Genomic DNA, 71750 nt, shown 5'->3' on the forward strand with positions numbered 1-71750 from the left:
AGGAAGCCTTTTCCCAACATTCTGGGTCTTTGCCACAGCTTTGGATTTGCTAAACTAAATTTATGAAGAATCAGAACATACAGAAAAAATCATTAGTGAGGTATTTAGCACGAATGTGAGCCAAATAATCCAACTGTGGGGCTGTGGGATGACCCCACCCAAACCTGCATATGTTCCATGGGTCCCGGAAACAAACGTGAAAGCTCAAATGGCATCATTGTGCTACAGTGAGCTCTCTTCTTTGAAACATTTCATGATAAATGTTTAAACAGCTGCCCTTGTAGGATTCAGGGAAGGAGAGCAGCAAGGCATTGTCTTGTACTAAAGCCACAAATGGACTTCAGCCAGAACTGAGGAATTTGTAGGTGACATGAGTACATTTTTCATGCATTTTGCTGAATCCCCTGCATGGCGTAACTTTCTCCGTGGGAGATTTAGCCAAACAGTCTGAAGAAAAGAAAGAAATGTGGACAAACCAGCTTCTGTGATTTATTGCCTCAAAGCCATTCAGTGGAGATTGTCCCAGCTGGTCATAAACTACTTATTTCCTACTTCAGTGGAGGGGAAGAAGGGTACTGGATGCACATTTTGCCCAGATAGAGATCTCTATTCTTTAATTTATCTCACACACTTAGGAAAAATAAATAGTAGTGTTGATCTTATATCTTAATTTCTTGTTTATTTATTTATTTATTTTCTCAGTCCTCTTGCCCCTCCCTTTATTTCCCCACTCCCTTTAAGATGGGAAGTTTTTAACATTAGCTTTATGTCACTGGAGAGTTGATAAAACACATAAATTAATAACTTTAGTAACCACAATGCCTCATCTGGTGTGATCCCAGAGAATAGAAATACTTGAGGACTACTAACAGTGTTTTCCTCCCCAAACATCAATTGAGATTACTGATCCATTGACTTAGACTGCTGTGAAGACCTGAGTGTGTGTCTGCATTGGGTTTCAGTTCAGATCAGGAGCTCCCTGTAAAATTAGTTTGGTTTGCATTGTGGTGCCATCTTAAGGATGCTTGAATTACTGTCCCTTTGAAAGAAACTTATGAATCTGGAATATGTCGTTCCCTAATCCATTCCAGGCACCACTGGGAACCAGACTGTGGGTGGCAAGAATTAAAAAAGAGGCAAAAAACCAAACAGCAAAGCCTCAAGAAATAAAACCAAGAAATGCATTTACTGTGGATGTCAAGTCCTCAGCAAAAAATCTTCCTAGTCCTTGGCTCTGCTGCTCTAAGTTAATCCTATTTGCTAATGCAAATGTAGTCTTAGAAAATCCACAGGTGATCCGCAGTGAATTTGAAGGCTTCATGTCTAAGCACTTCCAGTATAACCATAAATAAATGTACAAAATTAAGTGAGTCCAGCTGTGTTGTGTTACCTGTCTGCCTGCAAGCTCAGTGAAATGCAACTTTTTCTGTCGTCACAGATGGGAATTGTTCAAAATATCAGCGTTCTTTATTTTATTTCCATATAGATAAAATTCTTATTTCTACAATATAGTAAAATGTTGGGGCTGGGAATTCCTCATTGGAAAGGGAGCAAATCTGTGATTCTTCTGATGGACATGTATGTGCTATGGGACTTCAAGAGCAGCTCTGAATTCCACAAAATTCCATGCCAAAACATTTTCCACCTGTTTAGAAACCTATTTATCATTAAATTTTTTTATCTTTCTCTCTCTCACAGACACTTGCACACAGGTGCTAACACCCCCACCTGCTGCTCCCCACATTCAAGTAATAAGAGACAATCACTTGACCTGCAATTTTCTTACCCATAAGCAATGCAGTTACCATAAGTATTTAGAAGGAGGTTCATGATGATGCTGTAAATCAAGACCAGATTTCATGTCTAGATCTGCAATGTGTTTTTTATTATAAATATTTTGTAATTGGGAAAAAAAAGATTATGTAAAACATCAACAGTCCTGCCCTTTTGCCAAACAATCTTTTGGTTGAAAGTTTGCTCTCTATTAAGATGTATTACTTCTTTTATAATCCAAGACTGTTAAGGAAATTAAGAACAATTAAAATGTAAAAGATTAACAACTCTGACAAAATTATAACTTATTGAATTTACTTTGCTCTATTTAATTTTTACCTCTGTGAGGCCTCATACACTGAAATGCTGTATCATCAGCACCAAAGACACTCATTTATGGTTTTTTTTAATGTGTTACACCCTCTCTGGTGTAATCCACAGAGGTCAATGGATGTAACTGCAGTAGCCCTCCAGTAGATGTCTGAATTTTGGGATCTATCCTTTTCCAGACCATCTCGGTAGAAACCTTGCCCTCTTCTTAGCCACTGTTTTACCAGGCCTTTGTAGACACAGATTTCATGGAAAGAAAATTGATACAGAGAGCATTAATCAGCCAGCTGTCCTTACAGACAGGAGATCTGCACGTGGAAAATTCTTACAAACACAGACTTTGGAACTCAGTGTAGGGCTTTGGGATTTAAGGGCATATTTGAACTTAGCAAAAAGAAGCGACTCAGTGAATATGAATAGTCACAGCCTCCGTGTTTGCAGCTTATGTATCACTTCTGCAAACACAGTGGTTTATAATTGACTGAAAGGAGAAATACATCTTGCAACACCCACCAGCTCCTGCAGCATGGGTGATTTCCCACCTGAGCACCTCGCTGGTCTATTTTTATCCTGTCAAGAGGTTACAGCACCTTGCTGGCCATGATTTCCTTTACCTAACAGGTGCTGGTCATACTTTATTTTGCAAATGAGGCATCTTGTGAACTATCATGAGAGTAAAGAATTACTAGAGCTGAGGGGGTGGGGGTGAAATGGAAAGAAAAGGAAGGAGGGTAAAGAATGACTTTGCAGACAAATCCCCCACACTATTGAATCTTTGTTGGCACAGAAAAAAACCCCAAACATCAGAAAAGTCATGCTTCAGTTCTCTGCTGTTGCATTATCTTTTTTCTTTTCTTTTGCTGCTTCAAAATACCTACAGGTATGCTGCCCTCCTTGAAGCCAGCTCCTTGAAAATGAAGTGTACATTTCAAAGACTATGTACAGTATAACTCTTTGTGTTTGGCTTGGAAAAATATTTGTTGGGTGGAAATGAAAAAAGGAATTTAAGTAGTTGGTAGTAAGCAAATGTTCCTCCAATACCTGCTCGAAAACACATTGAATTTAAGGACATGCCTTGGCCATGCTGGACAGAAGTTGCATCTTGTGATGTTAGAAGACAGTTGGAGCTCTTGACAGGGAGTTGCAAAATTAAATACCCCAAAAAGCTGTGAGGCACAAATCCAGAGAGGGGGACGTTCACGCTTGTCAGGGTGGCAATGCCCATGTGGAGATGACAGCGGGGACTGGGTGCCTCAGCATCTGTCCCCAGTCCAGGGCAGGGTCCCGAGCTCCTGTGGCACATCTGTGCTGCTGGCAGGGCTGCCAGGAGCTGGTTTGAAGAGTGCTTCATCCACAGTGGAGCAGCAGTGAAAATATCTCATCTTGTCTGGCAGAAAGCCCCTGGAGCAGCAATAATGGAGAAGTCTGGGACGCTGTTAACTTCCCAATTGTTTTGCTCTCAGATAAAAGCAAAATATTCTCCGTCATTTCCCTGAAGTGGGGCCATAAAGAACACATCTTTAACATCAGTGATGGCTAAAATTGGATGAGGTTGTTCCTGTGTTATGGTAATCAATTCAGCCGTGTTAGGCACTGCTGCTGTCATAGGTGCTGTATTGGCATTTAATTTCCTGTAATCCACAATTAACTGCCATTTCCCATTCAACTTTTTACTGGCCATACAGGAGAGTTATATGGGGAATGAGTGGGAACAACTATTCCATCTTCCCTTAAGTCCAATATCACAGGGGAAATCCCTTCTCTGGCCCCAAAGGGGGATTTTACATTAGTTACCTCTGAAGGAGATAGATTGAGGGTGGCAGTTTGCAGCAGGTGAAGTGATGAAAAATCCAAAGCAAAAGTTCACTGCCTGCCCTTATCATCAGTCCAAGACCTGCCCTTTAAGATGTGTAAGCCAAGCCTCTTTATTGTCTCCAAACCTCTTTGAGCCAGAAAAATGTTGGAAAAATCTGTACAGATGGGGACCTAGGACCCAGAGGGAAAACTGAAGACTGCTCAAATACTGCTGGCAGTTTGTGTTACAAGTTGCTCCATAACACCCACTGAAGTCACCACTGGTGAAAGAATGAGAGGATTTTCAATTCCAAACTTGATAATTTAATAGTAAATCTCCCTTTTTTTTTTCCTTCCCCTTGGATGCACACATAACCCCAAAGATTCTAAAGCAGGACTTTTGGTGAGCTGGCAGGAGAAACAAAGATGAATTCACCCCCCAAGTGACATGGTCTACCTGCTCTACGTTCCCCAGGCAAACCAGGGAGGACAACTGAATTGGATCACCTTTTGTTTGCTGAGCATGTACAGATGAGATGATTAGCTCAAATAAATGGGCAGGACTGAACTTTCTTAGCATATATTTGTTCTGTCCTCATTTCTTTTTCTTTGGACTCAGGTGCCAAAGCACGTTGCCACGACGAATTTACGAAGGCCTTGGAAAATTAGAATTAAATATGTGTATTTTTTGTAAGTTGAGACATCATGGAAAAGGGAACTCTAAATCTAGTGTAAATAGCTATCAACATACTTCTGTTTGTTTTTCAGTCCAATTGTCTAAGTGTGCTATACCTCGTGTTTTAAAATAATACTTGAGCTGAGCTGATGCTAGGCTGCATCTCTTTTCTCTCTGGATTCCTAAGCAGCACACGCTCAGCCAAGGAGAACAGGATGGGCGCTTGGGTCTGGTGTCCAAAGCTTCCATTTACCACCCACCCAGCACTTCATGACTGGGCCAGGGGTGAAATGCATGAGGATTTTGTGTCTTGCTTGGGCACTGAACAGAGCAACAGAAAAGCTTTGCCATGCTTTTGTGTTTTGTTTTGTTTTCCTTTTTTTGTTATTTTTGAATCTCCATTTTATTTTCCATATTTCTCTGTCAGTTAGCAATTCCCTGGGCATATTTTGGAGTTAGCTTAATAAATTTGGGGTTGCTTGAGCCAGGACTCGAATTCTTTCATCTATATTCAGAGAAGCTGGAAGACTTTTTCTAAGCTTTTTTGAAGCCTCAAGTTCATGTAACCACCTAAAAGAAGCTCAATTTTATGCATGCAGAAGAGGTGCCTCAATGCTTGAAATTATTTCCAGAGAATGATAATTTCTCACAGATTGTTTGACCTTCATCATCAAACAGTCAAAAAGTTACTCAGTTTTTGACTGATTTTGGCCTGAAGCTGTCCCATAGCAGAACTGAATATTCCAGGACAAGTCAGTATTTCAGCATATTTTGAATTCCAGACTGAAAACAAATGTGGCTCCCCTTGAAAGAAGTAAAAACCCAATTATTATTTAATTTTGAAAGACAACTTGGAAAAAAAAATTTAAATGTTGAATGCAAAAGTTCTTCCGTGGTTTAAAAAAACATCATTCTATTTTTGACTTTTATACACTGCTTTTCCATTTGGATGAAAATGATATTTTGGTTGACAAGTAGCTCAGTTAAAACCTCCCCTCTGGCTGTCTGACTGTCTTCGTGCTCTTCTCCTGTAGAAAACATGCCCAGTAGAAGGCACAGGAACAACATCAAAAGCATAATCTTGCTCTGTCCAGGCAGAGCCTGTATCCTGGGTCCCTGGTCTGAAAGATGCAGCTCCTGCAATCAAAATGCTCCTTTCTTTGACACCTGTTACAAAGGATTTCCAGTTAACACAAGAACAGCAGCTTTCCTGCCCAGGAACCTCTGAAGCGAAGTATTCCTTGCTTGCTCCTATGGGAAATAGAGGAAAATATGGCCAAAGAAATTAAAAATGCCAAGGTCAAATCTAATTAAAACTACATTTTCCATTGTAGGAACAGTTAGGCTGGGAAATCAGTGTTATTTGACATCATTGTGCTCAAGAATACCACAAGACACATGAAAAATGTTGCACTTGAGATGACAGTGCGTCTGTCTCTGCCTGGATGCACACACACACATCTCCAGAGGTACCCTAAATCATTCTAAGATACTTGCACATGATATTAAGCCTTCTGCCACCTTGTTTGTGCCACAAAGATATTTAACTCTAATGTGTAATAAAGTTCCTATTGAAGTCTAGCAGCCCAGACAGGTTGTAGGACTCTCCTGTTGTCCTCCTATGATGTGCACATTATTCCATCTCAGTTACTGTGGCTGCAGCTCTGAGCAGAGGTCTGCTGAGCCAGCCTTGATGCTCTTGGACATGAAAATGTGCGAGCAAAAAAGCTGCCCTCCCCCCCAGAGGCTCATTTTTGGGTGGAGGTGGGCCAGGCTGCCCACACATCCATCATGTCCATAAGGCAGCAGGTTCCAGTGGAGTTAGGATAGCTGGGACCTGCCAAAGATTGTAGGAACATGTCCAATTTGCAAGTTTCAAAGCCATTGGGAAGCAGTGAGTCAGTGGAGGGAGGGATCTGATAAGTTCTTTGTTATAGGCTTGTTCCAGTTCTAATTAATCACATTCAATAACAATTCAATTAGTGCCGTGAGTTAAAAATTACCAAGTTAGCTGCACATACTGAGATGGACACAGTCAGGGCTGAGACAAAAATAGTCTAGCAGAAATGAGAGGCATTGAATAAGGCAATGATCTCCTGGGACATTTCTGGAAATTGTTCATGACTATTTTCCATGTCCTCATTCTCCAAATGCTTCTGCTATTGCTTTCCCCCCTTACCTGGGCCCTCCATGGCAGATCTCACATTTTCTCTTGCTAATGGACAGGAGCAGAGACTTCTGGTGTGAGTGGGTGCTGTGGTTAGACAGCAGACTGGAACCTCTCTTAGAAACTCAGTCCACTCTGCTAAGAGCTCTCTGTACTTAAAACAAAATGAAGAAACCCTGGGAAAATTAATACAGATGAAACAACAAGCAAAAGGAATACAATTTATTAGGATCCATCTTCCTGAGAGCCAATGCTCCCAGCAGTTCAACTGCCAGCCCTCAGGCTGCTGGACACCACACACATCTACCAAGAGAAATGCACTGAACATCACCATCCCTTTGGCTTCTCCTATCAGCCATTTCTCCATCTATGAATTTCTTTTAGCTTCATGTATTTAATCTCTTATAGATTTTAGAGCTCTTGGATTGTGTTCACTGCTTATATTGCATCAAATACCACAGGGTGCTGACTTGGACATTTTGGCTGGTAAAAAAGGAGGTGAAGTGAAAATCATCATTCCACACTTTATAGCATTTAAAGGTTACTGACATTAGTATGCTGAAAATGCAAAGAAACTTCTATCAAGAGGAAACAAGAAATAACAGAATAAAAATACTCAGTGATTCTTTCAATAAAATAAAACCTGAACACTAGAAATCCTCTTTGGCAAGCTAGGTCCATAATTTGCCCTGCATCTTTGAGGTGAAATGCCTTTGGTTGCTTTGTTAGGCATTTCTTCCTCTATTTTCAATTTTTTAAAGTTCTTTGGGGGTGTTTCACCAGAGGAAAAGGGAGTACAATCAAAAATATCATGGAAATCTGAATTGTTATGTACACAAATATGCACTGACATCTGAGCTAGCACAGCAGCAAGGTGTCATTGCTGTCTCTATATGCATAAAGCTGGTACAGGTCCTACCACACCTGCAAGCAGGCCTGGGGAGCAGATCCCCAAAAGCTGAGAGCGTTGCTGGATATTTCTTCTTGTCATGTTGAGTCAGTTTTCCTTTATTCTGGCCTGGTAGTGCTGCCATGAAGATTCTTCCCTCTTTTAATTTCAAGAATCAAGAGCACTTTTTGTTTCAAACCAAACTTGTCTTGCCTTTACCTGAATATCTAACTGGTATGTAGACAGACAGGCCTTTGTACCCAGTGTATCTCCATTTGGCACTTCCTCAGCAAGTCAGAATATTTACCTCTAATCTCATTTTGCACAGAAGAGTACAAACAAATTCCAGTTTCAGTCAGTCAGAACAATATATACCATATTGGACAAATGATTTGGAAAAAGAATTACTGAGAGCTGTTTTCCCATATGTCATCAACTGAGATACAGCTGGGGCAGTGCTGGTGGTGGGGCTAATGCACAATCTGGGTGTAACTAATGAAATGGGAACTCTGAAGAGGGAGCAGTGGCAAAAATAAACCTCTAATTCAGCAGCCAGATGAGCAGTGGGAATGATTTTTTCAGCACACACTGCGTCTGTGGCTCCCAGCACAATAGGCACTGATGTGCTGTTGCATGATGATTCAAAGTCCACTCCAATAACTGGAAAAGAGCTTTCTATTAATTTCTTTGAGCTTTCCATTGTCTTACAGAGGCAACTGTTTATGGCTCAAGCCACAGCTGCAGAAGGCTCTTTCTAGGATAGATTAAAATGGATGGGCACTAAGCAAGCAGGAGGCTGCAGAACCCCCCAGGATCCCAGAGTAATTCCATCACTTGTTTTCTAGTGGCCAGTGGCACTGCTGACAAAAGTGCCATCACAGCCCATGGCTGCTGCTTCTACACAGGTGTGGGGGCCCTGATTGTACCAACAGCTCCTCATTGTCCTGATCAGCCTCACCTCCACCTACAGCCCTTGCTCATCAACCCAGGGATTCTATTTACGCTCAGACTGGGGCCCTGAGCTCTGGTTTGAGCTCTGCTGCAGGACTGGGGCGCTCTGCAGTTTGGCCATGTGCATTCCTGGCCATGAATCCCACTTATCCAGACTCCAGTGCACACAGTGACTTCTGGCCTGGCTCTGGACATGCCTTGCTGCTGTGGATCCACCTGAATGTGATGTGTGTTTTGACTTCAAACCTGCCTCATCACCATGGATTCTCCAGCAATCTGAATTCTCAGCTGAGCCTGCCTTGTTTGGGTATTGTGGATGGGGTCCTGGCTGGTGAGGCCCAGTGCTGCCAGTCAGTCCTTGCAAATGTGCTGGGCACCTTGAATGCAGAAGATTTCAATGCAGCAGCTGAATTTCCTAAATCAATTGATTTAGCCATGGAATCATCCAGGCAGTTTTCACTGTGGGTAAGTCCATCAGAGATATGACTTTACTTTGAGGGCTTTGTCTCTATTTTGACAAAGGGGGATTAAGGAATATTCTGCTCCTGCACCCCATGCAGACCTTGCTCTGGAGAAGGAGCAGTTGCAGCAGCCTGTTTTCAGCCACTGCCTCCTCTGCACACTCCTTAGCTGGGTGCAGTGCAGGACTCTGGCCCTTGGCAGGACCCTGCACTCACTGCAGCCAGCCTTGGCACAGAGAGTGTCAGGTCTGTGACCCTTGCAGATGTCAGTAGTAGATGAATAGGTGTGACCAAGACCCCATAGTATGCCAAGTTTGTAAACTCTTTTTGTCAAGGGTTATCTTTTCAGTGCATGTGGAGCACCTACCTTTGTGTGGTTTTGGTCATGATTCCAGGTGCTGCTGAAATGTAAATACTTACTAGAGTAATATCCAAGCTCTGGCTGCTTTTGTTTTGCTTTTCATAAGCTCGCATACCAGAGAGGGCTGGAATTCAGGATTTACCAATAATAGACCCTGCTCTAAAGGGGATGCTGTTGTCACTGGCAGTGTGTAAAGGTGGGTGAGGTATGTTAGCAGATAGACATGGTTACTCTTGGGAATAAATAACTAGGATTGCTTCTGTGAATGCCTTGGGAAATGTTTAACTGTCCTGCTTGTTGAAAATACTTGAATTTACATAATCCACTAGGTTGAAATGATTTCTGAGATCATCAAGTCCAATCTTTGATCAAACACCATTATATCAACTGGACCATGGCATGAGTGCCACATCCAGTCTTTCCTTAAACACCTCCAGGGATGGTGACTCCACCACCTGCCTGGGCAGCCCATCCCAATGTTTAATCACCATTTTTGTGAAGAAATTCCTCCTAATGTCCAACCTGAACTTCCCCTGGTGCAGCCTCAGACTACATTCTCTTGTCCTGTCATTGGCTGCCTGTTAGAAGAGCCCGACCTCCACCTGGCTTCACTCTCCTTTCAGGGAGCTGTAGAGAGGGATAAGGTCCCCTCTGAGCCTCCTTGCCTCCAGGCTAAACACTCCAGAGCTCCCTCAGCCATTCCTCACAGGATTTGTGCTCCAGACCCTTCCCCAGCTTCATTGTCCTTCTCTGGACTTGCTCCAACCCCTCAATGTCCTTCCTGAATTGAAGGGCCCAGAAATGGACACAGCACTCAAGGTGTGGCCTCACCTGTGCTGAGTACAGGGGACACATTGTCCAAGCTCCTAGTTCTTGAAAGAGCTGTGGGGTTTGAAAAACTAGTTTTTGTTTCAAAATCTATTTTGTCATGTGATTTAAGTGAATTATTTCAGGGGGGAAAATTCCTTCAAATCAACCTATTGTGTTTTGAAACAAAACCAGAGCCCTTGCTGTGCAAACAATAGGGGCTGCATTGCCAGCATCTCCCTTGCCTCAGCTGCAACAGACCATGCACTTTATGCTGCTCGACTGGAATCCAAACTGTCGTGGCTGAGTGTTCAGGACAAGCTGGTTAAAGTGGTCTGACATCAGAGAAAAAGGCTAAGGGCTGCTGTTCTCCAGGGAGAAGCATGAATCCTGGGTTTCAGGGTGTCCTGCTGGCTTTGGTAACTGGTAACGTGTGGGGGTCATCACACTCTTCAGTGTGCTCCTTCAGGTAGGGCTTGCACAGCCATCCCAGGTGATGCCAGTCTTTAATTCAGCATCAAACACACTAATACCTCAGTCTGTCATATTTGACAGAGTTGCTTTGTGAGTGAGCTCATTTTTCATAAGCTGCTGCTTTATCGCTCTCTTTCTTTCCCCATTTTCTTCTGCTTCATCTTCCTCTGACTTCTGTTTTATTTTTCCTTCTGGCCAGCCTGCCTAATCTTTATTTTTTGCTTGAAAGTCTTTTACTGTCTGAAAGCTGAAATTGTGGAGCATATGGGCACTTGATGCAGGCCACCTGTGTGCATCCAGGGACTCCACACAGTCCATGAATTGTCTGCTTGACAACCTCAGTGTAAAATGTTCTTCAACCACTAACAGCAGATATGAGTCAGGCTGCTGCCAAGACATGGTGGAAACCCTAAATTGTTGTGATTCCTTTCTGTCCTGTAAATGTTTATTTGCATAAATTCAGAGAAGCCTCCTGGATTGCCTCAAAGCTGCAGCTGTTTCACTGAATTAATCTCAACCACCTCAACTGTTTTTGCTGCAATTGTGCCAGCACCCACTGCAGGCACAGCTGTAGGGCACAGCAGTTTGTTTCCATATGTTCTTCACACAGCATGTGCAGTAGCACCCAGTGGTGCAAAATGCTACTAGTGGACCAGATCCAAAACTTTTAGATCTATTTATTAGGTGCTTGGAGTCTGGTCCTACAGCATTATTTTGTACACAATTTATGCAGTGGAGCTTAAACCTGCCAATACAATGCAAGCAGCAGATAGTCATAATTATGGTGTTAATAAGTGGTGTTTCATAAGTGGTCTCCTGGCAAGATGTCCTGTGTAGGCTGTTATGCAAGCCATTTCTCCTTTATTAATTGTTGCTAATTATGTTTTCACTGTGAATGATCCATTAACTAGCTTAGCATGGCAGAGTTGAACAAGAAAAAAGTATTACATTTGCTCAGAGAATAAGTAGAAAAAACCACAACTCTTGGCTGGGTCTCTCACTGCTACTTGCTCCCTCAGATGTGTTCCTTCTCAATGCTTATTGCCTTCCAGGCCTCATGGGCTGTACAGGCTGTAAAAGGAGCATTCACGTGATATCATCTGTTCCCCTTTTATAGTGCAAGTGATTCAAGGGCTAATTTTTTTATTCAAAGCAACCCAGCTTTTGCTATGTGTAAAAGGATATTATAATGATGGCCAAGATGTGATTTGAGTGCTTTAAAGAGTAACAGTGGCATCAATCATCCACTTGGAGGGTCGAGTTGCTTTCAAACAAATCTGGATACCTTTCCTGGAAGTACTCATGAAAGAACTGCTGCAGGCTTCTCTTATAACAAGAACTTATTTTATGGAGCTTGCATGCAATTACTTATCCAGAAAAGCAGTGGCACTTGTGGGTAAAAACTTCAATTGAAGACTGATGTCTGTATAAACATATACAAGAGACAGGCCTAATCTGATTGGGTTTCAACATCCTAATAGTATTCTAAAATAGTTTCTGAGCAGAACAGACTCCATAAACAAATACAACTATATGTTTAGATAATCCCCATCTTTGTCTACTGAACAGTATGAATAATTAAGAGGGAACCCAAAGGGAATATGGATTTATGAAGATGCTTTTTTGTGAAGCAAGAATATACAACATATTGTTCCCAAATCCAAGGTTCAGAGAACAAATGGGTCTTTGAAAATATGCCATGGTAAAAGACCATGAGGAAAAGATCAGGGTGTTAACCAAGCCATTACAAACAAACAGTGAAAAGAAACTGCAGTTCAGTTTAGCAACACAACTGGGAAAAGAGCAGCCAGGCTGAGACTATTGAAGACTGTCAGCACTGTCACAGTAGCACATGAAGGACAGCACAGGATTTGGAAAATCTGCATGAGCAGCCCTCTTGCTGCCAGCATGTGCTGATGCTCTGCAGGATGGACTTGAAACATCTACAGAGAGCACAGGGAAGAAGGGCAGTGTGAAGAATGTCTGGGAAAGCATGAGCAGAATTCCGCTGCTGTGCTGCTCTGGGGAAGAATTGCAGAGCCTCCCAGTGCACCTGGAGCAGCTCTGGCACTGCACCACTCCTTGACTCAGGTGTATTTCTGCAAAAGGAGTAGGGAACTTGCTTATTGCAAATACCCACTGCTATGATGCTTAAACATAAATGTGGTTTTATTCCTTTATCCTGCTATATTTTATTACCTTTCATTCAACTTATTTATTTACTTTGTTCTTTTCTTGTTATTCTATTTTAAATATCCAATTAAACCCTCCAACTTGTTTAACTAAAGGCTAAAGAGAGCAGAGGTTAGGGATTGGTCAAAAATTGTCAAAATTCTTACAGATTCAAGAGGTGTGCCATGTGTAAATATAGAACTGCTTCTCCATTGGGGTGTCACTGCTGGCCACAGGGCAGGCGCTCCCCTACAAGGGTTGAGTCAAGCAGAGGGAATCCAGATTTCTCCTTTGTCCTTCACTCTGCAGGGAGAGCTGGAAAAAACCTCTGTGCACTGATTCTTTATCTAGAAATCTGGAGGGATTGTTGCGTGTATCTTAAATTGCCTTTGGATGAAGCAGCTTGGGATGATGTATTCAAGATGGGAAAATACTGGGAAAGGTGATTATGAGCAATGCTCTTCCACAATGATGCAGAGAATTCTGTTCTCTGCCAAGACTAAGAATCTTTCACTTGTGCAGGTGATTACAAAGCAGGAAGAACTAAGGACAGGTAGAGTCACCTCCCATCCAGTTGTCAGAGCAGTTTGATAGTGATCAATCTCCTCCACATCACCTCCTGTCTGTGTTTGTTTGGTGTATAAACATAAACTTACAGGCTGACTGGGACTGTAACTCTGAATAGTGGGGCAATAGGTGCACAATCAGACTACTGCAAGATGTGTGGTGCATTTGTGCCAAGCCTAATTTGGCCTCTGGATCAGAAATAAATGGTCTGTCATTGCAAGTATTGTTCATTGAATATAGATGAACAGCCTAGCCCCAAAGATTACAGTTTGCTGGAGGACAGTGGTTTGTAAGAGATTAGATTAACTAAAGAGTGATTTTTAAAGGGTATTTTTCCTTTAAGCATGTTGAGAGTGTTGAAATGACTGATAACCATTTTAATATAACTAGAGTCTGAGAAAGAACTTGGTGGATAAATGCCATTTCAGATAAAGGTTTCAGGGAGATTTGCTTTCAAATACTTTCAAATGTATAATTTTTCACAGATTCACTTCTTGAGCAGCTGTTCCAGCTGGATGGTGAATCCCAGATAGCTGCTGTAGAGTAGCACATATTGCAGCCAAACCAGGGCTGCACTTGTGCAACTTGTGCATTGCATCTTGCGTGCCTGTGCTCTACACTGCAGCTTGTTTTAGTGAGAGAATACACTACACTGGTCTGGCCAGAAGATGGCAATGAGAAATGAGGTTTTACGCTTTATTTTTTTTTTTACTCAAATATTGTACTGTGATGCTTCAAGTGATCACAGTTTATATGTCAAATCCTTTCAGGAAGATTTTTTTTGAATAATTAAAAAACCCCAACTTCACCTCTACGCAGATGAAACCACCAGTGGGCTGTGTCTGAGCACATCCAGCAGGAGGGAATGGAGGTGCAAGTTTAAAATCAATTTTTCCTTAATTGATCTGCTTTATCTGATTTCCATGGACTACACAGTGGTTTTAAAGCCCAAAAAACATTTAGCAGCTGTGTTTTTAAGGACTTCGGGAAGACCAGATGGCTGAAGATTCACTTGAGCACTGGAGCCCAGGGTAGCTACTCCCCTGGAGCTTCAGCTGAGAGGTTTTTAACAGTGTAGGTGAGATTTGTTAGAATGTGCTGATTTCTAAAGCAGGAATGTAGTTTTAACACAAGGTTCATTGCCAGAGATTCCTCAGCACCAGTGAAATTGAAGCTGTGTAGTTGCCCTTCAGGAGCTAGAGGCGCAGAAGAATTATTGCTCACCTGTTCCAGGGACATGAGGGTGTTGTTCCTGGTGTGGCAGCTCTGGCTCCATCATGAGATCTATCCCCCAGAGCACTTTGTGCTGCATTTCTTCTGGTTTTACTCTCACCTCTAGAAAGACCTTGGTTCTTCATACAAGATAAGAAGTTCGTGGGACTCTTCAAAAGAGTCTCATTAAACTCTTGCTATTATTTTTATCATGCTGACTCCTAATACCCATCAGAAGTAGGAGAGTGGAATTGGCAGTGGCAGATGAGGAAATTACTCTCCTTCTTTACTATTTCCATGATTGACTGCAAAGCTGAATACCCAAAAGCAGAGGGGTTTTACTACTGGGGAATAACTTAGAACCACGCAGTTCTTCTGATCTGAGTGAATGATCAGTTATTTCAAACTTCCCCCTCAAACAGAAACAAAGATAGTAAAGCATTTACAAGCTTTGCAGAGTCTCCATTGCTGATCCCCAGAAAATGAGATGTGTTTCCAGGAGGGAGATGGACAGCAGGAGAATGCTGGAGAGATCAGACTAGAGGAGAAGTAAAGTCACCCAGGGGACAAGGTCAGAAGTTGGTGTAAAGAGCCAGGCTGACAGCTTGCCCTGTTGCCTGATCCATGCTGATTCCCTCAGGTGATCTCTTGAGACAGGAGCTCATACCCCACCATTTCACAATCCTGCTGAGGTGTTTTCAGCTACCCAAACTGCCTGTAGTTCCTGGACCTGCTATTCTGCATCTCCTTTTTGGGGCAGGACAGCATTCAAGGCTCTCCCTGCAGGGGAAGGGAGCTCATCTGTGGTGTGTGTTGTGCACCATGACGGCAATCTAAGAGCAAGTGAATAATTTTAGCTTCCTTGTTTGCTCTCAATTCAGCAGTTACAATGAAGACTCTCCAGTGTCCTCTGCTGTTCTTTAACAACTCAACCAGACCCAGAGTCAACAAGGAAGCAGCTAATCAAGGGCTGCTGGCACAAATGGTCAGACCCAGGAGAGCACAATTAATGCACACACCTCCACAGGTGCCCCATGCCCACTCTGTTTGCCCTTCCTTGGTTTTGGATTAACTTGGCACAGCCATCCTCCTCCTCCTGTGTGGGCTGATGATCACAACCCTCTAGTTTTATGGCACTGGAAGTATCTGAGTGTACCATTTTCTCTGCTTGTTATTGTTTGCCAGGCTGAGAATCAGATATCTTTAGGGACAGTCTGAAGAGGTTATGTCCCCAGTGGGAAAACTTTGGTTAAATACTCCAAATTGGTTGGTTTGTTTCCTGGGACACCTTCTGACACCCCAATTCATGCTTGGGGAGGGTTGACTGCAGTGGTATATGGCAGGATGCAACATGAATGTGTTCATTCTCCTGTGTCACTTCATGCTGAATTGTGATTTTTTGGAATGACTCTGTCCCTCAGTGGCTGCTCAGTGCTGGGATTACAGGAGCAGCTCTGTGGAGCCAAGGCAGTCACTGTTTGTGGTGGAGGCTCAGCCAGCAGGATGATGGATGTGAGGCAGAGGCTGAATACTTGCTGTGATAGCAGGGCTCTCTGTCAGGGGCAAGGATGACAATCCACCCTCTGCTGCCTGTTCCCAGGCACCACAGACAGGGTGTGGGGATAACAGCTGAGATGAAGGTACAGTCAGGAGCTGTGTGTTTCAGGGTGTGAGTTCAGTTTGCCCTTCTGTGCAGACAAGGCTTGTCCCTGATCTTTGACCCTGGCACATTTCACCTGTGGGCTGTGTGGTGCTGGGCTCTTACTCTCCTACCTTGTGTAAGGCTACAGTGAAGAGGCAAATCTGACCAGGAGATTTCTCTGCTAAGGAGAACTGAGCGAAACCAGGGACAAGTGCAAAATGCTGCAAATATAGGTTAATTGATAGAAAAATACCACAGAAAGGTAAAATACTATCATTTGTGTCTTTGCATTTTCCCATTTTTTCTGCACTGTTTTTCTCTAGTTTCTGTCTCTTTACTGCTTACATGCCTCGTTCCAGGCTTTCACATGCAAATGTACTTCAGTAGGACGTGCAGAGGCTCCACTGGAATGACATGAGTCCCAGTCCAGCGGGGTCCTTGCTGAGAAGTCTGCTGGAAGTTGAGTCTGCAAAAGTGAGTCTATACAGGACATGCATAGAGAACCACCATGGGTGGATGCTTTCTTCAAATTTTTTTTTTGACAGAAGAGAGGTGCCAAGCAATCAAAACCTGTTTACACTGTGGCAAGTAATAAATCAAGGCTCTGATATTTTAAGCAGTGGGTTGTGTAACATTCATGAAGGAAGAATAGGAGTTCTGCTATCCATGCTGGTTATTCATCATCTTCTCCATCAGTTTAGCCAGTCTCAGGTATTCAGGTTGTTTCTTCCTTCTTTTTATTTCTTAGTAAGCATTACTTTATTTTCTAGGGAGCACAGAAATAAGAATAGAGAATGAACATAATGATGACAAATGGTTGCTTTGGCCCTCTCTGGGAAGACTGTGATAACCTTGGTCTGGTCTTTGTGTGCTCCTTCTGCCTTGCCATATGAGTTCACTGAGGTGGCCCTAGACTGGCAGGCCTCCAAACTGGCGTGTGTCTGACATTGTTCAGTGGGAACACTCTGTGCAGACCCAGGCACGCTCCTCTCCTTGGCATCAGAGGCAAGAAAACAAAAGGCCTTGGTTCCAAGTTTGCTGGCTTTATCGGCACACATGGTTGCCTCCTCTATCTTCCAAAAGCTGCTTCAACCCCAAGACCAGATCATTGGTACTATCTGGGAGTCCCTCCTTACCTGCAAGCCCTAGATTGTTGGCTTCCTTGGAGCTGATGAGTAGTGCTTCCCTGCTGCAGGCTGGTCATGAGCGTGGAGAAACAGTTGAACATCCATAAATCACTAATTATTGTCTCTTTGTCCACCTTCTCGCTCAGCTTAAGGAGAGTTTTTGTGAAAAACTGATTCTTCCAGGGCCTTCGTCTGTGAGCAGTTTGGTCTTCCCGATGAGAGAGGATGTAATGGATACTACTGATTTTGTGTTCCAGTTCAGACATAATATGAACTGCAAATGTTCTATTTCAAAGCCTTTAGTGCAAAAATCCTTAATTTTCCTTGTCCAGTGATTTCTTTTTTTTTTTTCCAAAAAGAAAACAAAGGGTATAATGTCAATGCCCAACATGACAGAATCACCTGTTTTCATCTTTAGGAGAATCTGTCAATCTGAAATGGTAAGAATTGTTATCAGATTTCTCAGGTTGCTACAAGGGATGACTTACAGTGGAATTGCAGAATAATGCAGTCTGAGGAGGAGCTCACATCCAGGATTAGCTACTGAACCTATCTGAGAGGAGAGGCTTCCAATTGTGCAGTCTTTTCCCCATGTTGAACCTATTGGTTGGGTGACCAACTGAGAAGAATTGAGTTGAATGTGAGCATCTGGTGCCTCTGATCTGTGTTAATGGGGGATAGCAAGAGACAAACTTATTCTACTCACATTAAACATTAAACATGAAAGAGTTGCATTAAAATGCCCTAGGAGAAAGGAATTACTTGTGTCTTTTTGATCAGTGGGTGGTTCTTCTGGATTTGACACCGGCATGTGTGTGACTTGGTGCACCCAACTATATTTTTGAACAGCAGTAGGAGTTAAATTATCCTTTCAAAAGGGAAAGAACACCCAGCTGGGGTTAATGCAGAAACATCAACAAGACACTTTGTGCTTTGAGATGCCTGGGGAACAGCTGCAATTTCTGGATTCTGCTCCCAAATGCATTTGCACAAAGGTAGAAAGTGTAAAGATAAAAGCAAGAATCCATAGTCCTGTTTTATAGGGGAAAAAGGCAAATGGTGGATCATGCTCCAGCTGAGGTTGGGTAGTCTAAGGCAGGTGAGTGCTGACTGAGTTTCACTTGCATGTAGATAGTACATGAAGAGATGGCTGATCAGATGTGGATTTAGAATTGCTGAAATATTGAAAATATGAAAGTAGAAAGAGACACACAGAGGTTTTCTGCTCAAAGGGGTAACTTCAAAGCTGAGTTGGGTTGCTCAGGGCCTTGTCCGGCCATCTGCTGACTATGTCCAAGGATGCACATGAGCTACCTAAATCCTTGCTTTTATTGTGAGGAATTTTGTCTTTATGTGGAGATGTACGTATCCTTATTTGTCTCTGGGCAGCATAAAGAGAATGGGGAGACAAAGGCCAACATAAATGTCTCTGAGGGTTTCCTGAAAGGGACTTGAAACCCTTCAGGAATGAAAAGAACAATAAGCACATGTGGATGCTCAGGAGATGAGTTTCAGCTTCAGGGCAAATAAGAATCAAAGGGAAAGATGTCCTTCCCTTGTAGCTAAATAAAAAAAGAGCTTAAGAAACCAAGAAAATTAAACAAAAATAATCAGATGCCTCTCACCATTCTGTGCTGTTTTTTCTCCATGAGCATTGCTTAGCTCCTTGCTTGCCTGTCTCCTGGTTTCCTGTTGCCTTAGAGTCAGAGAAGAGAGGTCCTAGGGAAGCACTCGAATTCCATTCTCCACTTCAGGGCCTGCCAAGGAAGGCAATGGGCTCCCAGCTGCCCTGGACAAGACTGGTTTGCTGACCCCATGGGCTAGTGGCCAGTACATTTTCTTTGTTTGTTGTAGCCTCCGTTGGGATGCAAAGAGAGTGCCAGCCTTGGATTTCATTAATTCCACCATCAGTAGGTCTGAATTCATTGCCACTAATACAATGCCTTTTTTCTAAGGGCTGTGCCAGGGGTATTTTTTTTTTTGACACCATGTGTGACCTCCTGTTATTTCTCAACAAATGTTGGCAGGCACAGCACAGCTGGCAGAGCAAAGCAGCACAGTGTGTCACAAACTGCTGAGTGCATCCATGCTGAAATGAACAGCCAATTCCAGAGTGCGCTGAAAATTAAATCAGTAAGAAAGAAAAACATGCCACTATTGCTCCCCTTTGCTCCGGCCCTGACTGCTGCCTCCCATTGCATGTTAACTCCTCTGACTTGGACTCAGGCAAGAGCCAGAAAAAGGTTATCACAGAGTTTTAGGATTATATTTTTTATATCTCTTCTATCCTTCTAAAACTTCCCCAGACTTCTGTAAAACAAGTGTTTCTAAACTGTTCACATGTAACTCAGCAATTAATTCCTTTCTCTGAGCTGATGTTCAGACTCTGCTTTTTTGGTTCAGATAATATATTACAAATAATAATTGTAGTGAATGTTCATTGTTTCCAACAGTGGATAAACCGCATTTCCCATCTTCCTTTCTCTGGGGTTCTGTGCCTCTCCTCTGTTGCTGTGGAAGGGGAGAGCAGGGTGAAGTGCAGCAGTTGGTCACAGGCAGCCTGAGCTTTGCTGGTGACAGGAGTAGCTGCCATGGCTTAAACTGCTCAGGTGCAGGGCAGAGGACTGGGTAGTGTTGCAGAACATGACTTAGGGATACTGGTCTGCTTCTTTGTTAATAAATCACTTCCACGTGTTAAGAAGGAGCTGTGCCATCCTAGGAACTTGCCCTGTGCCAGTCCCAGCCTCTCTGTTTGCCTCTCTGCCCAGCTCCCCTCTCTGCTCAAGGCACACAAAAGGGCTCAGACCCTGCTGCCAGCCCAGGGCTCAGCCTGCTGGGGGTCACCCAACCCCAAAGCTCTTTGGCTCAGGGTGGTCCATGGATTCAGCCCTGTCCCTCAGGGTGGGTAACACACAAACATGTCTGGGCTCCTGTCTTATGACATTTATTATGGTATTTATTGGGTAGTTTTATTTTATTATGGTGCATTGAATTTGACTTGTTTTAGGATGACCATGGTAGGAGGCAAGTGTTAATGGGGCAGGTTTCTGCTGGGACACCCTCTGTCAGAGCCATGGGTATAATTTTGTGTGCTCAGTGTGGCACACTGGACTGGAGAGCAGGGGGATATGCTCCCTGCCAACAGGCCTCTCAAGATGGCAAGGCAAAAAGAAATAGCTTCAATACAACTATCCTGCAAGCCCGGTTCTTCAGTGGATTGTCATTTTTTTGGCATCAAGGGGAGCATTTTAAGCTGATGAGAAAATGCAATAGACTGATTTACTTGGATGCTTTCAATGTTTCTTTGACTTTAGCCAGGGGAGCCCAAAGGGGGGGTAGAGAAAACCAAAATATAATGCTGCACAAGGCTCGTTTGTATGCACTGGGGCTTGCAGGCACTTGTTGAACTTGTACCTGCCTGTGGGCCAAGTGGAAAAAGAGGACAGGCAGAGGGAATTCTTGCTCTTGCTCAGATTAAAAACCACTTCTATCAGCCCCAGGTGAGGCCATACAGCTTGGAAAAGTTGAGAAATACCTGCTGTCTCTGCAATCACACTATCTTGCAGAATTTCTGATTGTTGTTGGATCTCTGGCTCACCCTCCCCTTCCTCCCCTTGGGGATGGGTCTGTGGAGCTGGGCCCCCCAGGTGGCACGGATGGGATGAAGTGTCCTGCCAGCAGGAAGATAAACCTTAAGTCTAAACTGATAGAAATAAACTCATTCCTTATCTTCCCATGAGCAAGTCTTGCTTCTCTCTCTGATAAAGAGCCCATTCCAGAGCAAAGCAAAAAGTAAGCAGAGACCCTGTTAGGTGCCCTGGGGCAGTGATGTCAACAGGAGCATCCCATACTTTTCCAGTAGAAGCATCTCATTCCTACTCTATTTTCTCAAGCTGTCTGGTCTCTTATCTCCTTGATGTCCCTTTAAAGACTGCAGAAGGGGTCTGTGAGCCACTTGGGTGACACTAACTGTTCCTCTGGCTGAAGTGTTTTGATGGCAGAGGATGGGACAGGCAGAAATGAGAATGTGATGATAAGCAAGTCCTGACAAAGCAAGCAGTTGTATTGGTGGCTCTTAGAAATGAGGAAATGTGACCCCATCCTTGTGGATCCAGGGCTGGCACCAAGCCTTGTGCATCAGACAGCCAAAGAGAAGGAATTGCAGTGGCAGTTCACAGGAGAATGGTGACAGTGACTCAGTCCCTGGTGGCTGCTGCTGCAGCCGAGCATGAATCCATGCACTTGCCGTTGTTATTTTCATAGAAAAAGCCAAGTCCTGGGAAACTTTAACTTTCAATTTGCAGTGCATTGATGGAAGTTATGTCCCTGCTGTGATGGGGAGCCCAGTGTTGCATCTCTGGAGCAGTGACACACAGCATGGCTGTTGCTCATGTGGCAGCTCCAGGACCTTCATTACAGCACAGAAACCTGGATTAGCCCTTGCATAAGGACTCACTGGTCTCTTGTGCTCCATCATGCTGCTGCTTCTAATTAGACTCAGTCCTATCTGATTAAATGAGACCAGAATTTACTGGCTACTCCTTTTCTCTGGGGCCCCAACTCAAGAGCAACTGCTTTTGCAGCCCTTTCGTTTTTCTGGTCACATCTTCTGGAGAACTCGTCCAAAGGTTGGGTGTTGGCAACTTCTCCCTTCTTGGATGATACAGTAAAAACATCTGGAAGTGCTTCAGGTTTTTGGAGTTGTGGTACTGTTAATCTTCCATCTATGAATTCTGGATTAAATTAGGACTTGCTTTATAGGAAATTTTAGGTAATGTCTGCCTGTATTCACAACTCAGTCATTTACTTGGGTGTAGCCCAGTAGTCTGAATAGCCTGTGATTTACTGCCACCAGTGAAATGAAACAGAATCACTTTCTCTGATTTATAACCTCTATTGTAGTTAAATATTTACACAGTATCAAGATCTTTATAATTGAATGGCTTACAGATAGGCAGCAAATGTTTATATACCTCTGGAATGGCCACAGGGCCATTGAGGTAATGATATTTCATTTTGATAAAAGCTATTTTACTAAGAAGAAACTTAAAGCTCTCTCAGCTCAATTTTATTTTCGGGGTCAGACTTAGCCATGCTGATTTCAGTAGGTTACTGCAATTCTTACAGACTGTAAAAGTTCAGAAAAACACTTTTGTTGAAATGAAACCGCTGTAGTGGAGGAGCACGGCATCTTTCCCCTAGCAGCGTTATTGATTTGTTCAGGTAAAGAGGCAAGAAACCTTACCAGGCTAATATCATGTTCTGAAGGGAACTGAAGCTGGCAGGTTTGAACAATACCAGTATAAAGTCAGTGTTTCTCCATTCACTTGCAGAAAGGTATCACTAAATATTTCATGACCCATAGGTAAACAAAATTAGCCCTGTTTCCTGAAGCAAGAAGAGATCCTGTTGTTCCTACTTGTTCTGTTTGATTCTATCTCCGAGGGAGGGAGCTGGAACTCAAAGCAGGTGCAACAATTACAGCTGAGTTTGAATATTGCTGAGCTGATCTTTGCTTTACAGTAATATTCAGAATTTGGGAATGAGCTGACCTGGATTACACTGTTGGTGAAGACTTTGTCTAGACTTGGACATACAAGAATGTGTATTTCTTAGAAAGAGGAGTTGTTTGTGTCTTGGAACTGTGTTTTATAACCAAAAGAGATGTAAACTTTTCTTAAAACCAGAGTCTCCTTAGAGGCTTTCCATCAGCAGAGGTTTTCCTTTTTTTCATCACTTTTTGATGTTGTCAGATAATTTGGGGCTCCTGGATTTCAAATTGGACTGGATGAGCAAAAAGTAGGAGAGCAGCAGAAAGGTAGTTATTACTATATTCTGTATCTTGATTACTGAAAATCATTATAGCCACTGTCTTTTATGAAATTCCAGAGTGGATGTTGGAGAAAAAACAGAAACAATATATGTACATTTTAGGTCCTACTTATAAATGTAACTTGGAAAAACCTTTTAGAATGTGGGAGGCTGTTTGGAATCCTAGTCTGGGGGAAAGGAGAACAAAATTTACTACAGCGTGCTTAACGTTTGTGATATAATTTCCTATATAATAGAGATCATATTCCTACCTGGATAGTCTAAATAATCTTGTAACCTAGAGTGATGACTATTTTAAGTCTGTAGTAACAAATGTTTCTGTAGAATCAAGCTTATAATCAAACATGTGATGCTTTGGAGGTTACAAAGATACTCTTCTCAAAGGTCACCGGGATTTCTTGGTTTTTCTGTCCCAGCTGGGAGGCAGTTGATAACCTCTTTATTCTGTATCTGGGATGAACTGCAGGTCATAACACTGGTACAGGGGAGCTTTCCAGCTGACACAGCCTCTACATGCGGTGATACAGAGTAGGATACTCTGAAATTACCCCGCTGCCTCACAGCCTGGGCAGAGGAGCTCAGCACCGCTGGTACCTGTAAAGTGTCACTATATACCAATGATGTAACCCCGAGACTGTGGTATTTCTCCCTTCTTCCTCGCCCCCAGCTGTGTTGTCAGGTAAAGATTGCCTCGAGATCAAAGCAAGCTCATTTTTTTCACCTGTGACAGCGTCCTTGGAGACCTGGTAGCTGCTGGTGAGGGCACAGGGCTGTCCCAGCTGTCGCACAGGTTTAGGTGGGCTATCTCGGCTCTCTCTGCTGGGGACCCTTGCTCGCCCTGACGCTCTCGCAGCGCGGCCGTTTCAGCACCTTGGCCAGGGCCGGCGGCTGCGGGAGCGTGATGCCGGGAGCCGGCAGCCGCTCGGTGGGCACCGGGACCCCCCAGATGTGCACCGGGACCACCCAGATGTGCCAGCCTGGGGACACAGCCCCGCAGCGGCAATCGCTCCACACCTCTGGGTGTAACTGCGCTGCTGCGGCCTCGGCTGTGCGGCTGCTGCTTTCGGCACATCTGGGACACTGACAGCACATCTGGGACACTGACAGCACATCTGAGCTCTCTAATGGGCTGTTAGGCCCCCATTCTGCACAGGTGGAAGCTGGCTTTGGTTACGTTGTTTGTGCTCCTGAAAGCGTCACAAAGCTCCCAGTTCCTGACCCTGTGTTCTGTGATCACTAACGGAGAATAATGTCGAGGCGGAAGATGTTACACGTGCAAACATTGTTTAGGAAATGAATATTTAGAGTGGTCTTTGACTAGTAACAGCTTTGGAGGCAGCAGTTGTTGGGGGTTTCAGGTAACCGTACCAGTACTATAGCCACACTTCGAGTGGGATTTTAAAAAATAAATTCAGGAAAATGGGGACCTCAGACCTCCCAGCTCTTCATACTCACACTGATTTTTATAATCTGTTCCTTGTGATCTATTATTATACTGATTTCCTTGGGCTGTACTGTGTTTAAGCATTCAGCCTCAAAATAACTCAGTGATGCACAACTAATGAAACAGAGGAATGACTGGAGAGATGGCATTTTAGGTGAATCACAGCTCATTCCTCGAATTATTTATAGACTGCTCTCTCTTTATGAGAGGGTGTCAGCTACCCGGCAGCAGGCCAGAGTGTTTATGAATCATCTCATGGACTTAATATGGCTTCAAGATGAGGGCAAAAGAGATTAAGGAAGGCTCACTTTGTGTCTTTTCATAAGCAATAAGCCATCTCCATTCCAATGAAAAATCTCTCTGGTCCCAGCTGGTGCATGGTTACCAATAAACCAGCTCATGTACAGAAGGGAAAGTTAATAACTAACACAGCTTTTCTTTGTTGTCAAGTAGAGCTAAGTAAAGGTTTGAATTTTTTAATCAGGCTTTTCTATCTCATCTCCAGTCTCTTTATGTGACACCTCAGTGCCATTTTGCAATTCATCATTTCAGAGTCAAAATCAGGAGTAATGAGAGTACTATAATGAATCAAGTTGTCCTGGATCAGGATGCTCATCTGCCTGGCAAGGTATAAGAGAGAGAGCCAGATGCTGCAAAAACAACAGACTAAAAGCACAATATTTCCCTCTGTCCTTGCTGTTTGGTAGCACGGCATCTATTCCTGAGGCAAAGCACTAATGGATCACTGCAATATGCTGTGCAAGCCCAGGCTGGAAGGAGCACACCTGTGGCTGTCAATATAGCTGGATCTGGTATCATAAAACATGGCATGTCCTTGTGTGGACACTTGTCACTGCAGGAAATAAAGGTGCCTTTCAGTGCTCTGGGGAGATACGTAGGTGCCAGGTGGATGCTGTGCTGTGTGAACAACAGCTGCATGGTTTAATGGGTGCTAAAGTGGGCAGAAAGAATTTGCACTAATTGGATGTTAAGTTTTATTAGACATAACTTAGTGACAGTGGTAAAATTGACATTTACATATCATCATGGCCATTTTAAATCACAAAAATCAGGAACATCACCATATTAAGTGTTAAATTAACTTCCATTTCTGTTAGTGTACCTTTCTAGAAACATAGATTATTTTAAACTATGCACCTGCACATTACATTCACATAATAAAGCAAATTTCAAATAAAAAAATAAAACAAATTATGTTAATACAAGAATATTTACAGACAAGGAAGTTCACTGCTGCTAAAAGAACCACCCAGGGCCCTATGGCCATTCAAGTCATAGTTCCCCATCCTGGAGTTTTATGGGCCTGGTACTGATCCTTGGCAAGAGGGAACTTGGAGTTTGCAGCAGCGAGAGTTGTGTTTTCTTGTTAAATAGCTATGAACTGGTCCAGTGGTGAATTCCATAGAATCCAAAGCATGAAAACCAACTGTAACACCAGAGGCAGCATCAGAACCCAGAACTTTTGCCTTCTGGCCCTTGTTTCCAGCTGCCTGTTTTTTTGAAATTAGAAATACAGTACCAAGCTGAAACTTGTCTCTGCTATCTCCTGGCTACCTAGTTGTGATGGCAGTGTGAAGAACTGGATTTTGTTTCCACTTTTTGCTTTCCACGGGCTTCCCTGGGCTTTACCTCGGACATTCCATGAGCAGCAGGGTGCCTTTGAACCTCTTTCCCCCACTGGGAATGGATGGAGCACAAAACAAGACTGAACACCCATTTCAAAGATCCATCTAGGCTTTGTACCAGCAAGAGCTTTCCCCCCACATCTTTGCAGGCCAAAGAACTGCACCACATTAATGCAGCCTCAGTGCTTCCAGGCCCAAGGAAATCATGGGGACACAGCAGGGTAATCAGCATATCATCAACCCAGCACCAGCCCAGGCAGTAACTGTCCTCACATCCCACCATGTGACAGAAATCTGCCATGAGATGTCTTCAGCCTCTTACTCATTTTCCACACCTATTACACCTGTAGGAAGGCAGGATTTTCAGAGGAACCAGGCAGTTTAGAGTGAGGTATGTTGAGCAATGGCTTTCTTTTGGCAACAGGAGCAATATTTATCTAAAAGAATGGTTTGGTCACTGCACTGATTTGCTAGCTGTGGGTGGATGTTAGACAAACCCTGTGTCTATTCTTCATGTAAGTCAGGAAATATTGCTTCAAATGGTGGTGTCAGGATAAAACAAATCACTCTTATTTGTTAAAACGCTTTGGGGATTTTTCTGTTTCCTTTCCAGTGTGCTCCCTCTGCTCCAGTGCCCAGCAGCATCATTACACAGAGAACTTTGCTCAAGCAGTCGCCCACACCAGAATTTTAAGTTTGCATGTGCAGGTCAGGAGCATCCATCAGCTGACTGGAGCAGCACCATGGGATCCTCTACCCAAATGAACTCTAGTAAAGTCAGGCTCAGAAAAAAATATCTCCAACAGGACTCAGCTCCTTCATATAGAGTAAAATTCAGGAACCCACTGGAAAAGAAGAGGATTCATTCAGGTAAAGTATTTCCTCACATTCATAATTTATTTGCTGTGAGATAAAGTGTCAGTCACTCCTGTACAACAGGCTGGCAAAGGCTCAAACATCAGTTTGTTCCTACTGAAACCCTACTTCAGGATTGTACCAAAGATCTGACACTTTTGTTCTGGCTCTCTGCAGAAGTTCTCACATGCAGTGATATAAAAATGCGGAAAGGAAATGCCAGGCAAATGGAAAGCTTTTCTCTCTCTTCAGAGAAAAAAGCCCTGATTTAAGATTTGTTGGTAGTACAAAAGTACTTATTAGTGCTGCTGACCCCATAACATTGAAATTCACATCTAATAGCATTCTATAGTGTTAGAAAACACAGACAGATATTTCTCTACTTCTGTTTTACAGCTGCTTTGAGAGATGTGGCATCTACAGCTGTGTTGGGTGTAGTCCTCTGGCCACACTGTCTTACTCCCAGTTTGCTGTGCCTCCTCCACATCACCTGTACCAGGGGTTCCCATCACATACTCAGGTTAAGTTCAGGCATTTTCTACACTACCACACACATCAACAAAAACTCCAGCGATAGGAGCATTTTCTTCAATGCTCTCTTATATAGTGGGGTGAGGGGAGAAAAATAGAAAAAAAATGCATTGAGAAAAAAATTAGTTTTTTGTAGGACAGGAGTTTTCTTCAGCTTTCACTGAAAAGCAGAAAGGTGCTACAGAAACAGTGGTCTTGTCTTCATCAATCTACCACAATTTTATGGAATACAGCAAGCTCCCAAAACATATACATGTATTTATTCAATGAGCATTTTTTGGTTTGGGTTTTTTGGGTTTTGCTGGTTTTCTTCTGCAGTGGTTGTTGTGTGGGTTTGTGGTGTTTTTTTAGTTTGGTTGGCTTTTTAGTCCAGTGAAATAATGCCTACAATCAATGGTTTCATATTGCCTATTCTGGAAGTCTGCCACTTTTACTACTTTAAAGTAACTATCCAGAAATACAGTTTATTTAGAAGTCCTTTGGGAAATCATTACTGCTCCTGATGGAATGTCTCAAATATTGCAATTCTAAGGCACAACAGGCTATTAGAAGATATTTTTATCCTCTAAAAATAGAGGAATATCCTGTTTTCTATATGAAAATAAGCCACTGAAAAAAAAAACCTCTGTTTTGGTTATTTTTACTGAAGTCCTTCCTCAATGTCAGTGGCCCCATTCTGAAAGCAAGAATAACCAAGTCAATCTGTTTTGGATACTTAGGCATCAAACTACTGTAGAACTGAAGAAAAAGGTAACAGAAAACAGTACTGGTGAACTTCCTTCATGCCGTTGACTTAATATCATCAAATATTAATATAATTTAGCAGCACTAGTGGCAGTTAAGTCCTGTGCAGTGCTAGAGCACCTTCACTTAGAGAGTTTTAAAGCATTCTCAAAGTAATGCTGGTCTTACCCTCAGCCCATCCCAGTCTGGCAGACACAGAGAGGCAGGAGCTGGCATTGAAGGCTGGGGTTCCCAAAGACCCACTCCAGCCACTAAGTGATGCTGCCTCCCCACATGTAAACTCCCTTTATTGATAGACAAAATACCCTTAAAACGTATTAGTAAACACATCAGTCTCTTAATCACACCTTTGGAAGATCCCCTGCCCTTGCTGAATCTCTTGTAACTAAGTAGCCTCCAAGCATTAGAAGTAAATCCTGTTTTTATTTTGAGGCATCATCAAAGAATGTGACAGCACCATGGAACTGGAGGTAGGTCACCTAAGGCAGCCATGGGTGCTTGTTATATCCAAGGCTATCTGTGTAGTCAAGAGAGACATAAATCACTTAGAAACTGCTGATCCTCAGCTTCTAACCTATGCCTCCTTTGTTATCTGTGAGATAGGTGCTATTTCCAAAGGGAGAGAGGTGTATTCCCAAAGTGCTTTCCTGTTTGGTGCATGTGAAAGCGATCATCAAAGGTGAAAGCCCTCCAGCCTGGAAACCACCAGTAACAAGGAGGAGCTGATGACAAACCCCTAGGAAACAAATAAAAGCAAGTAGCTCAACACAGGCACAAAAGAAAGGAATCCTTTGAACATCTGGGGCAGAAAATTGTCCAAGGGCAATCTGGAGTCACATCTGTGAAAATCTGTGAGTGATTGAGGAGTGGGTTAGTGACAGGGTAGCATTTAAAGAAGCCCAAAAGGGGTCCTTTTTTCTGTCTGATGCACAAGGTGAAGTGTGACTCCTCCATCCTCTATGGCTGGCCCTTGACCAGGTGCATCATTCAGGCTGCTTGGGCACCCAGGTGAACCTCCACCCGCCATCGTCGTCCCTGCGCACGAAGGCCTGTCCTTGGTGGAAGCTGTGCGTCCTCACATTGCGGTGGGGACTCAGGCACGTTGTGAAGGCCACTTCTGTTCTGTTGGGTGACAAACCACCAGTCAAATAAGACAACCCATAGGCTGGGAGGGAGGAAACACTTGGCACTGGTGAGGACATGCATGGTGCTGAAGAAAACTGAGGAAGGAAGGGAGAATCCTGGCTGCATGGATGGGCGCTGCTGCTGCCTGGAGGCTCATGGCTGCAGCTGAACACTGCTGCTGCTCCTTCCCTGTGCTCACAGTCTGCTGCTCCCCCAGGGCTCAGGCAGTACGTATCTTTTCCAAGGTCTGGGGACAGGGCACTGTAGTTAGCTGAAGCTTCATCAATGGTGTTCACATCTTTTAATCCTAAGGTCTGCAAGACCCAGCTGTCCACAGCAGGGCTGGCTTGCTCTTCACAGGCAGTGAATTCATTGAAGAGGTTCCTTCTAGCTTTGGAAGCATGAGGAGTTTCTTGAGGAAGAAAGCAGTGGTCCTCTTTTAATCTCCTCTTGGTACTTTTGAGGATAGAACAGGCTTTTTGTCCATGGTCAGACAGTAGTTTCTATTAAAAAAAACAAAACAACAAGGTGGAGACGGAAGATTAAATTTTGAATTTCTAGATACCTGAAGGCTTCTGACCTCAGATGCACAAGATGGTTGTAACTTGATTACTACTATAATCAGAGACGTTTTGTTTTTACCCTCTGCTTAAACATACGGGTATGACCAACTATTTTGTATCTTTACAGTGACTGCAAAACCCTGTTCCTGAACAAGAAGAGTGTGACCATGTCAATAAGACCTGTGCTTTGATGGCATTCCCAGCCCTGAGCTGCCACCTGCCCCTGTGCCAGCAGTGCTCTGCAGGTGAGCAGGGATGGGGGGCAAAGCGGCAGCCTGACAAAGAGGGAGGATGCAAAGGTAACTCCTGCTGGAACAGGGTGATCCTGACAAGGCAGTGCTCAGAGCAGCGGCCTGAGTGGCACTGCACTCATCACTTCACCTCAGTTGTCATTATGCCAGGACAAGGGCCCTTCAGGCACCCAGCTATGGTCAGATGAAGGCAAGAAAAACAAGGAAGCTCCTCACCATGTCATGAATTCACTGCTCCACACTGGACCCTTCTCCTGCTATGCCCAGTGAAAGAGACCTTTTCTACTGCCAGGAGCCAGGTCTGGCCACGGGAAGGAGGACATCATGCTATCAACTCATCAACAGGATGGACAAGGAAAATCTCCTATGCCCTACAGTCTTTTTTACCTCATGCTCAATCCACAGAGTTGAGCAAATAATCAGTAGTTCAGTTTCATAGGCAAGGTTGGAATAGCAAAAAATTTCTTTAAGCTGACAAGAAAGAATTGTTTTCTTTATTTTTGTTTAGGTAAGAGACAAAGAATTCAAATGTTAAAAAAACAACCCTTCATACTTTGTTTAACAGAATGTTTTACCCAACCTGAAATGTTTAATTTTGTATTTCACCATTAAAAAAACCTCCCACACAACTTTTTAATTAATAAATTGGGAAAAAAAATCCTTATCAAAGGGATAATTGACAAAAGAGAGACATTCAAAATATATATATTTAGATTTGAACTTTTTACTGGAAAAAAAAGCATTAGAGGGAATAATTTTACCTTGACTATATAATCTTATCTTATTTATAGCTAACTAATAAATTAAACTTAATTATCTCAGGTGATACACTGTCTCCACAGTCAGAACCTGACAAGATATCATTCCTGGAACAAACTGTCACCTTTGTGAATTTAAATGTGAGTGTGGGTTCCACTGCAGGTTGTCTACACTCTTAGATTTTCCATACATTTTACTGGCGTGTACCTAATCAACCTGTTCCTTCTGCACACATTTGTATGACAGGTTTGAACACAATACCTTGGCTTTTTCTTCTAAACACTTAATCAGGGCAGAATTCAGGTATTGTCGGAGGTTATTATTTTCTTCATGTAACCTAGCAAGTTCCTCTTCCTTCTGAAGCAAAGTATCTTGAAGCTGTGGAATAGAGATATTGATGAATAGATGTTGACTCTGTAACTTAATAGCAATTGCCCTCTGGTACAAGCTGCTTGGATTTGATGATCTGGGTGTTTGCTTTGTGAGCTCAACCCACCCCCCCCAGCCTCTTGTCTCTATAAATCTAAGTGGCATGACTGTTCAGTTTTCACTTTTGACTTCCTTTAATCTTTAAGTGAGTGTTTGAAAAGATTACTCTGAAAAAACCTGCAACCGCAGAATAATAATAGAAATGAATTACAGGTAGCCCTGTGAGCAGCCAGAAATGGTCACGGGCATGACAGCAGCTTCAGGATCTCTCTTGAGCCACAGCAAACATCCCTTTGCCCCCCTCCTTCCCATTTAGAGCTGGCTGGTGAAAAAAAAATGTTGCAAATGAACAATTTATGGGGGTAGAGTGCAGAAGGAAGATGCAGTTGCCATTCTTTATGATAAAGTAGCACTCAGTGATCTCTTCAATTCTGGTCCCCACTGTGCCAGCCCAGGTACACATACAGAGTTGAGATAATCCTTGTTCTCAAAAGCTGAACAGGAATGGCAGACACCTAACACTTTTCCATGGGAAATCTAAGTGTTTACAGATAGATTTTTGGCTTCTGATCATAGCTCTGAAGACCTCTTTGGGAGGACAAAGAACCTTCTGCCAAAGATCACAGGCATCTTCTGAGCATAGGCTTAGTCAAAAACAGACTTAAATGATTGAGGCAACGTCAAAGAAATAAGTACACTGGCATCTGGAACTATGGTTTGATTCCAGGGACCTTTAAGATAATATCTGAGTTTTCATTGACTTGACTGTGTCAAAACATCATTCCAAGTACTTGATCATAGTCATCAAACTGGAGTTCCTTCATTGATGACAGTTCAGAGTTTATCCCGTCTCTTGTTGGGATTTACAAAAAAATGAAATATAAGAGAAAATAAAGTAACAAGGAAAACCTGTTTGTCAAAACAAAACAGTTGATCTTCCATGTAATTAGGCAATTCTGCTGCAATCATTTCCCATGAAGTTAAACCTGGTGGAATCAGGAGGATACACTCTATGTACTTCTAGCCAACAGCATCATCACAGTCTGAGACCCCCCTGTTCATGCCCTGGTTTTCTTTAGTGCCAAGGCTGCTGCTGAAATATGATGTAAGAGGGGAGGAATGGACAGGGAATAATCCCACCACAGTTGGTCCAACTTCACAGGACAACATGGGGGAGACAAATACGTCAAGCAAAGAACAACAGTTTTGTGTCACTTCTGACATCCGTGCCAGTGACAGGGAGACATGCCATAAGCCAACTCAGAAGGTGCAATCCGTGACACAAAGTTCTGGAGCCTCGTGTGGTGAACCCGGGGGTGCTGGGGGGCGCGGAGCCTTTACCTGCTTGTTTCTGTAGAGCTGGGAGGACAGCTGGTCTCCCTGCCACGCCGCGTCCTGGGCACCGAGCTGCGGGCTGCAGAAGTGGCCTGCGGACGAGAGCCAGGGTTATCCCGGCCCCGTGCGGCTCCCAGCGCGGCTGGGGACCGCGGCTCTCCGGCGGCAGCGGAGCACTCACTCACCCTGCGGCCGGCCCTGGCTGTGCGGCGGCTCCGCGGCGCAGACGGCGGCCCAGGTCTCCTTGGAAACCCCGGCGGGGGCGGACCAGGGCCAGGCGCAGCCCGAGCCCCCGGCGAAGTCCGGCTCCGGGCACGGCCGGCCGGCGCTCTGCGGAGGGAAGGGCCGAGGCGATGGGGCGCTCGGCGGGGCCGGGGGCCCCGAGGAGAAGTGGCGCCGGCCCGGCCCCGGCAGAAGCGCCCCGGCGGGGCAGCGCGCTCCCCGCTGCTGTCCGGCCGGGCTGTGCTCAGGTGCTGTCCCGGGGCAGCCCCCCCGCCCCTGCCGGGCGCCGCCGGCCCCTTCCCGAGGCAGCGGCCAGCCCTGACCCGGTGCCCGCTCCCCGTTTCCCGGTGGCACCGCTCCGTGCGCCGAGCGCGGGCAGTGCCGCCCCGCCAGCCCCCGCAGCACTGGGGCTCCGAGCACGGCTGTGCCGGGGAGGCTGCTCGGTTTCCTGCAGACCCTGGGGAAATGCTGCGGTGCTGAGTGGGTTTAGGGTGAAGGGGGGTCCAATGCTGTGCTTGGCCAGACCGTTCCTGCCACCATGGGTGTTCGACTCGGCTCTAAAGCAGCAGCACAGAGCCAGCAGAGTCACCTCCTGGCTGCTCGCACTCTCTTCTGCCCCTGCAGTTCTGCAGGAGTCCCAGCCCGCAAAGCCTGGGGTTGTCTCTGGATTCACCCTTTCTCCCTCCTCCAAATAAGCCTCATCTGCAGCAACTCTAAATCTCTGCAAGGAAGGCAACGGCAGAACTTAGAGTCTCAGTCAGGGAGTCTGCCCACCCATGGGAAGGCACAGCAGCAGAGACTGCACTGGCAGGTAGAGAAGAGCCCTCTTTCTTTCTCATCTTAAGAGGGCACAAAATCTATTGCACTCCCCCAAGGGAGAGACCAGCTTCTCTGCCTCGAGGTCGAGAGAAATGCAAAGAGCACTTACCATATTAGTGCCAGAATGAAATGCAGGTCTTGGGAGCACGTTTCTGTTAAAGCCCCAGAGAGGTTTAAATGGCTCTGAAGGAGGGGGAGAGGGGGGAGACCGGGGAGGCGAGTTTAATCTAAAGGAGCTCCCAGTGACGCCTCAGAGCTCTCCTGAAACCCAGCAATCTGATTTGGTGTAAAGCTGTCAAACTTGTGACGTGAATAAACAGCAAACTTGCTGAAATCAAAGTCATTCTGGTCCCACAAATCAACACAAGGAAGGAGGGAAAAGAAAAGGAGGGAGAAGGAAAAAAAGCTTCCACACACTTCAGGGCAGCAGTGAACTGGTGTGTCTGAGTTTCACTCCAGGAAATGAACAGGCATCCAGGGAAGCATCCCACATGTTCAGAATAAGGCTGCTGGTGTTGCTGGTTAGTTTTTTGTTTTGTTTTGTTTTCTTTTGAAGACTTGTTTGCAGTTGTAAAATCCAGCAGGAAGAAACAAGTCTGTCCAACCTGCCTGGCTGACAGAGTGGGTTTTGCCCAGCTTCTCAGAGGTGTGTAGAAGCAAGTAGGATTCAGAACACTTCTGTGGACAGTTCTGGGAAGGAAAGTGCAGGTTTCAGAACAAGAGAGTCTGCACGGACAAGCTCCTGCAAATGTCTCACTGTATCGAGAATGTTTTCTATCAAGCCCCAGACTTCCAGAAGATCTTAGGATAGAAATGTGGCAGTGGTAAAAGATTTATTATCATAAAGGATTTCATACCATAATGTTGCAAAAGCTATGGACAGGTGTGTCAAGGAAAGGCAGAGATTGTCTCCATATAGTCACTTCTGATTAGTATCAGATTTACATAGCAATCAAAATCCATGGATAAATTTGAGATTTAAACGAAAAATCTTCACTGAGGGTCTGCCTTTGAATAGCATAAGGGATGGTGGGAATAAACCAGTTGTTCTGCCAGGATCCTGCCCCTGCCATGGCGAGGGCTGTTCCAGGTGCTGTCCCAACCTGTCTGCAGCCAGCCAGGATGAGGCTGGGCCGAGGGCAGGCCGTGCTGGCATATGGGATGGTCTTTCATTTCTCCCCTGCAGGATGCTCAGTGCTGTTCCCCCATCAGCAAGCCTCAGGGACCATACCTGAGGGACAAACCATGAGGACCATTTGCCTTCCATTCTTTTATTACTGGCTATTTTCCTAGGTTGGTGCCCAAGGTAAACTGGCAGTTATACCAAATTAAACCCCTGCCATCTCCTGCCTTACGTTTTTTTTCCAACAGAAGCGTTTTAAAAAGGCCTCACACTCTCTTACTCAGCCTACAGTGTTTGGGGTCACACTTTGGGTTTCTTAACGCGCAGCACAGCCCATTTGATAACTGCTGTGATAACCCACTCCCTCCAATGCCAACCGCTCCTGCACAGCTGGGTCCTCTGTTGGCTACTGAGGAACTGCAGTTGTGTGACACACGCCCAACACCCAGCTCAGCTCCCCGGCCGGCTCTGGCCCCTCTGCCCACCGCTGAGGTGCCGCAGGGCGCTGTGGCACCGCCGGCTCCTTCGCACCGGGCACACCCCGGACAGGCACCGCTGCTCGGGGGCCCGCGGGCGGCAGCGCGCTGGGTAATGGCCCGGCGGAGGCGGGTAAAGCCGGGAGGGGAGGCGTCCCGGGGCGGGCAGGATGGAGGAGCCCTCAGCGCCCGCAGCAGCCCCGTGCGAGAGGCGAACACCCCGCGTGTCCCGCCGGGCCCCGCAACGCCCGAACCGCGGCCATGTTGGGACTGCCCAAGACAGCGTCATCAGCCCGCGCCGCCCCCGCCGCGCGGGCATGGCGGCGGGGGGAGCCGCGGACGGTTCTGAGGGGCCGGGACTGCCCCACTCTTGGTGGTGCTTGGCGTGCCCCACTCCCTGTGCCCGGCGTGCCCCCCACTCCTGGTGCTCGGCGTGCCCCATTCCCGGTGCCAGACTGCCCCATTCCCTGTGCCCGGCGTGCCCCCCACTCCTGGTGCTCGGCGTGCCCCATTCCCGGTGCCAGACTGCCCCATTCCCTGTGCCCGGCGTGCCCCCCGCTCCCTGTGCCCGGTGTGCCCTCCGCCTGGCCCCGGAGGGGGTGAGGCGGGCGCAGAGGAGCCTGCAGTGGGTGAAGAGCGGGGATGCCCTGCGCAGGGGGTGCTGCTCTCCATGTGGCCTTCCCGCGTGTCACGTCTCTCGTCTGTCGGGGCAGCAGCAGGGAGAGGAGAGGAGAGCTGGGTAAATGAACAGCACATCCAGGGGATAACTGGGGGTTGGAGCAGCTGTGTTATGAGGAGAGACTGAGGGAACGGGGCCGCTCCTTAGGGGATCTCATTAATGCATATAATACTCAAAGGTGGGGGTTCAGAGGCAGGTGCCAGACTCTTCGGTGGTGCCCAGTGACAGGACGAGGAACAGTGGCCATAAACTGGAACACAAGAAGCTTCACCTCAACATCTGGAAGAACTCCCTATTGAGGGTGCAGGCACTGGAAGATCTGCCTAGGTGGTGTGTGGATTGTGGATTCTCCCTGTCTAGAGATATCTCACAGTCACCTGCAACCGCTGTTGGGTCTGTAGAGACCTGAATGGCATGGTGTTGGCTGGGGGCTGACAGTGCTTGGCTTTCTGAGCTCAGGGAATTCAGGTCAACTCACCGAGGCTGATGTGCTGGGGAGTGAAAGGTGGTAATGGGTAAAGGACAGCCAAATCAGAGCCCTGGTAGGTTTGGGGACATACCCAAAGAAATATGATACCAAAAGAGATATGCCAAAGAAATAAAAATGCTGTTGTAGGAGAGAAACACCTCGTTTTGAAAAATGGTGCATGGATGATCACACATGATGATGGAAGAGGCTGAAGTCACAGTAGCAATCACATTGATGTGTGTGTGTAAAACAAAACTAAGTAACAATCATCTGCTAATTTTCCTCTTCATCTGGAGCTTTTACTGCTTATTGCAGTTAATGATGGACCTCTGTAACTGGGAATAAAGTTCTGGGGGAAAACGTTTATCAAGACTACAATATTGCTTTGGTGGAGATTTCACTTTGAATGTCATAGCAGATATTTTCTGAAGTTCTGGGAACACACATTTAAGCATATTGTAGTGTGTTAATTACTGTATGTTCTTTGTACCTATATTTTCTTTTGTTATTTCTATGATGTTTTTTGTTTAAACAACAGTGGTGAAGCTAATCCTTCAGATTAATATTTAAAAAAGACAAAACCAAACTAATTTTTTTTTTCTGGTTTATCCCTTTTTTGTGTAAAAATGGCCTTAAAGTTGCATTTGCATCATAGTGAATGGGATCTCAGAAAGGATGGTACAGAGAAGAGAATAGCACAGATAGTTTAATACAAGTTTTATACCAGACTTACAACCGTTACAGTATGGGTTACTTTGCGTGCTGACACCTGCACTGGTGTCCAAACCCACCCCAAATCCTCTTTACTTGTCCTGCCACATTACTGCTGCAGTGCTTCTTATCCGTGTTAGGAGTGGTTAAGTGAACCAGTGACAAAACAGAAGCTCACTTATAACTCAGTATGTTAACCTATAGACAGGTACACACAGGTCCCTGGCACTTGCATGAATCTCTGATCATGTTTGTGAACCAAAGGTATGAGAAATTAAACCAGGTGAGTCTGATTTGAAAAAAATGCTTTTGAAAGGGAATTTATGCAGATACAGGTTCTGGCTATTTTTCTGATCAGTCTTCCTCCTTGAACGCAGGACTAAAAGGCACTTCCCAAATCCAGTCCCCTGCTGTTGAGACATTCTTAAACTTTTCAATCTCCCTCTTAAAACTAATTAGGTTATTTTCCTTATGTTATTCCCACTGTGAGGCTACCCCGTACTCTGAGCTCTGATGGCTGGACACTTTCTAGTTTCCAGGCTGAATGTATTCATAGTAGGTATAATCCCTTTTGTCCTTGTGCCAAACTCTTGCTCTAGTTTAGACACTTCATCTCCCTCTCCAGTGTTTAGCCTTGACATCTTTGCAAAGCACTGTCACACATTGTCTTTTTCTTTAGGTCAAAGAAGGCAGGTTCTTTTACAGTCTTTCCTAACCTTAGGAACCCATCTCTGAAAATATTCCAGCTGATATTAACCTGTTTCTCAGATGGATGACCAGCATTACTCAGGTTGCTGTATAACACACCACTGTTTACAGAAAAGCATTTCTCTTTTATATCTTCCTGGTATATTTTAGGGTAGCCTTTACCTTTCTCATCACTCTCTCACACAGCTACTAGTCTTGAAATCACTGTCAGGTGGCAGTGGGCTTTATTATGTGGGTTATTTAATACACCTCTGGGCTTTATTTCCTGTAAAATGCAGTTAACTCAAACTGAGTCTTCAGTGCTGTTGGGCTCCAGCTCTCCCGTGTTGATACTTCTTGGTACTGTGGAGTTCCACAAGTTTTGAATGAAGAAAAGAGATGACTACAAGATAGAAAAATTGCAAAACACCTTTCTGGGTTTACCTGCAGTTTTTCATAGCAAGAGTGGTGAGTCAGTGACTAGAGGATGGAATTTATCTGAAAAATTTGAAGGTTTTCTAAATAGATAATGGTGCTTTTATCTGACTTGCTCTTGTGATGCTGGTACTGCTTTTTACTGTTCAGAATACCACTCCAATTTCCAATCTGACTTTCCATTTGTGGCTGTAGCTTTTTCTGGTTTGCCCTGTGTGCCATTTGATGTGTTATAAACAACAATCTATGCTGTGTTTATCTGGATTTGTGCAACTGTTTTATTTGTTTGCCAGCCATCTGAGAAGCAGTCCTCTAGATTGCACTTGATTGCAGCCTCAGGTACAGATATGAGGTTTCCCTGAAATGGAAAGGCAAATGGGAAAAGTGCATGTTTTATGAGCACAGAATATGTTTACAGAATTCACTGCTTGCAGAATGTCATTGAGAGTGAGAGGATAAAAACAGAATGAGTTTTATAATTCCTGTTTTTTCTTTTGAATGCTTTCATTGATTCTACTGGGTATATTGATCTTTTGCCAGAGGAGGACATTAATTGCACTTGTTTAGTATCCTATGGACATGTTCTCTCAGAACTCATCCCAGGCTCTATTTATTGCCTCTTTCTTGCCCTTTCCTTTGGCTGGAATTGTATCATAAAATAACCCTGAGGTCCTGATCTTAGGGCTGGCTTGTGATGAGCTGATGAGTTCTCCTGAAAACTGCAGGTGAGAATTTGTTACTGTTGCCAACCTGATTGGTGTATGGAAGAGAAATATGTTCTGCTCCTGGCTCTGATGTTGTACAGTTTTGTAGTAGCACTTAAATGCCTGAAATTTCAGAACATCACCCATTTATGGTATAGACCTAAGTCAGTCTTTGCATTTTTGTTTCAGTTCCTCATCTATCAGTCTGGTGTGTCTGCTTAGATTTCACATTTCTGTAATAAAAATGTCCTCACGTAGCCTCTGGCCAAATGAATCCCTTTGTTCTTGGCTGAGACCAATTGCCTCCAGAAGAGCAAATTAATTGTGAACTGATAATTTTTTTGGGATGTTTGGGGATTAATTGGATGGGAGTTTTAATATAAACCATGATGTAGTTATGGAAGCAAAGCCTGTTCTTGGCTGGCATCAGCAGCATCCTGCTGCTCTCCATGTCCCTCATTCCAGAGGTTCCCCTGCACTGAGCTGCCATGCTGCAGCTAAGTAACCCTTACACCATGGAAAGTGATTCAGCAGTGCAAACAAAAGCCCTGAGGTAGTCCCAGGGTTAAATAACAGATGGCAGAAACAGTTTTTCTTGAGTGTGCTCGGAGTGTTGACCATCGTGGTTTGGGGAAAATTGTTGCGCCCACAAGAGAAAGAGCCGTGTGCTAAAAAGCCATGTTTTTCTCCATGGTGTTTTCTATTGAACTCAAACTATTTTGCAGGGAGACATGCCAGAAAAGCTTAGCTCATGGGTTTAGTCCAAATTAGGATGAATTTTCATGGGGCCAGATGCAGAGCTGAGTGGGGCCTCATGTCTAATCATCCACTGATGTTTGCATCTGCCTGCTTCTAACCTGGCCTGTGAGCTCCTCCTGTGTGAACGGTGCTGCCAGCCCAAAGTACTGGGCTTCACCTATTGAACAGTGCTTTTCCTCTTGGCTCTGGCTCAGGAGCTGGCAGTCTGGCTTCTCTCCATCTTGCTTTGGGTGCAGAGCTGGGCACTTTCCATTCTTGGCTGGCAGTTGGGGTGTTTGGCAGAGATCTCTGATCTGAGTAAATATGTGTGAGGGCATCTCTTCATTGCAGAGCTGTATGGCATTGCCTTCCCTAATCAATAATGAAAGAAAGATTCTAGGACGTGTGTAAATGTGTTGGAGGTCAGAAGGTGAAGGATGCTGTTGTCATGAGCTGAGAAAGATGTCAGGGTTTTTGTGCATACTTTTCAAAGGCTGAGTTAAAGCAATAAGTCATGGGGGAGATAGCCTAGTAAAACAGCTCTGTCTGTATACACAAAATTTCCAGCTCCTAGTCCATGCAGGTAGTGTTCGATGAACTGGTGATGAAAAGGAATTAGTTGGCTGGTAATTCATCTAAAAGATTGGCAGAGGATTTTACAGGCTTATACCAGGGCTGGCTGGAGACAATAATCTCTTTTCTCGAAGAATGCCGAGGTCCTGACGCCCAGCTCGTTGGAATGAAACCTGAATGCTTTTTAATTCTCCATGAGAGATTTTTTTTCTTTCCCCTCTTTGGTTTTTGTTTTTAGGAAGGAACAAAATGTTTCATTGTGATTTTGTCAATTATTTTGATATAATGGATTAAAAGAGTAAATGTCTTCCAAATCCCAAGGCCTTTTAAAAGAATTCCATTCAAAACACATCAGAGCTGTTTTCTTCCCTGAATTTTGCTGAAATTTAATTTTAACCACAAGTTTACACACTTCAATGGCAGCATGACTTCCCTTGTAGGAATGATGTGCAGTGGATAATAACTAGAGACAGGATTTTTTTTGGTCAGGTTATGTTTTATGCTATCCTGGAGGAGAAAGGGGTGGGGGGAGGTTTGTATCCATTTGGCAGCCTCATACTGTGCCAAAGCAATGTAAAAAGGCCTGAGAGTGAATAAGAAACAAGAGAAGTATTTGGTTTTTAACTGCTCCTGGATGAGAGAGCAGGATTCATCCATGCCTTACTGTAATTTTGCAATTCCATTGCAAACTGTAATAGTACAGCAGGGAAGCAGGGAAAGAAAGGAGAGGTTAGTGCAGTGCAACGGAGCAGGCTTTGGAGGGGAGATGTTCTCCTGGCTCCAGGTCCTTGTGTCTGAGTCTCCTGAAGTGACTGGCAGGAACAGAGACTTTAATGGCAGCTATTGAGCTGCCCAGAAGCTCATGTGGATTCTGTATCATTTCTCCTTTCTCTCTTTTAGTCAGACAGAAATGAGACCTCTTGCCACCCACAGAAGCTGCAATGACTGGTCTGTCATCCATGGCCAGCACCGAAGCTCAGCAGACTCCTGACATGCACATGGGGACCTTGTTGGCTTTGGTCAGTGTTTTCTGACCTCCCCCTTAGACCTAGAAAGATGTAGTGTTGTTTGAGAAATTGCAGCTTCATTTGAACTGAACTAATTTAATATGTTATTATCAGCTATTAGCTGTTGGATGTTGTTTTGCAATTCCACAAATTTTAAGAGAGTTTTATGTTCAGCAACAGGGCTTAGACCTTTCTGTACTCTCCAGCACCCACGAGATACAAATCTACGAGGAAGAGTCTGAGCCAGCACCCTTGGTGCCTTGGGCACAAAGGAGTGGGGTCCCCTGGAACAAAATACTTCACTGGGAAACTGAAAGACCCTACAGTGCCCCATTCTGGGTTGGCTGCCAGCCTGCAAAGTGCCCCTCAATAACTTGCTTTGTTTATCTTAAATGTGTGATGAGGAAGATACTGTGATAGATGTTCTTACTGAGGAATAGCCCTCTGTAATTGCTGTCAGATTTATTTTCAAGAGGAACACTAATTATAGACTTTTGTCTTTCAAAGATGTGGCTTACTATCATGAATTTGGAGGGTTAGCTTATTGCTGGAAATATTTTGGTTTTCTTGCACTCTTGGACCCTGGGATGTTTAATAGAAGGATGTTGCAGGTGGACACTAGAGGGCTTGCTAGCATCTCTCCCTCTGCTCCCAGCCGGGCACAGGTTCAGTAAATCAGGAAGCCTTCACTTAGGATCTTACAGCTGGATTTAAGTTTTGAGGATGGAGGAAACTGAGAAACACGGGGGAAAAGAATTGTTTTGTGCTGCATTATCAAAATTCCATCGGCTCAGGAGGATGATAGCACTTTGCTTTATGGCAATGACTTTTCAGGTGCATTTTCAACCAGATACAAGTTGCCAGTGGGAGCACTGCAAGGTCAGGCTGTGTTTCAGTTAAACATCCAGGCAGGCAGAACAATCCCAGGATGAGGTAAATACAGGCATTTCAGCATTTAGTTGTGGGTGATGTTCAGGTTGCCTGTGTAACTTTGCAGTACAGGTGAGGACCATAGGAGGGGCAGGCTCTGGATTCAGGTTTTGTGAATTGCTGTGCAGAAGCCTCCAGCACTCTCCACTGCCCACAGGGAATCTACCTTAACACCCAGCAGTATGACAGTTGCCATGTGCTATCCCAGATCAGGGAATAGCTGACCTGTCACAGCACTTTGCTCAAGCTGAGCACCGCTCTGCGTGAGCACACTCACCTCGAGAGCTCGTGGTGTGTCCAGCCAGACTCATCCTGGCACCACTGTTGCCTATTGTTCTGCTTTACCTGCTGCAACTTAACGGTGACTGGTTAAAAAACAATGATATCACTGGGTTCCCCCTTCAGCTTGTGCTAAGAAACCTTCACTCACAGCTCTGGGCAATAAGAGGCAGAAAGTTAATTAATGTGCTGCCTGCAACCAGCCTTGCAGCAATGGGTTAAGCAGCACCATCCCTGTAGATGGTCACTCACCAAACTGTTTTTTGAGTTGACCTGCTAGGATTTCTCCCTTTCCTCCCTCCCCTTCCTCTTCTCTCTTTCTCTTTCTTTCTCTTTATTCTTTCCCTCAGGTCTCTTGATTTCATGCTGGCTTTCTAAATTGAGGATAAAGTTAATTCAGTGCACAATGCCACAGCTGGAATGAAATATGGCCAGTTGCCCGTGTGGAGGGGAGGGCCCCGTGCTGGCCGGGGGTGGCTTGTTGCATCTCCTAAGGCCACTATGGGCTGTCACTGATTTATTGATAGTGCTTCTAGCAATAAAGCAAGAAGTTAACTAATTATGAACATATGGTTCAGCTCACGCTTGACTCAGCAGCCACCTTGTTAGCCTGGAGCTGCCTAGGTGTTCAGAAGCAGGAGAGGAGGGAAATTTTGGGTGGAAGGTGTGGTCCAAAGTCCCACTGACAAGCCAGAGGGAGACTTGATTGATCTTAATCTATTCTTTTTGTTAGGAGGCAGCATGCTGGTGTCAGGAACAGCTTGGTAATAACAGATTTGGGGCCTCTAAGTCCTTGTGGTTATAGCCAGCATGCGACACTCGGTCAGCTCCTTGCATGCTCTGTACTTAATTGGTCTCAATGGTGGGGTCTGAAATGAGACTGTAGTTCAAGGTGCAACACATGCTGTACCTGAAAGTGCAGCCTGGGAGCTGCTGCACAGATGTCAGCTTTTTACCAGTGGGCTTAGCACTGGGGACCCGGAGGGTGCGCACAGAAAGGGACCAGGGCTGTCTGAGAGGACCCTGCCGATTTTCAGTGCTTAATGTGGAATTAATTAGAGGAAAACTTTAGAGAGAAGGAGTGTGACTGGTAGAGGAACAAGGAGGGAGGCGCAAAGAACTTGTTAGGAAGTTAATCAAGGTGGATTGCAATTTTGCCTGCATTGAGTGGTCAGCATGCATAGTGTGGACACAGGAGAGTCTTTAATGGGAATTGATACCAGCCAGAGGGGGGAGGAGGGTGTCTCTTTCTGTCCATCTGTTGGTCTTTCACAAGTGAATTGGTCTATGCCACAGGATTCAAAGCAGTGTAGTTAGAGATTGGTTTTTTGTGGGCGTACATGGTCTGCAGAACGAGTGAGCTTATTTCTGCCCAAACTTTTAAAACAATTTTAGGGTTCTTAGACTTCACTTAACTGCAAATGCTGAGAGTAGAAACAAGACAGTTTTAATAACAGGCATCAAAAAGAACCCCAGGGATTAGTGATTTGACACAGCCAACAAACAGATCATTTTATGACTACCTAGACAGAGCAAAAGTGGGCAGAGGGGGCTCTCTGAGCACTGAGGTGCATTAGCAAGACCACGATCAGTAGGCTGAGGGAGATGGTTGGTGACCTCTACTAGGCACTGATGAAACTGCATATGAGGTACTGCATCTGGTTTTGGTCTTCACAGTGCAAGAAAGTTGTCAAACTGGAAAATCAAATAGGAGGGCCGATAAGCTGGTCAGGAGGCTGGAGAATGTGAGGGTGAGGGAGCTGGGCTTGCTTAGCTTGGAGAAGAGGGCTAAATGAATCTGTTGAGAGTTTTCTGCTGCTGTGGGGGTATATAGAGAAGACAGAGACCAAATCAGACATGCAAAGTGTAAGCATTCAAAAGCTGGGAGAAGTTATATTTCAATTAGAAATGAGAGGAAGGAAGAAAAGAAAACCCAGACATGATAAGCTAGAGAGATCATAAAATCACCATTTCTGTGGTTTTTCACAAAAAAAAACTTGCCTGGGCCAAGTCTTCAGCAGTGTGATCTAAATTTGGAAAGAACTCTTAATTTTCCTATGATCAGGCTGCGGCTGGAGCGCAGCCCAGGGCCTGGGACAGAGGCACATGGCTCACGTTCTGTCGGGTGCTGCTGTGCTGGCTGGTTTGTGGCTCTGGTGTCACACCACAGTGTTCATGGCAATTATCATTGTTGCCTCTATAATGTAATGAATTAGGGCAGTTAATTAATGGGTGAAGTTGATCTGTACACAATAATTTGCAATATAATTCACCCAGATAAAGCAATAGCTTTTCTTAGCAGAAGCTGTCTTTTCAGCTGTGATTAGCTGGCTAGAGCTGAAATTATTTTTGAAGCTAAATAAGTGCCTGTCCTTCATCTATTCCTTATCTCCTATGAGAGGATGCTGCAGGTGAGTTGAGGACCAGAATGCGAGTGGTCCCTGTGAGATTTCATATTGCTGCTGAAGATCGTTTGAGTTCTCCTGGTTGAGCTGCACTGCTGCAGGTTGGAAGCACTGATGTCACTTGAGCTACAGGTACAGGCTATTGACAGGTTCATCTCTAGTCATGTTCATCTAGAGAAGGTGGAGGGGTAAATTCTCAGACTATTAGATCTGCTCTTACAGTATGTTTCTGGCCAAAGCCTTGCTTTGTATTTGTCTGCAAGGACCTTCTCTGGCTGAAATCTTTGGCTGCTGTGTAATCAAATAGGAATAGTTACATTAAAGAAAAGCACAGAGACTAAATGTTCAGCCTTAAATTCTCAATAAATTCTTATTTGTATCACTCTAGTAGTGTGAGAGGGAGAAATCTGAAGCAATTTGCACTTAATCCCAGTGTAACACCTTATAAGCATATCTGCATGGTGCAAAACACCTTTGGAGGAAAGAAGAACCAGGATTTGGTGCTTTCTGATCTCTCTTGGGATCATCTCTGCTGTGTTTCTTACCCAGAGATGCAGTGTACTACAGTGGAGACTTTCTTGAGGTAGTGTTGTCATTCCTCACTGCAAAAATCAGCCACTGCCTTGGTTTGTAGTCAGTGCAGGTTATTTAAAAAGATGAGATTCTGATTGTGAAAAATTCAACTAAATTTGGCTCAGATTTGAAACTGGCTGGATCAGTTTGTGGTTTTGTACCTAACTCAAAAAGGTAGCTGGGGGTAAAAATTAGGATGTAGATCATAATCCCAAAAATACAGTAAATACTCAGAAACATGTGGATTTGAAGTGTAATTTCAGACTTGCTACTAAGTTAGGAGAAGCTTTCCTGACTGAAGTTTGAAGTTGTTATACCAAGGCAGACCTGTAACTTAATAGGAACAGTTATTTGCTTTAGTGGGTGCCAGGTGGAAGTTGGGTAGCAATGATCATAGTTTTCTGGGCACCTTTTTTCTCTGGAGTTGTCCAAAGAGGGGAAAAAATCTAAGCAGAACTCCCAGTGCCAATGAATGAGACCAACACATACAGATCAAAGGCAGAGGCACTCTGCAGTGAGTCCCTGCAGACTGAAAACCTCTGTTCTCTGCAAGGAACATTGTGTTCCTGCTCGAGTGTGTGGAGCTTCTTTGCAGCGTGTTGGTAAAATGACTCGTTCCTTCGTGCAGGAGCTGCAACGCCTGTGGCTTTATGCTCAAAAGCTTCGTTGTTTGTCAGAGAGACCTTGACAACACTCTGGATGAACTCTGTAGGTACTTTCCTATATAGAATTGTGATATTTCCCCATCTACTAATTTCTTTTGGCTTCCCAGCTGCAGCTGGGACCCGAGTCCTGATGCTGCTGTTTCATACCCGTTGCTGCTCCGTTTCCTGCTGGGTGCAGCTGCAGCCATTAGGGTGACTTTGCATCCCTCTGCACGCCATGTGCCCAATCCTTACCCTACAAAAGTATTGTTTAAAGGGCTCTGAACCTTCTGAACAAACTGGCCTGGCAGGGGGACTTTCAGCTTCCCCTCCTTTATGGGCACAGCAGCCTGTGTTTGTAAACAGAGCCTTAGAGGAGTAGTGGGAGCCACTGGAGGACTGTCAGCTGGTTAATTGGATGTCAGCTCCCTGCTGGGGACAGGCTAATGAGTCATCCTGCAGAAGGAGAGTGGCCTTGGGAGAAAGGCAAGGAATTGGACAGCAATAATCACATCCACAGAGGAGCCCAGAGCCCACCTGTTGGGATGAAGGCAGAGCAGCATTTGGGGACACAGGGCTTCTCTGTCTGGTTTTGTTAAACAGAGATTAAGCAGGCTCTGAATTTGTAAAGTTGAGATATTATTGCTGGAGATGTGTTAAACAGGTGCTTGTGTGCATGGGCAGTGATCGAATATGCAATATAAACACTTTCAGTTTATAGGTTTTGGTGGCCTTTGTTTTTAGAAAAATACCTAAGGACAGAAATAAAAAATATGTTAATGGAGAGTTTAATGCAGGAAATGTTGAGAGAATCATACAAGGAACAATGAAATAACTTCTTCAAATTAGAACGTTTATTTTTTCCTTTGAAAACATAAGTCAAAGATCCTTTTTGCTGAAAACTGTCTTCTAAAACATTGATATTTTTTTCCATGAGAGCCTATTGTTTAAAAAAGTGAAGTTTTTAAAAGTTAGTATTGTGTACATAAGTTCACTTTATTCCAAAGAACATTTTGATTTGAAAATATTTATCAGTGTAGTTACACGAATAAGTAGAGGGATTTTATATCTCTTTCAAGAGAAGAAACGCAAATGAGAAAGATTGGATATTGGTATTAAGTCCTAAAATAAGGGTATGTGTTCCCATTTAAAACTATTTTTGCCAAAGAAAAAGCTAATAAGAGAGAAATGGGTAGACACACAAAGAAAGGTAAAATAAAGGTTAAAAGAATTTTTAAAAAGATGGCTATAAGAAATCCTGGTAAGTCATCATGTCTCTGTATGCTCTTAAGATGAGCTGCCCTTTAGCTGAGCTGTGTCTGATGGGTGTTTACCTGGCCTGCTCTTGAAAACAGAGAAGAATGGAAGATCCCTTGCCAACCAAATCCAGCATGCCACTGTTCTTACTGCAGAGATTTTCCTTGATACTGAATTTGTGGTAACTAAAGTTAATTGCTTTACATCCTGCACTCCTTGAGCATAAAATAAATTCACTTATCTCTTTCAGCAGCATTTCTTATATTTGATACCTGTCTTAAATATTCAGAGGAAACACCACATTTTTCTTCTTCTTTCATGGTTTCCAAATCACTAATTGTTCTAGTGTCTATTTGCTATTTATTATTTGCTGAGCAACCAGGAGAAGATGGGGGAGGAGGAAAGGTGACACTGGGCCCTGCTGCAAAGAGAGTTTATTACCCAGGAGAACTTTTGTAGGTAGGAGCCACCTGCTAATTGGAGTGTCAGGGGAATGGAGTCAGTGCTGGAATAGCCAAGCCAGAGTTGTCATCCCTGAGGTCTGAGCACATCTCAGCTGTGAGTGGCCCACCCTCATAAGCACTGAGCTCCCTGAGCCTAGTGCAGCTCCTGGCAGCAGCACCAGGAAGACCTGAATGCCTCAGTGTCCCCGAGTCATTCAAAAATGGACATTCATGGGACAGACAGCCAGCAGAGTAAAAGAGGAATTGGCTTCCATCCCAATTTATGCAGCATTCTTGTTTTTATGAGGGCTTCTCTGAGGTTTTTATAGACAAAAAAACCAAATGGACAAAGCAGTGTTCCCCTAGATCTGTATTCACCTGTCCAGACCTGGTCTGAAATGGTGGACGAAAAAATTCATTTAGTTTCTAAAATTGCTTAAATATTGCATAGTGGCCTGGAACTGGGACCTTCATGGATAGGGAAACTCTTATTTTGAAGGCTGTGGATCCCTTACTAGTGGTGACATTCAGAGGAGCTCCTGTTTGCCCTGGACTCCCTCTTGTGCCTTCTACAAGGCTGGCTGCTTTGGAGATAAAGGTTTCCAATGAGCCAGGATGTGCAAGAGGGGAAAAAAAAACAACCAACCAAAAAACCTTGCAGAGATCTGTAGGGACAGTGCAATGTGGCTCCAGTTACCCAAGGGAGGATGAAGTGCTGCTCACCTCCTTCCACAGGGACAGCATGGCATATTTACATGGCTGCTGCTTCTGCTTGATCTGATCCGTGGAGTAAAACTAAAAGGCTGTCAATCCTGCACCAAATTAAAACAGACTCATGAGAATTAACATGCTTTATAAATGCAGGTTAAGCACACTATGAGCACATTGTAATTATAGTCAGCTGCCTGGCTGCTGCAACCCAGTAGCACTGGGCTTAGGAATTGACTAATAGGAGCTTATATTAAAGGCATTAGTAGAGTTACAAAAGCTTTGTAACAAGAGTGTGACCCAGCCTGGGACAGAGACAATGAGGGTTTGTGTTCTATAATTAGCACACACAAAACCTCCCCATTAACTTGACAGTTTTTGATTTGCCTTTTAAAGAACTGAGCAGTGCAAAGCACCCTCAGCCCATCAGAGATGGGAGCTGTGCAGTCAGTATGGAGGTTTTGGGATCTCAGTGTTGTTTTTCTCTGGTCAGTAACAGCTGGTCAGCTGAGATACCTGATGAAATAACCTATATACAAGGTGGAACTCTGCCCCCACACTGCCTGAGTGCCGGGACCAGCAGGCAGTTCCTACCAGCCCTCTGAAGAGATGAATCTCCTTTTTTCTTCCTTGATCACTTGAAACAAGTTGTTCTCAGTGCAAAGAAATATTTTGACCTGTTGCAGGGCCTGATGGTCAAAGGAGAGAAGGAGGATTTTTTCATATATAAACTAAAACATTGGAAGAAATCTCACTTTGAATTCAAGACCAATATGTCAGTATTTGTGATCTGTGACAGCTGGGATCTTTGAGGTCACACTGCAGATCTAGGATAGAACTGGAGAAGGATTGTGGGAATTAAAGGTAACAAACTAGAGAGGTGTCTGTAGGAACAAATTTATGTAGAAAATCTGAACTTGAAGACTAATGGAAAAACCCTTTTGAGGCAAAGAATATTCAGCAGCATTTATTTGCTTTGAATCCCATACGCATCTTGAAATTCAGATGATGCTTCACACAGTCTTTTTGGACAATTACCTGTGTGACCAAGGTAGAGTCTGATGGTTAAGGAAAAGGATTAGTGTTCACCTTCAGCTCATGTGTAAGTGTGCTAATTAGCTCCAGAGGTGCTCTGCTGAGGAGATTTGTCTCCCTAGTGCTGCTGATCTCTGGGACAGGGCTGGCAGTGTGTGCAGAGCCAGTGAAGGACATGGGGTTGCCCTGCAGTTGCTAAGGTTCAAGGAATGCTCAGATCTACTCCACTCATCCACTAAAGACTGGGTTCCTGCATGTTTCTCTAGGAGACAGTGTTAAGGTTCTTTCACACTAAGCAGGACTTCTCCTCTTAAGAGAGGAGAGATCAAGAGAAATGCAGGACAGGGTCTTTCTGTGCTGGGACAAGCACCTCTGAAACTTGGTGGGCAGATACAGAGATGGTCAGAGAGCAGCATGCAGTGCTTCTGCCCAGCCATTGACTCTCCATTCACCCTATTTGCTGGATGTAAAATACTGTCAATTTCTGACCAAAGGTCATGGGAGAACCTCTTTTAAGATTTTTTCACACTTAGGTTGATCTGTTCTTCCCTTTAAGGTTTGGTTTACATCTTATACTCTTCCAAAGCTCATCTATATTCCCAAGAGAAACTCTTCTCTGTCATTTTTGCTGTCATCCTGCAGTTTTGGGGACAGGCATTACCTAGAGAAATGTAATTTCTGTTAAAACTTCCCTGGTGCCTGACTTTGTACATGGACCTAAGTAGCATTTTAGTGCTTACCTGAGGCAAGGTGCAGCCTTTCCTATTTAAAAAAACAATCTTCTTTTTCACTTATGTGTCAACATTTTGCTACTTTCAGAAAAATTTTGTTTTCAAGTGGTCTCAAAGAATATCAGTCATTGCATAAAAATAATTTTGTATTGCTTGCCTTCTCTTGTTTTAACTATGCAGTCTGTGCTGGGGCTTTGTATAAAGCCCACATTGCTGGTGGGCCCTGGCTTTCCTGTAGTGCCCTAACATGTAATACAAATGACATCTGTCATGTTTGATTTGTTCTGGCGCTTAAGTTTGGGGAAGAATAGCTCTTACTTGTGACAGGGAGGTTTTGAGTCTCTCCTTCTGAGTTGAACTGCCTTGCAATTTGTTATGGTCAGTAAAGAGGGCTGCTCTTTGCTGAGGCTAAAATAAGGTCCTGCTAGTGCACTGATCACTAGTAGTAAATACAAAGACAAAGCTTCTAGAAGTCCCTGAGCTTGAAATGCCTCTTAAGTAGATGAGTATATGGCTGAAGCAGTGCCCTGCTCTTGCATACTTTCCTAGACAACCTCTGCTAGCCACAGCAGAATACAGGCTGTAGAGCTAAATAGTCCATTGGTGCTATTAAATCTACATTTTCACAAAGATTATTTGATTATCTTTTACCCCTTCTCCTCAAAATGAGGGTAGATTACCCAGCTGTGTGGTGTTGTGTTGCTTAAACTGTCCAATATGTACTCTTTTTTATCCTAAAGTTGGCAATAGCTGGAGGGTTAATGTTATCTGGGGTTATGCCAGTGATGAGTTAAAAAAGATGGTTGAAAATAAAGTGTTACAGCCTAGACAATTGTTTGCTGTCTTATAGTTGTCTTGAATGCTGAAAAAGCTTAGAGCATCAAAATTCTTATTGAGTGACATTTTAAAAATTAAATTAAAAATGTAATTAGATTTCCTGCTTCTTTTGGTGTAGACCTGCAGACCATCTCCACATTGCCTCAGGCTTTGTCCATTGGTGCCACCTGGTTCTTGGTTTTTTCTTGGTTTTCTGTCATGTTGCTCCCTGCCCAGTGTCACAGTCTGTACTTGGGGTGCAAAGGCTTTGTCCTGTGCTGTTCTTATGACCTGAGGCTTGCCTCATGATTTTTTCCCTTTAAAAAAAAAAATATTTTCCTTGAAAATTTCAATTTCTGCTAATTCTGTCTTTTGTTCTTAAGTGTTGACATAATGAATAATTTTATAAAGCTGTGTGGCAGATGGTTTGCATGAAACATAAGCAACTAACTTATTCTCCTTTGCTTAGAATGGTAGGGGAAGCAATGCTGTCTAGCTATACTCTGGTGTGCCTGCACTTATTCTCTGAGCAGAGTTTATGTTTTTAACATGCATGTATGGACGCAGGAGTATCCACCCAATCTGCTTTATCACACCCTTGTGTGCACTCCTGTGGTGTGCCCTGAGTCCAGATAGATTTCATACACACAGCCTGACCGTCTGATCGTTGCTATTATGCTTCAGAGTATGTTTTCAGAAATAATTTCCTGCCACATTCCTGACTGTATTTGTAGGCTGAGTTTATCCTGTTCCCTGCTGCTCCATGATCTGCCCCTAGGTTACTAACAACCCCAACAGACAGCCTGGCTCATGCGACCTGCTGCTTAGGCACAGATTAACTCCCCACCAGCCATATGGGCTACCAACTTCACAAATTCCTCTCCTTTTGCTTTCTGCTCTCGGTAAAGTTAATGGACAGTTTGCTGGTAAAGAAAACATAAAACAAAACTGCAAACCTGTGACCTAATCACCTGGGTTTAACACAACTGGCCCCTCCATCTGCCTTTGCACTGGGATCTGTGCATATCAAGTAGGATGTAGTGCTGTGCAGGATGCAGGTTCATCCTGGTGACTTTCCCTTATGGCACAGGTACTTGCTTGCAGTACAATGGAATTGGACATAGGCACTATGCATATATTGCACACGCTTAACCATATATAATTGTATGTTCTTGAAAGATCCTGTTGTTTTGGTGGGCTTTAGTTAGTAGTAGCTCTTGTGGTCACTTCTTAAATGTTTTTAGATGGCAGACCACATTACAAGGTGGTTTCTCCACTGACTTTGCAAGATAGATATTTGGGGAGGAATGCATGAAGGGCCAGAAACAGAAAGATTTTTATCAGAAAGCTGAACCCTTCAATGCCACGTGCTGACTTGAGGATGGCCTTTCTAAGCATTATTTCCTGCCTTGGTCTTAGATGTAGGGTGCCAGGATGCTCAGGGCTGAGTCTGGGAAGTGCTCAAATCCAGCATTAGCAATTGTCAGTGGTGTGCTCTGCCCCAGCCCCATGCCTGGACTTGTGGTGCCTATAGCTCCTGTCCAGGCTGTCCTGACTGGCTCTTCTTGGGCTTCTTGCCACCTGGGACAGACAAGGACATCCCAAAGAGATGGTAGCATTAGTCTGTGCTCTGGAAAACATGCAAGTGGAACTGCCTTAAGCTACCTCAGGCAATCACTAGTCATGAAATACCCTTCTGTCACTGAGGCTCTCTTATATTTAAGACTTGGGTTACAGGCATGCTGCAGCCAGTCACTTGTGAATTACATTTTATATCAGTAGTTTGTACCATACCTTTATCTGCAGTGTGTGTGTTCATGTACAGATAACCTGATTCCTATAAATATGTCAGATTATCATCTTTATAGCTGTTGGTTGGATATTTGGTTTTTTGCTAAAAGTTGGATCCTCAATTTAAACCTGGAGTTAAGACTTGCTTTGCAGCTTAGATTGCAGGCATTAGCTTATACAGTCTTTATATTTATTTGCTAAAGAAATTGGTTATGGAAAGAGAGGAGGACTTCAGGTAGCCCAATGAATTATATGGTTGTGAAGCTGCTGTCACAGTTCCAGCAGTGCTGTATTTACAAATGTGTGGTTTCCTAAATGCTTCTGGAGGGGCCCATTCTTTGAATATTTTGGCAAAAAAGGAATTAAAAGCTTTAAGAAGAATCAAATGAAAAATACAATATAATAATATAAACTTTAAAATGGAAATGGAAATAGATTTTCTTTATTATTCTTCAACGTAAATAGGAAATATTAATATTTTTAGTCTCTCTGATTTTTCCATGTGTATTGCCGTAGAAATTCAAAGATAACTTATTGGACCTGATCCAACACTTTACAGGCTCATCCCTCCTCAAAAATAAAAGGTTTTTGGTTTCTCCAAATTTTTCTGTCTTTGGAAAGAAGGAAAAAACAAGCCTTCTCAAATTAAAAAAGAACTGAGTATGACCTCTCCAGTGACAGAATGCAAATTGGGATTGAAAGAAAGGAAAGATGCTCAAGTAAAGGTAGTTCTTATTTTTCAAATGATTGAAAGAGGTTAATAAAAAAGACTTCTATTATTTGTTTTTAGAAAATTTTTTCCCAAATATCCTAGCTTATGATCACCTTTTTGCTTTCATACTGAACATCTGTAGAGGCAGGTATCATGTGTGAAAAATACTGAAAAAAATTTGGTAGTTCCACATGAGATGGTACATTTGACTTGTCTGATGCTTTGGTTCCTGCCTTGAGCTGTAGTTGCTACTTCAGAAACAAAACATAACATTGAAGCCAAAATCCATGCTTTCAAACAAATGGGATTTATAAGTGATTTTTGGCATGTGCTGATTATTCTGAAGGAGTATATGCAATTTTATATGCTGTGTTTTTTAGATGGAATTGCCTTTAATTTATCTGTACAGAGGCAAGTTATTCTCCTGGTTTTGTTCAAGTTGGTAACGGAGAAATGAGATGAAAGGGATGAGCTGGTTTCCATGTAGATTCATTGATTGATTCTGCTGGAAGTGTTACCTGAAGACAGGTAGAGCTATCCTGTGTTACTGGGTTGCTGGGGAGCTAAATATCTGGGAAAACCCATCCTCACCTGCAGGTTCTGTGACCACAATATGTCATTCTTTGCAGCTGGCTGTATTTGACTGTGTGACTGACAACAAGGATCCTGGCTTTTCTCCCCTGAGCTCCATGGTGAAAATCCCTCACTTTCATCTCAAAACTAGATTAAAGATGTGTGATGTTATTTGAAATGGCTGGGACTGTCATTTGACCTGCCTATTTTGAGCCAAACGGATCTCACCCCCTTGGATCTGCATTGCTGTTCTGGCTGTCTGAGGATGCAGTGCAGAGGCAGGCCTGAGGGCAGGGCAGGTTGCAAAAAGTTACAAGGGTCTGTCTCTGGGATTTCAGGATTTCTGTTTAATTCTAAGGTTTGAAATACCCCTTTAGCAATGAGGGAAGTCCATAGTGCCAGCCCACGGTGTGGCTCTGCAGCCAGAGCAGAGCACCCAGAGCTGGCCAGGAGCAGGAACTCCTTTGGTTATTCCCAGCAGGGGCAATGCATGAGCAGGAGGGGTTGTTTGCTGTGCTCTGCAGGGCTGATGTGCACCCTCAGCTGACTGATGCAGGCTCAGAGGAGCAGACACCATGTACAGTTATAAGGTCCTTGCCTCTCTGGTAATACCCATTCAGCTCGAGTCCTCTGTCCCATCCTTGTGTAATGAAAATTTCTCAGCAGGATGGTGATTTGTGCTGCGGCCCCAGGTTCTTGGGAGGAGGGGGCAAAGGGGGAGGAAGAGATTTCTATATTAGCAAATACCTTGGAGGTGGATGCAGGATATTTAGGGAGCACGTGCAAGCCGCCATGTGAGCAACGGGGAACCAAAGTCTTAATGAAAGCCTTGGGCAGGAGGGTAGGGCTGGCTGCCCTGGTCACTGGCGCTGAGCTCTGCTGCAGACGCCAGCCAGGCCCTGCTGACATAATCCTCTTAGGGAAAGAAAGAGTGGAAACCGTTTCCATTTGCTCCATGTTCTGTTGGGACACAGGATTTGCTCCATGTTCTGTTGGGATGCGGTGTTTGCTGTGTCCAAGTCTTCTACATTTCTCCCTGTCCTCTCTCTCTGAGGCACAGCAGGACATCTCAGGAAGGGAGAAGCACGACAAGTCATACCCCTCCTCAAATGGGCCTGGATGGATTTGGGATGGAGAGCTATGAATAGGTCTGCCTCCCATAAATCACTTTGGACATGGACTGGCTTTCCTTACAGCCTGCGTTGCTGCCTCTGCTTTACATCTCTGTACCTCTCTGCTTTATTCCTGCTGTCTTTGTTCTCCAATGATAAACCACATTGTTTTTCTCTTGATGTGGTTGCCTCCTTAAAGATCACTCTGCTTTCCACAAGGTGTCTTCTGAAATGTTGATTATGATTTTCTACCTCTTGAGACTAAACAGATGCTGAGATCAATATTCCAGGATACTTCATTTCTGGTACCAAAATTCCAAATCCAAGCACCTGTTTTTTATTGTAGGGAAGAAAGCTCTATCTAGGTTTGAATGTTGCTAATCATAATCTGAAACAAATCTTCTTCACTTTTTTTTTAAGAAGGAACTACAAAACCAGATTTGCCACCACGTCTGAGCAGAGCTTCTCTCTAACGATTATGAAACAGGCCTGGAGTGATGTTTGGTGCCTCAAAACTCTCTCAAAGGAAAGTGTAATACCCCAAACCCATGGGTAAGGGTTTGCCATCCTCAGTCTAAAAGGACAGGTCTCTGCATGTTCAGAGAGAGAATAAAACCTTTACACCCTGTTCTTGCTCTTCCATTCATGCTCTTTATTTTGATCTTTTAAATGTTCTTCCCGGGCTTTGACATTTTGTAGCATTAAATTAAGAGGTTTTTACACACCTAACATCTGTGGTGCACTGCCCTCTCACCATTCTGGGAGAAGCTGGTCTTAGACATGTGGGTTTTGGTCTTTGTGCTGGCCAGGTCAGGTACAGGAGCAGCATGTTTATTTCAATATTAAGCTGTCAGCAGTTTATACCAATATATTGTAAGGAAAAAGAGGTTCCTGAACATTATTAAGTCTTTAGTTTGGGATTAGGAGGTTTTAAGACAGATTTAATTAAACAGAGCAGGGACACCTTTATGAACCTGAAGTTGGGGTTAATTCGCTCTCCTAGTGCTCTATTCCTTGATTACACAAAGATGAAACAAATTCCATGTCCTACCTGGGGAGCCCTGGATGGGAATATGAAGTTTCATCTCCAGACAGTTCAGTGCCCTGTCAGTGAGGCCATGATTAATAACCATGTCAGGGGACTCTTAGTGCTGGAAAGAAATGCACTGGAGCCACGTCTGACAGCGAGCCAGTGCCACACTGGGAGCTTTCATGGAGATCGTGCTGCTGCCTCAATGGACCTGATAAAAGAGGCCCTTCAGGGCTGCAGCAAGAGGGGGAAGAGCAAAATGGGATCCAGAAGTTGTCAGGAGGTCATGATTAATGGAAGCGGAGATAGACAAATTTAAATAAGCACCGTTGTGCTTGGCATCTCTTGGACTGTGATGAGCTCCTTTTCAACGGGCCAGATGTAATTGGAGTTCACCCCAACTGCCACAGCCACGGTAACCAAGCACAAACAAATCCTTCTCAGAGCTGTCTTGAGTTTCTGATGGTTTTTCACTGGATGCTTCCCACTTATGCTTATTTCTGGCCCCCATGTCTCAGTGTTAAAGTGCCACAAGATTTGCAGAGGAGAACGCTGTGACAGTCTGTGTTACCTGCAGAGTAACCTCTGTTACCTGTTACAGTCTCTGCACCTGCAGAGCTTTTCCTCTTTAAACCTCTATTCATATAGACATGGACCTGACATTGGTGAGTTTCATGCTAGATGCATAATAAAAAAATTAGACATGAGTATATTTTGTTAGGAGAAATTAATGAATTAGATATCTGGGGATATTGCAATGAGTTTTGTTTTGTAGAATTAAGTGTTTGCAGAGCTTGAAAGCCAGAAGGGACCAGCTTGCCTCTGACACCATATAGCTAGTTCTCTTAGTTCTTTCTACACTGGGGTTTTGTATGAGGTTAAAACATTCTTGTCCAAGAGGCACCTGCCCTGATTTTGAAGTACTAGAGGACAATGTCACTCTGTGAGGGACAGTGCCATTGTGTGGGAAACAGTTCCAGTGTTTAACTACTGGTATTATTTGAAAGCTTCCTCTTCTTTCCATTGTGAGTAGTGGCTTCCAACTATTGAATGAAAGGTCCTGTATGGACCTGGAACTGGAAACATGCTCACATGTTGGTCTCATGCTGCTCTTCTCTTTTGCTGGACTGAACAGACAAAAAAGATGTTTCTCAATCCAAATACACCACAAGTGTTGGACAAGACCAGGGAAAAGCTGATTCCCTGTTCTGTAGTTTCATTCCTCTATCTGAAATGTACAGCTATCAGCTCTCTTTAATTAAAAAAATAGCTTCAAATCCTTATTTTTTTGTGTGAACTGAAAACAGATGAACCTGCAAACCATGTTCCTGTGTCCTTTGCAGTTACTTTCTCATTTCTTATTCCAAGCATCTGTATGAATTTGATGGGAGTTCCTGCTGTGGGCAATCACAGCTGAACACTGAGTCAAGGATACAAATGAAGTCCAGACTTTTAAAATGTCATTTCAGAAGTTCTGTATAGTTAATACACTAAAAGCCTAACGGTCTTTTTATTTTTTTTTCCAGTCAGGCCACTTTATACACACAGTATTTGGGGAAAATTTAAAGCAGGAAACAGTCAGGATTTGGCTGTGTCTGGTGTTCTGAATGCATCTTGGTACAGACTTGATTTTCTCACTGGGTCTTTTTAAATTGTTTTGTACTGTTTCTGGAATGCCAAACAACAATGTTGTAGCACAGTTGACATGCAGATCAGGACTCGGGCCCTGCAGACAGTTAAGGAAGGGCAATAATGCCACCTTATGTCCTGATTTGTCACTGCTGAGCCAAGTACTTGGTTCAAGTCAAACACATTCTGAGCAAGGAATGCTGTGTGCTGAGGCACCCCTGCTTTCTGGAGTTATTGCCACTAGGCCAGAGAGAATCTGAAATGACTGGTGTTTTGGTAGAGAATTCACTCCAACTTCACATGAGTTTGGGAGCATGAAAGTGTGGGGAAAATAAAGACATTTTAGCCCCAAAGTGCTAACATCAAAACCTGTGAACATAATGCTGCAAGGTTTCAAACCTATGAATATTTACATTAAATGCTTCCTGAGTTTTTAATTTGCACTACTAATTTAAAAGATTTTGATGATAAATGACACTAAAAATGGAGCTGCATTGGAAATAGACATTTACAGGCAGTAGGCTTCTATTTGCTTTTGACTGTTGCACATTTTCTACACAAGTTTGAATTTCTTGGAAAATATAATTATCTGAAACTTAGCAGAAATGTATTTTATAAAAATAGTTCCAGTAGTAGGAGCTAATTGAGCATCAATATGTCCAGATTAAAAATTAATATTTAATAAGAGTCTCTGATTATTAGTTTGTAGTCCCAGTCATTTGGAGGGGGAAAAGTGTGGTTTAAGGATTAAGGAATACAGTGTTTTCACTGAGTTTCTAGTTGAGAACGATGTGGTGGGCAATCTGCTGGAAAACCATTACTATTTTTCTCACATAAAGGGAACATAGCCCTGCCAAGTGGGTGTTGCTGAAGTCATTGGCACTTACTGAAATAGGCAGAATTTAATATGATGCTCTCAGAAATAGGTGGGCAGATAAAGCTTCAGGTACAAGGCAAGACTGTTCTTCCCAATAAAGACTTTCTGCCCTTTGGTACAAGTGTTTTCTCCATGTTATTAATCTTCTGTTGGGAAGTTGTTATGCTGCTCCAAACACAGGCCCACTCAGGGAGTAAACAGGTTTAGAACATAATGCAATAAGCCAGTAGAAGTACAAAGAGCCCAATGCTTAAGGGTGCCAGAAGGCCATAGCTGCAGTTTTGCATGTATGGGGCTTGCAGAAAGTATGAATTTGATAAAATTCTGTAAAAATGTTAAGAGAAGGCATTTGATCACACTGGATCATGGCAGGGGAACTTCTGCAAGGGTTGGTGACGTTCAGAAATGAGAGGTGTTTCCTGTAAGGCAACAAGTTCAGTCTCACCAGGGGACAGGTGTGTGCTTGCTGCACCTGTTGACATGCATTTAGGAATTTGCTACTGTAGATCTTATTAAAAATAAGTTGGTGAACTCACAGCTTTAGTCATCAAGTGAATGTTGTTGGATGGGTCAGCTGAATGCCTCAAATGATTCCCTGGCATCAAGAATTTATACAGGACCCTTAATTCAGCAGAACTTCAGAGCAACCAAAGCTGTACTTCCAGTTACGGGTGCCTGCTCTTATTTCTCTATTCCTGTTTTCTGGGGCCTGCGTGCCCAATATCCCACAGCCCATATGGTCCTTTTCTGCAAAAATGGGCATGCAATGAGTATTTAATTTCTCTCATCTGAAGGAAAAACCCCCAAAAAGCAAGCACAACCCAGGTTTTGATCTTCCTGTTACTACAGCATGGATTTGTTTCCCTTCCTGCACGGATCACATGGTGGGGGGCTGCCGTTGTCTAAGCAACTTCCTTGGGATGGAATCCTTTAGAAAGAAAGGAAAAGAATCCACTTACTCTCCTGCTTTTGTAATCTCATTCCAGGGTTTTGGCATCATCTCCCTGTGTATCTGTTGTGCAGATTAGAGAACATTTTGGTCTGCCTTTGCTATCTTTATGCCCTTATGGGTTCCTTTGTAGGTAACACCTCCTCCTTGGATCAAGTTCATTTCATTTGCTTTCCTCCTGAACCCTTATCTCTTTGGTTAAATAGAGTGCTGAAATAGTTGGCAGACTTTGAGCATCTTTAATTATCATTAGCAAATTGTTGAGAACACAGCAGACAATTGACAGTCTGGTCTTCAGAGTGCCATTAAAAGAGATTAGAAAAGACTGTTTGTGTGCGTTGTACAAATTTGTTTGTTTTTTAGCCCTGAGAGTATAATGGAAATGTCCCAGCCAGACTTGCCTGTTGCTGTGGCACCAGTCAAAGCCTGGGACATACGAGTGAGGCATCGTTGTTCTGGGTTACCCAGGACCTCTGGGTTACTGAACCTGGCCCTTCTGAGCAGAAGGCTTGCAGGGCAAAATGAAATCCCAGTGCAGACTGACTGCCCTGCCCCTCCTCAGCTTGCTGGGCAGTGTCTGTCTACATGGCACTTGCAAGTGGATTATGATGCCACTTGTATATAATGACATCACTTAATTATATAAATTGGTACTGTAAAGGGTGAATATCTCAAGTAGATAAATGTATAGAAAGTATCAGTAAAAATGCTTCTGTTAAAAATAAAACAGAAAACAGAAAAAAAATACAGTCTCTAACATTGTCAAGGGAAGTTTGAGTTGGAGGTAATGAGTGCTCAGCCTGTTCTCTGATGGGCAGGAGGTTAGGACTGTTTAAGTGTTTATTTTGTCTAACATAAAAAAGAATTCTCATTTTACACGTGCAAGAACTCCTCTAAACTTTCGTTGTCACTAATGCCTTATGCTTGAGGAGTTTCCCAGGATAAACCTCCCCAGCACCAGAGTGTGTAGAGAGAATGTGGCGAAACAAGGGTCAGAAGGATGAGGCTCTGCTGCTGGCCATGGGTCTCCTGGCTCAGTTTAAATTACTGTGGAAAGCTTTCTTGGTTATGTGTGTCCAACAGGAGAGATGCTGCAAACAGCCTTCACACTTTGCAGAAATTCATCTGGCTTTTCCCTTTTTGTTACCAATGTGTTTCTCACAATGAATTTGTCACTTCATTTTTGCAGTCACACATGAGTTTGAAATATTGAAGTGGAGCTTAACAAAATGTCTTAGATTTCTCACTTTCATCAAAATTCTGAGTGGTTGCATTTCAAATCAGTGATACTTTCTCTCAGGTTTCCTTGGAAATATGCAGACCTCTAGGAAACACTTACAAATGTGCCAACTTCAAGCTTCTCAAGAAATCTGGTGGGTTTGATATGATTTCTCACACTGTTTTGCTGACAGATTCACAGTTATCATGGTTGTGTGGATATCACTGTCCAAGCTCTGCACAGGTGGATATTGTATGTAAGGTGGAAATAGGGGGTGTCTGGAGAGGGTTTCCAGCTGCTGTGGTGGAATATGCTCTGGGATCTCTGATGTTGAGTTTTGCCCAGCTGAGCTGCCCAGTATGTGTTACCATGGCTCATCCTATGAGAGAGCTTGGAAATGCAGGAGAGATGGTTCTGATTTCCCCATCTGTGGAGTGTTAAACACTGTTTTTAACAGGGAAGAGCTGAGAATTTTGCAGGCCCTGTGAACCACCAAGTGATCGTGTCCATCAGTGCCTGATTTTTCAAATAACTCCTGAAAGACATTCCATGTTAGAGACTGGAGTCTCCTTGCTGAAAAATGTTGTAGGGGCTAAAGTTGGACTTGTGTTCAAGGGAAGACTGGAAAAGTGCAGAAAGGAGAAATCCAGCCAGGGTTACCAAACACTGAAAATGCCCCTCTGACTTGAGAAGTTCCTGGGCTGAAAATAGTTGGAGTGGAGGAATTTAAGGGAGAAGTATCATTCATCTGTGTGCGCTGTCTAGCTACTGAGGCCATTGTTGAGGCTGATTACTTAGGGAGGTGTTCACTCTGATCCAATGCAGCAAACATAATTTTCTGTATAAAACTTCTTTCTAGTGGCATAATTTTCTCCTAGCCTTATATTCCAGTCTTAGTGAGTACTGAATTCTCAGATAATTTGGGTATGAATTATTTCCATCCAGAGCTGATAGACGGAACCCTTTGAAGCTGCAGACCACTGGGCACAGAAGGGAATCTAGATTTCTTGCAAAGATTTTACTTCCTTAAAAAGTACTGTACTGCTGCAGAAAATAAAGTTTATACTTAGTGTCCCATTAATTTTGCCCCCTTTCCTGTGTAGCTGCTATGCTTTGGGCTCCAAGGGAAGTCCCTGTGTGAATCCTGCAGAAGTTGTTGACAAAGTTGCTGTCTGCAGCTCTGTGTGGTAGAAGGGCTGCGGGTAACAAATGCTGAGCATCCCTTTTATCCACTTTTCTATCCTAATATTAGTTATTCCACTGTTAAACCAGATTTGAGCAGGATGTGTGAGTAGCTATTGCGGTGACAGAGATGAGGGCACGTTTCCCCTTTGCTGACCTCCTGTGCAGGCAGGGAATCCAGCTGAAGATCTGAGCAGCTGCTGGTCTGTGTGTGCTTGCTGTCCCCTGGGAAACCACACTGAGGGATGGGAGAGTGGCTTGATGAGACAATAACAACACAGGTTAAAATATTCTGAGTTTTCAGTCATGTAATGGTTGACTTAGGCAGAGAAACTGTAACTGTCAAAGTAAACTTTAGAGATGGGAAGAAGCTCAACCCAAACAGGTTGAGAAGTGAGTTTTTGTCCCTTCCTGCAGGTCTTTAGCCCCATTGCTGCAGCATGTTTTTGCCCACACCCTGGTGGAGCAGTGTCTGTTTTCACATGGCACTGCATGTGATGCAGTCCTTTGGTTCTTCCTCCTTTTGACCCCCTAATCAATTTTTTCCACTTTCATTTGGGAAGAAACAAAAGGTTTGGTGGGGAGAGAGAAGCAATTTCCTTTTAATTGCTTGTTTGTCCTTGTCTGTTCTCCCATCTTTTCAGATTTCTCAGAGCAGGGTTGGGAGTGTTTTGTCTCTCTTATTTTCTCTGGTACCGGATGGAGAAGAATGACATTTTCTGCTTGGATAGAAACCAATCACTTCCCCAGACCCCCTTGAAAAACCTTAATTTGCTCAACTAGTCAGTATTCCATCTTCGTTAAAAAGTCCCAGACTGGAATTTGGATTTAATCCTTTGACTCACATTTTTCCTTCTCTCCTTTGCCTTCCACATTCCCACTACTTTCCAAAGTACTTTCCTCACCACATTTTTTGATTGGTGTGCACTCAAGTTACCCTTAGCTCAGGAGGGAAAACGACAGAAAAATACTCCCTAAACAAAGCAAATAAAAAAGCCTCTCACCAAAGTAAATAAATAAGTAGACAGAAAACAGGCTGCTAGTTCATTTTCTTCTGCCTTTCCCTTAAGGCATGAGGTAATGCCAAACTATTCAGTGTGTGATGCAACTGCCTGATGGACATTCAGTGAATCCCAGCAGTGGCAAAAACAGTTTACCCAAGTGCAAGTTGGCAGTGAGACCAAGTTCTCCAACAAGAGACTATTTAAAGCCACAATGTGATGCATTTTTAACATTTTTATGCAGCACAGGATTTAACTGCTCGCTGACAAACCACCTAGACATTTGTGCCTGGGTGTTTGTGACTGGAATTGTTTGCTGTCTGTGGATTGTTTCAGAGCTGTTCAGGCATCAGCTGCAAGACTGATGCAGGAATGAGAATTTGTTCCCTTAGCAGTTGCTGCCTGAGATGGGTCAGGAAGGGTTTTATGCTCTGGTCATGTATTGCCTCTTCAATTTTTCTGCAGTTATTTCTTCCCAGCAACCTTTACCCTTCTGCCAGCTTGCACACAAAGGGTGGGGCTGGATGGCATAGGAAGGTGTCCTTGGCTGTATTGCACCTAGAAATGAGAACCTGTAGCAGGGAGAGGTAAAGTGTGTTGCTGAAGGATGTGGAGGTATCTGTGGCATGGAATGAGGAATAGCCACAGCTCCTGACTCAGAGCCACCAGGATGCCTGGCTGTGCAGGTGAGCTTTGCATCAGGGGCTCAGCTGGCCTGGCAAAGCTCTACAGCTCTCCCTCAGGCTGTGCCCCTATGGATTATGCTGCTAACACAGCCACTGTAGGCATTTGACCTCAGCTCCTCTATATGCATGCATCTTGGTATTCCAAGCCTTGAAGCAGTGTTGCTTTTTACATGAAATGTGTTACATACACTCCTCATCAATGGCAAACTGTGATCCTCAATCATTTGCGCATTTCTGTCTTTAATGCTCACCTGGTTCTTGAAGGTTGATTTAACCTTACCAATTAAAACCCACTAAAAAGTTTTAATTTAATTTAAAGTGCCTAAAAAATGTGTTGCATCAAAGTCAACCCATTGCCACATGGGACTCACAGGATTCACAAACTCTCCTGAGTTGTGGCCTTGTCTGCTGGATGTTTTGACAACTTTGGACAGAAGTAGCTTTGTGTAAGCCAGTGAAGGGTGCTGGAGTTGACACACAGCCCAGCAGCTTTATTTCATTAGAGCTATCCAGGCAGTTGAACCCTAGCAGCATCTTTTCAGAGCTGTCAGCAGTGAGCTGGTATTTTCTGAAATGAAAGCTCCAGAGTAACCCATTTATTTAGCCATGTGGGCTGTGGGAATCGCTGTGTTTTCTGAGGTCTCAGTTTGCCCTCTTGCTGAGAGGCAGCAGTGACGGTTGTCCTCCTTTGTGAAGCACTCAAAGGCTGCTGATCCTGGGCTCCCTGCAGGCAGGCACTGCCAGCTCCTAGGAGGCTGCTGCAGGTACTGATCATCTGAATATGTGGGAGACAGGAGGAGAGCCCAAGTAATTCCAGAAATTGCCACTCCCAGTAGCCTCCCTCCCATCACAGCACAACTTGGGATATGCTTTGCTTAAATATTAATTAACAAGTGAGCCAGTGCAGAAGCACTTAAATGATTGGACTGGTTGGATAGTTGAATCCCTTGGCCCTCCTAGGCTTTCTTACTCTTTTTTGTTTTGTTTTGGTTTGGTTTTTTGCCTTTTAAGTCAAGGCAATTTGTTAAATGTGGTGACTGTGTTGACATTGCACAATATAGAACCACCAGCTCGCAAGTCAGATCCTTTTGCTGCCCTTGCATAGGAAGTCACTGCAGAAACACTTTGCTGGGACATTGCACTTGATGCCATCTCACTGCATGGCAGGAGTCCAGGCCAGCGCCCAGGAGTGAGTCCATGTATGAGATTAGTTTAATCCTCTCTCAGAATCCTGTGATGGGGAGGGGAAGGACAATGACCCAGTGTCAGCGTTTATTTTGTCCACAGGTTCAGCTTGAATAGGGAGGAGAAGGTGGTGGTGGTGAGGAAAGGAGAGGAAAAAAAGAAAAAAAACCTTCCTGGAGTTCATTTGGAGAGGTGCCAAGCCTGGGGGGGTGACTCACGAATGGGGAGTAAAGAAAAGGAGGGAAAGAAGAGTGGAATGATGATTAGAAATCACAAATGAAAGAATCTTGAAGAGGGGGGTCAAGAAAAAAAACAACAAAAAAACTTCTCTGCTTCTCTGAATATGTGTAGGGAGGAAAAAAAATTCCTTGCCTTTTCTAAGAGTCCTATTCATTAGTAAATGCACTTGCCCTGCTGCCAAGGGAAGAGGAGCACTCTGAACAGCCTCCTTGGGAGGCACCTACTGGCTCAGCCATGGTGAGAGAAAAATACTGTGTCTGCTGAAGTTTCTCTTGTGGTCACGTTCCTTACAGGGCTCTTTGGTCTCTTATCTCCTACTCCAGCCTCACATCACCATGCATACACCTCTAGGCAGCCCCTGCAATCTGCTCTGCAGTGTGGGATCACAGGGGATTCTCCCTACTGCCTCACCCCTGTGTATTGCTGCCAGTGTGGAGCTATTGCACACAGACCAGATGTGAAATCACCTAAATGTACCATCCAAATGTAGGTGGGACTTCACATCCCGGATGTCTGGGTCATTTGAATAACCCTCACCCTGTGGTGTGTGCCTAGCCACACAGCTGACCTGCCCAGTGGGACAGGGACAGGCTGGGCTGGTGCCCCATGGCTCTGCCTCAGATCATCTGAGCTCTTCCTTCTTCTGCAGAAACCCTGGATGTGGGCAAGCATGGAGGAAAGAGGCAGATGTGCCCCTGGGAGGAAGCAGTCGGGCGTGGGTGGAATCTGCAGCAGATTTTGGAGGCAGTTTAAGTGGCTGCTTTACAAAGGGGCTGTTTGTGCCTCTGCCTCTGCCATAGGAGCCTGTTTGAGGGCCAGGAGACATCTGCTCCAGTCTTGACTTTTTATGGAGCTGTTTGATGCGCATTTTACTCATATTGGTTTTGCAGGACAGCTAAGGAATGTTCTGTACACAAGCCCCCACGCACACCGTGTGTAGTATTCTGGACTTAACTGCACTTTATTTCTCCTCTTTTACATCCTTCCAGCCATTTCCAGTCCTTTTAAAACAAAAGGGCGTTATGCATATCCTGCTCCCGCCTTTACGCAAAAAGCAGCTTTTAGATGGAACGGCTTTCCCTGCTGATGGGAACACGTGCCGGCCGTGCCGTGTCCGTCTGTCCGTGCGCACAGAGCCCCATCTACACGGGCTGTCTGTGCCGCGTCCGTCTGTCCGTGCGCACCGAGCCCCGGCCGTGCCGTGTCCGTCTGTCCGTGCGCACAGAGCCCCGGCCGTGCCGCGTCCGTCTGTCCGTGCGCAGCCCCTCTTTTGCAAGACCCTCTTGTCCGCACAGAGCCCGTCCGTCTGTCCGTGCGCACAGAGCCCCCGCCGTGCCGCGTCCGTCTGTCCGTGCGCACAGAGCCCCGGCCGTGCCGCGTCCGTCTGTCCGTGCGCGCAGAGCCCGGCCGTGCCGTGTCCGTCTGTCCGTGCGCACGGAGCCCCGGCCGTGCCGTGTCCGTCTGTCCGTGCGCGCAGAGCCCCGGCCGTGCCGTGTCCGTCTGTCCGTGCGCACGGAGCCCCGGCCGTGCCGTGTCCGTCTGTCCGTGCGCACGGAGCCCCGGCCGTGCCGTGTCCGTCTGTCCGTGCGCACAGAGCCCCGGCCGTGCCGTGTCCGTCTGTCCGTGCGCGCAGAGCCCCATCTCGCGGCGCGGCGGGCGCGGGACACGCGGAGCGCAGCGCGGCCGGGCATTGCCGGGAGCCGGGGGCTTTCGGGGCCAGCGCTTTGTCTTACGGGGCCTCGGGAGGGAATGGTCCAGCCTGGCAGTCCTGGGAAAAGAGCTCCCTCCTCCAGCCAGCAGCTCCGGGAGGAGGGAGTAATTTTCACAGCGCCTGAACCCTCCCCTGGCTTTATCCTGTTTGCCTCAGTAGGACACACATCATTTTCTTTGAAAACATTTTGTGAGTAAAGATGGAAATTAATAGAAAATATATTATCTAAAAAAACTACTGGATAAAGGTAAAATACATCCTAGCCCCTTTTCTGGAACCCCAGGGGAGTGCAGGTCTCTGTATGTGTTATGTGTGTGTAATTATTTGATTTTCTTTAAACCAGATGTGACGTTTGGACTGGAATTTAAATCCAGATCTGAATTTCCTCACAGATCAGGTTTCTTTTGTTCTGGGACCCCATTTTAATTTGTGGCCAGCAAGAGAGGCAGAAACACACATTTCCTGGAAGCAGCCTGTGTGATGCTGGATCATTAGGTATCAACAGAAATGACTGAAATGCCACATGTGAGTGCTGAGCAGGTACAGTTACACTTGTGGAAAGCCTGTACTTTTTAATGAGTGCTATGAAGGGCAATTGTTTAATCTAGTAGGGCAGAATAAGTGTATTTGGAAACTGGAAGTATCATTGATGTAGTTCCTGTCCCTGTGGTTCTCACCTCAGTGTGCCATCAGTCAAACATACTGCAAGCATTAATTTTTGCCTGTTCTTTAAAATTAATTAATTTAATTAAATTTGCCTGTTCTTTTTGACTACTTTCTAACTCATCACCTGGGCTCTCTGAGGGTCTCAGAGCTGTGGGATAAGGTTTAGTGGGAGGGCTGTCTGATGCAAGAGAGAAGACTGCCTCTTGCTGTGTTCCTTCTGTGCTCTTCACTGGCAGCAGGGTCCTGTTTATTTCCAGCTAAGGGGAATGAGGACTGCAGGAGCTATGTAATCCCAAAGAGGTTGTAGAGACTGTGCTGCCAGCAGACAAGTTCAGGTGCTCTTGCCCATGAGAAGTCCCTGGATCTCCGTCCCCAGCTGATGGGCCCATGTGCAGTAACATTTAACTGCAGCACATCTGAGTGTGACAACACAGGGCTCAGCTATCCTGGGTTTTCAATCACTGCACAGGAAGGAAATATTCCTGGAGCAGCTCGTCAAGTCTAGAGTTTAATTCCTTTGTATATTTTTCTAGTGATCTCAGAGTGTAACTCTGAAAAGTGGAAAGCCAGGGGGTGAAATTTGCTGCGCAGTATAGAATATGTGAAAGGGGTGAAGAGAGAATTCCATTTGCCTTACACTGCTCCACTGCATGCTGAGAGCTGCCTGGGGTAAACACAGGTTAGAATTGTGCAACATCTCATTGGTACTCAAACCTGAATCACTGTTCTCGTCACTTTCTTGTGTAGGAAACACATATTCAGGGATCCTTTTGCTTTACATTTACATAAATGCAAGACTGACTAATGTTAAAATATGAGTCAGATTTCATCAGTTTTACAACCCTTCCCAAATTACGTGCTTGGCTTGTCCTCATTTAGCATCCATATAATTGCTAAAGCAATATTCCAGTCAGTGAGGAATTGCAGGAAGTGTGAAGCTGCAGGTTTGTTTTGGGAACCATTTGTAGAAGCATCATTTATAGTCAGTGTAAAATTCTGCGCAAAACTCAAACTGTAATTTAGTTCAAACATTGTTACTTTATCTATAAGATGATGTACAATAATTATGATTAACCAGCTCACCTGAGGGAAACTGAGGCAGGAGCATGGATCCATTGTGTGTCAAGGCCGAGCAACAGCCCTGTGGGAAAGACTCTGTGGCTTTAATACTGCAAGCAACATTTTGCATTATTTAACTTATAAATACATCTAACTGGGCACTGGCTAAATATCCACCCCTGTTTTCCTGCTGCCTTGTTAGACAGTCTGCTCCAGAGTGGGATGGTAGCTGCAGCTGTGAGTAACGTGGCCTTTTCTCTGCATGGCAATAGTCTACTGTAATGTGTGTCACCTCTCTCAGACTGAATGGCACAAAGCATAATGCTTTCTTGGCATGCTAGGCACCTGCAGACCTCCTAAGGTCGTGGTAATAAAGACCTTGCCTGCATCCAGCTCCAGTGAATGATGGGGTTTGAGTGCTGGGACTGGTGCAGGTGCTTTGTTGCATGTTTAGTGAGGAATGTGTAACACTATAGTGTTGCAATCAGTGTCTTCTATTGCTGTAATTATAGCCAGGCCATTGCAGAGACTTGCTCTAAACCTGATTGAGTACTGTAAATGAAGGTGCAGCTCATTTATTGAGGAAGTTCTTTGACTGAAGTTCTTTTGAGTGCATAAAACACAGAGAATTCTGGTTTTAGGGTTTTGGTATTATTTTAGTAGTTGTTTGATGGTTGTTTTTTGTTCAGTTGGTTTTTTTTTTGAAACAGAGCCTTTCCTATGTGCTTAGCAAAATTCTGATGCTTGTTCAATGTTTATTTACCAAGCTGCTTGTGGTGTGATTTCTCTTACATTGGATTTTGTTCAGATTCCTGGCATTGGACTTCGCTCAGATTCCTGCCCTAACCAGCTCCAGAGGATGCTGCTGCTGTGGGGATGGCAACAGTGAATTGTTGTGTGTGTGTGTATGTGCTTTACTGGGCTTTGTCCCCTCTGATGCAGCCTCTCACACACACAGCAGGAGGCTGTGTCACCCTGGTGGGACAGTGAGCTGTCTGTTGTAGATCACAGGGCAGAGCCACCTGTGGGGCTGTGAAGGTTTCCTTGTGTCAGAAGCTCTTGAGGGTGAATCCTGCCCAGGTGAACAAGAGCAGGAGTTTTGCCATTGATGTCAGCAGAGCAGAGATCCCACCCAGGGCCCCGAACGAGGTGGGATGGACACAAACCAGGACTCTCCAGTGAGCTCTTCTGTGTCCCATTGCTCACCTCCCAGCCAGCCCTTCTCCCTGCACAGCCCATGGCACAGCCTCAGGATATTCTGCAGCCTGTGTGAGCACAGAACATCCAGCTGGAACTGGAGATAATGGCAATGCCTTGGCTCAGTGACATCCCTTCGTGTGCTGGCTCTGCCCTTGCTCAGGCTCCTGTACCCTGCAGAGCCCTCTGTACCACGCTCTGTGGTTTTCCTGGTGCCTCTTTTGGGGAAGCCCAGCTGCCAGCTCAGGTTGGGGCAATCTTTGTATTCCTTCCTCTCTCACTACAACAAATGCTTAGATAACCAACACAGCTCTGCATTTTCCTAGCTGAAAACCACAAGCCTTTATTTGAAAAGCAGGTCATTGAGGAGTGGTTATAAGGGCTCAGATTGATTCTGAAAGGTTATAAAGCCCTTCCTAAAGCTCATTAAAAACCTGCTGCACAAAGGGAGTTGCAGCTCTTTGAGGAATCATCTCAGAACTGTCACAGAAAGGCAGCTTAATGTCTGTCATGTATTATTTAGGCTTGTGAGTGATGGAAGAAGAGAAGATGTGGAAATGGGAAGGGGTGTTCAGCTAAGGCAAACCATGTCCTGGGCTTTTGACTGTTAAGGGTGTTATTAGGTACAGGTTATTTGAAAGCTGTTAGCCTGGGGGGAACCTGTAGGCTACTGAAGAATAGCAGCATCTTGGTAATTTAAGAGAGTTTCAGTATCAATACATGAGAAGTGATCAGAAACAGGCTGATGTAATTCCAGGAGCCTTCCACTGTGTGGCTGGACTGGCTTCAGGAGAGCAGCATTCTTAAAAACTGGAAAACACCTAGAGTTAATTAGTTAATTGTGGGAAGACTTCCAGCCCGTGTTGAATCTGCACACATAAGCACACACATATATTTTAGCAATTTTTTTTCTGTTCTGTTTTCATGTTTATGTAATTGATTTCAAATTTATTAGGGGTTGAAAAGCTGTCACTGGACAAAGAAAAAAGATTCTTTGGTGCAGACAAATGACTGTCAGATTGATTTAAAGTCTGTCATGAGTGAGTGTTTGCTCCCTACAGCTCCTATACAGGCAGGCAAACATAGAATTATGTGGTAGAGATACTAAATGTTTATTAGTTTTTCAGGGCTAACCACAAAGTGGAAATTAAAACCAGAAGTGGAATAAACTCTCGTTCTTGAGGCTTTCCCCTGACTAATGGAAGGAAATGTTTCTGGGCTGGTTGGTGATTCACTGTCCCAGCCTGTGAGCTGTGGTTGGAATTATCTGTTGGACTGATCAGATCTGGCACTTCCTGCTTTCCTTACCACAGGGTGCCAACACAGAGGCACTGTTTGCCCTTGTGCTCTGAGCTCTGCTTGCAGCTCCTTCCCATTTAAAGCTCCTTCAACATTTAAATTAAGAAGGACTTTCGTTTCATATGTTAGAAAAATTGCTTTAGTCTATTTTCTTACTGAACTGCCATGTCCAAGGCAAAAGCTATCAGGTAAAAGATATTTTTAAAAAGACAAAAAAAAAAAAAAAAAACCAAGGCAGAGCTTTGACATAT

General features: G+C 44.3%; 1 protein-coding gene across 1 annotated transcript; it reads right to left on the reverse strand.

Moving 5' to 3' along the window:
- Nucleotides 1–29438: 29438 nt before the first annotated feature.
- On the reverse strand, nt 29439–35999 carry GMNC (geminin coiled-coil domain containing). The gene is made up of 5 exons (XM_030954652.1): nt 35567–35999; nt 33103–33615; nt 32924–33009; nt 31415–31531; nt 29439–30083 (listed from the first exon to the last, which is right to left on the reverse strand). The coding sequence occupies exons 1-5, from the start codon at nt 35997–35999 to the stop codon at nt 29439–29441; spliced, it is 1794 nt and encodes a 597-aa protein (XP_030810512.1).
- Nucleotides 36000–71750: the final 35751 nt, after the last annotated feature.

Source organism: Camarhynchus parvulus, chromosome 9 (genome assembly GCF_901933205.1).
Source record: "Camarhynchus parvulus chromosome 9, STF_HiC, whole genome shotgun sequence".
In the NCBI taxonomy this organism is placed as follows: Eukaryota; Metazoa; Chordata; class Aves; order Passeriformes; family Thraupidae; genus Camarhynchus; species Camarhynchus parvulus.

Coding starts and splice junctions, on each gene's coding strand:
- GMNC (XM_030954652.1), bottom strand. CDS start 35,999: ATGGGGCACGCCGAGCACCAGGAGTGGGGGGCACGCCGGGCACAGGGA. Junction 33,010..33,102: donor CAGCCAGGGCCGGCCGCAGG/GTGAGTGAGTGC, acceptor TCTCGTCCGCAG/GCCACTTCTGCAGCCCGCAG. Junction 30,084..31,414: donor GTTTAGAAGAAAAAGCCAAG/GTATTGTGTTCA, acceptor TTTTTTTAATAG/AAACTACTGTCTGACCATGG.